A 54,958-nucleotide genomic window follows, 5' to 3' on the forward strand; every position below is an offset into this window, starting at 1 on the left:
TTGATTTGATCAATTTTTACAAATCTGTTGTCCATATACCTGAAAATTCTATTCTGTGTACTTTTGATGTTACCAGTCTATATACTAACATCCCCCATCAGGGCAGTCTAGAGGCCCTCATGTTCTACCTCAATAAACGTCCTCCTAATGCTCTACCCAGCACCAATTGTATTGTGGACTTGGCTGAACTGGCACTACCCTCCAACTATTTTCTCTTCAGAGGAGACTTCTTCCTCCAGACCAAAGGGACAGCGATGGGGAGCACTATGGCTCCTAATTATACTAACCTATATCTAGGAATGTTTGAAAAACAGGTGGTGCTGAATTCAGACCTTAACCCTTTTCTCTCCAATATTCTCCTAATTTGGAGATATTTGGATGACATTTTCTTGATCTATACAGGCACCCAGGAAGAACTTTTGGAAATCCATGCTTATCTTAACTTTATGAATGAACACCTTCACTTCACCATTAACCTCTGGACGGGCTGACATCCAGTTTTAAAATCCTATCGCCATTTGCATAACAATTTTTTATTTTTTTTAAATTCTTCCAAATATAGGACTATTTTATATCGTTTTATAGATACACCTCTCCTGAATCGAACCACGTTGTCCGATTTCAAAAAGGCTTTACAGCAAAAGCAAAACATTAGATTATGTTAGAGGAGTATATCGTAAAAGTAGCCACATAGCCATTTTCCGACCAACCACATGCATCACAAATAACCCAAAAACAGCTAAATGCAGCACTAACCTTTGACAATCTTCATCAGATGACACTCCTAGGACATCATGTTATACAATACATGCATTCTTTTGTTCGATAAAGTTCATATTTATATATAAAAACAGCATTTTACATCGGCGCGTGACGTTGACTATTTTCCCTCAAATGCGTCCGGTGAAACAGCGCTACAATTTACTAAATTACTATTCGAAAACATTTTTAAAATGTAATATTGTCATTCTAAGATTTATAGATTAGCATCTCTTGAAAGCACCTGCAATGCCAGATTTAAAAAGAACTTTACTGGGTAATCACACTTTGCGATAAAAGGGGATGCGATACTCAGAAAAATAGGCAAGCAATACAGGTCAGCGCCATCTTGGAACAATCGCATATCAAATATAGTCTTGTATACAATTGTCAATAATCCCTTACCTTTGATTATATTCATCAGAAGGCACTTCCAGGAATCCCAGGTCCACAACAAATGTATTTTCGTTCGAAAAAGTTAATCCTTTATGTCTTCTTGTTAGCACGTTCTGAAGGCTGCACCAAAAGTACCGTCGTGCGCGGGACTCCTCTCTTACCAAAATGGATTATTTTTTTTATTTAAGTTCGTTCAAACATGTCAAACGTTGTACAACATAAATCTTTAGGGCCTTTTTCAACCAGAGCTCCAATAACATTCAAGGGGGACGATTGCATTGTCTTTCAAAACGTTTCGAAAGGGGAGGGTAGCCAGGGGCGCCGGCGTCATAATTGGTGATGGCCCTCCCCATGTGACCACGTTCCACAGACTCTCATTCTGTCAGTTTTCACAGTAGAAGGATCAAACCACTTTGTAAGACTGGGGACATCTAGTGGAAGCAATAGGAAGTGCTCAATGAACCATATCTCACGGTGTGATTTATAGGCAAAGTGATGAAGTTGAGTCCGCAATTCAGAATTCCACATCCTGTTACGATCTGTCTCGGGGTTTTGACTGCCATATGAGTTCTGTTATACTCAGACACCATTCAAACAGTTTTAGAAACTTTAGGGTGTTTTCTATCCACAAGTATTAATTATATGCATATCCTAGCTTCTGAGTTTGAGTAGGAGGCCGTTTAAAATGAGCACGAATTTATTTCAAAAATCGCTGTAGCGCCCCCTATCCTAGGCGACCGTCAAGAGGTTTTAACTATGACCTATCACAAATCAGTTTTCTTGATGGGATGGTTATTAAGGACAAACATCCCTACAGATCTCTATAGGAAACCTACGGACAGGAATACCCTCCTTAGAGGTGACAGCTTTCATCCACGTCCACTTATTAAAAGTCTACCTATCAGCCAATTCAGTCGTATCAGAAGAATATGCAGCTCTGATGCTGCTTATCAGAGACAGACCACGGACCTCACACAAAGATTAAGGAAAGGGGGGTACAAAGACAATTGGGTAAAACATGCCAATGATCGTTTTGAAGGACTAACACAGTTGGAAAGCTTAAAACCAAGAGAAAAAGAAAAAGCAGAACATGTCCCATCATGCTTTACCCAATTCTCACCATTGGGGAAGGCATTTAAGGACATATAAGGAAGCACTGGTACATTATTGATACTGACCCACAATTGAAACCCATTTTTAAATATCCTCCACGTATGGTTTTTAAAAGACCCCCAAACATGAGAGATACTGTGGTTAAATCTGATTACCCACCAGAGAAAAGGGAAAAAAATTTGGACAAGGTTCCGGAGAGTAATTACAAATGTGGCCGATGTGCTCAATGCAGCTTCACGTACAAATGCAACTCATTTACACACCCCTGCACAGGACAAAGATTTAAGATCAAGGGCCTGATTACCTTCATGTCCACCAATGTTATTTACATGTTGACATGTCCTTGTGGTCTGTCTTACATAGGGAAAACCCATAGAAGCCTTAAGACACGGATCAGTGAGCACCGCAGCAATATACGGACAGGTGAGACAAAAAATCCGGTTGCTGCTCATTTTGTACAAGCTGGACATCCTTTTAGTTCTCTGAGATACATTGGAATAGAAATGGTGAAGATGTCCTGCAGGGGAGGGGACATTGAGAGGAAACTTCTTCAAAGGGAATCTTTCTGGATCCACAGGCTCAACACATGGTCTCCTCTTGGCCTTAAAGAGGAGCTTGACTTGAAAACGTTTTTATAGTTTCAATAATTCTAAATTGTGTTTTTTTTAATCCTAATTGAATTTTGAATGTGTATGTATATTACTATAAATATTTATGACATTCTCTGTGTATGATCATATATTTTGATACATTGAATGTTAATATTGTGAAACTGTTATACATTTTTTAACTCCTGTTTCAGGAAGTGATGTTACAGAGTACTGCCCCTATATATAGGACCTTCCACGCCCACCTGGGATATGGATGCCTGTTGAAGACCTAAGGGTCGAAATGTAAATAAATATCACCTGGGAGCATGAGCAGCAGTGTGCGGCGTTTTCCTTTCTTTTTTCCAAATGTTTTATTTCTACAATTTCCAAAAGAACCAAACAAAAACATATTTACTTTTTTACGACACGTGTTTGTGCCGTCATGTGTATTAGTAGCACAATTTCTAACCTATTTGCATTATTTTTCACTTGTATACTAACTTCTCTATTGATGTTGTTTTTAAGTTTTCACAGACTTTTCTTAGTGGATGTACAATCGGCGCAAATTGAATTATGGGGAGTTTCAGGCCCCGGAGTGAACATAATTGCACACTCGTAATGCTGACTAAAAATAAGGGCTGAGGGGCTTACATTGCAAACTTCCCTTGCTTGGCAAATCATTTGGATCACCCCCCAAGATGGCGACGGGGGTTCCCCCAAGGGCATAAGGTGAGGGTAAGTGGGGAAGGGTGTGTCTTTTAAGTGTTTGGGCCGCAGCCTTGGTATTCTCTGAACCAGCTTCATGAGGTAGTCACCTGGAATGTATTTCAATGAACAGGTGTGCCTTGTTAAGAGTTAATTTGTGGAATTTCTTCCCTTCTTAATGCGTTTGCGCCAATCAGTTGTGTTGTGACAAGGTAGGGTGGTATGCAGAAGATAGCTCTACTCGGTAAAAGACCAAGTCCATATTATGGCGAGAACTGCTCAACTAAGGAAAGACAAACGACAGTCCATCATTAATTTAAGACATGAAGGTCAGTCAATACGGAAAATGTCAAGATCTTTGAAAGTTTTTTCAAGTGCAGTCGCAAAAACCATCAAGCGTTATGATGAAACTGGCTCTCATGACCGCCACAGGAAAGGAAGACCAAGAGTTACCTCTGCTGCAGAGGATAAGTTCATTAGAGTAACCAGCCTCACAAATTGCAGCCCAAATAAATGTTTCACAGACTTCAAGCAACATCTCAACATCAACTGTTCAGAGGAGATTGCGTGAATCAGGCCTTCATGGTCGAATTGCTGCAAAGACACCATTACTAAAGGACACCAATAAGAAGAAGAGACTTGCTTGGGCCAAGAAACACAAGCAATGGACATTAGACCGGTTGAAATCTGAGATTTTGGTGAACGGATTATCTCCGCATGTGTGGTTCCCACCGTGAAGCATGGAGGATGTGTGATGGTGTGGGGGTGCTTTGCTGGTGACACTGTCTGTGATTTATTTAGAATTCAAGGCACACTTAACCAGCATGGCTACCATAGCATTCTGCAGCGATACGCCATCCCATCTGGTTTGCGCTTAGTGGGACTATCATTTGTTTTTCAACAGGACAATGACCCAATACACCTCCAGGCTCTGTAAGGGCTATTTGACCAAGAAGCAGAGTGATGGAGTGCTGCATCAGATGACCTGGCCTACACAATCGCCTGACCTCAACCCAATTGAGATGGTTTGGGATGAGGTGGACTGCAGAGTGAAGGGAAAGTAGCCAACAAGTGCTCAGCATATGTGGGAACGCCTACAAGACTGTTGGAAAACTATTCTAGGTGAAGCTGGTTGAGAGAATACCAAGAGTGTGCAAAGCTGTTATCAAGGCAAACGGTGGCTACTTTGAAGAATCTATAAAGAAAAACCCTTGAATAAGTAGGTGTGTCCAAACTTTTAACTGGTACTGTTCATAAAATGTACTTAACAAACTATAGTTTTGGCAAGTTGGTTAAGACATCTACTTTGTGCATGACGCAATTAATTTTTTCAACAATTGTTTACAGACAGATTATTTCACTTATAATTAAATTCCAGTGAGTCAGAAGTTTACATACACTGAGTTGACTGTGCCTTTACACAGCTTGGAAAATTCCAGAAAATGATGTCATGGCTTTAGAAGCTTCTGATAGGCTAATTGACATAATTTGTGTCAATTGGAGGTGTACCTGTGGATGTATTTCAAGGCCTACCTTCAAACTCAGTGCCTCTTTGCTTGACATCATGGGAAAATCTAAAGAAATCAGCCAAGAACTCAGAAAAACATTGTAGACCTCCACAAGTCTGGTTCATCCTTGGGAGCAATTTCCAAACATCTGAAGGTACCACGTTCACCTGTACAAACACTAGTACGCAAGTATAAACACCATGGGACCATGCAACCGTCATACCGCTCAGGAAGGAGACGCGTTCTGTCTCCTAGAGATGAACGTATTTGGTGCGAGAAGTGCAAATCAATCCCAGAACAACAGAAAAGGACCTTCTGAAGATGGAGGAAACAGCTGTTATGCAACTGTTATGCATCTGTTGGTCACAGATCCCTTAAAAAAACGGTAGTCAGTATCTGGTGTGACCACCATTTGCCTCATGCAGTGCAACATAAGATAAAGGATTTAATGTATTTTTCAATACATGTCTCGTGGAAATTACTACCAAGGACTGTCAAACTTAAATGCATCATTCTTTATTATCAGCAAGCTGGAGAGGTTGCAACAAACTTAATGCACCATAGTACACTTCGGTCGGGAGCTCTTTCGGGGCAGTCCCGTTAGTTCTCTTATATACTGCTTACACAGACAAGTTATATTTGCATGATTTACATTATTCATCATTAACGTTTGGTTCCTGCATGTAACTTATAGAACATATTCTGGACGTTCTGCCAAAATGTCTGAGGGGGTCATGACCATCTCCCCCTCACATCTCTACCCAGCACCTACAGGAACCAATGATTGTATGAGACAAGCAGTACAATTCAAGGCTCTCCCTTCAGACAACATTTCCCCCACACATGAATATACACCTACTAGTGGTGAAACATTTTATTATACATTATTTAATGGATAATATGAGTTAAGAAAATAAAAGATACAGCGCTGAACACCCCCACCCCATCCCACACACAGCACTCCTACTCCAAGACACTTGATACATATGGATGCAGAGCTGCATATTATGCTACACAGGTTACCATGGCAATCAGACTTAGTAAACTGTTAGAGAATGGGAGACATGACTCTTAACATGTTTTCTATTTAAACTTACTTAGGGATCTGGAACCAGTGCCAGAGAGGAGGGAAATGAAAGAAAACGTTTGTGCTTTCTGGTGTTTTTTCAGTGACCCTGAACCAGCAAAGCTCTTTCCACATAGACAGGAGTAAGATTTCTCTCCTGTGTGTATTCGCTGGTGTTTAGTCAGGTTTCCTGATTGACTGAAGCTCTTCCCACACTGACCACAGCTATAAGGTTTCTCTCCTGTGTGTAAGCGCTGGTGTGTAGTCAGGTCTCCTGATCGACTGAAGCTCTTCCCACACTGATCACAGCTATAAGGCTTCTCTCCTGTGTGTATGCGTTGGTGTGTAGCCAGGATTCCAAATTGAGCAAAGCTCTTCCCACACTGATCACAGCTATAAGGCTTCTCTCCTGTGTGTATGCGCTGGTGTGTAGTCAGGTGTCCTAACTTATTGAAGCTCTTCCCACACTGATCACAGCTATAAGGCTTCTCTCCTGTGTGTATGCGTTGGTGTGTAGTCAGGGATCCTGATTGATTGAAGCTCTTCCCACACTGATCACAGCTATAAGGCTTCTCTCCTGTGTGTATGCGTTGGTGTCTAGTCAGGGATCCTGAGTGATTGAAAATCTTCCCACACTGATCACAGCTATAAGGCTTCTCTCCTGTGTGTATGCGTTGGTGTGTATTCAGGGATCCTGACTTATTGAAGCTCTTCCCACACTGATCACAGCTATAAGGCTTCTCTCCTGTGTGTATGCGTTGGTGTCTAGTCAGGGCCCCTGAGTGATTGAAAATCTTCCCACACTGATCACAGCTATAAGGCTTCTCTCCTGTGTGTATGCGTTGGTGTGTAGTCAGGTCTCCTGAATTATTGAAGCTCTTCCCACACTGATCACAGCTATGAGGCTTCTCTCCTGTGTGTATGCGCTGGTGTATAGCCAGGTGTCCTGATTGACTGAAGCTCTTCCCACACTGATCACAGCCATAAGACTTCTCTCCTGTGTGTATGCGTTGGTGTATAGTCAGGTGTCCTGATTGACTGAAGCTCTTCCCACACTGATCACAGCTATAAGGCTTCTCTCCTGTGTGTATGCGTTGGTGTGTAGTCAGGTCTCCTGATCGACTGAAGCTCTTCCCACACTGACCACAGCTATAAGGTTTCTCTCCTGTGTGTAAGCGCTGGTGTGTAGTCAGGTCTCCTGATCGACTGAAGCTCTTCCCACACTGATCACAGCTATAAGGCTTCTCTCCTGTGTGTATGCGTTGGTGTGTAGCCAGGATTCCAAATTGAGCAAAGCTCTTCCCACACTGATCACAGCTATAAGGCTTCTCTCCTGTGTGTATGCGCTGGTGTGTAGTCAGGTGTCCTAACTTATTGAAGCTCTTCCCACACTGATCACAGCTATAAGGCTTCTCTCCTGTGTGTATGCGTTGGTGTGTAGTCAGGGATCCTGATTGATTGAAGCTCTTCCCACACTGATCACAGCTATAAGGCTTCTCTCCTGTGTGTATGCGTTGGTGTCTAGTCAGGGATCCTGAGTGATTGAAAATCTTCCCACACTGATCACAGCTATAAGGCTTCTCTCCTGTGTGTATGCGTTGGTGTGTATTCAGGGATCCTGACTTATTGAAGCTCTTCCCACACTGATCACAGCTATAAGGCTTCTCTCCTGTGTGTATGCGTTGGTGTCTAGTCAGGGCCCCTGAGTGATTGAAAATCTTCCCACACTGATCACAGCTATAAGGCTTCTCTCCTGTGTGTATGCGTTGGTGTGTAGTCAGGTCTCCTGAATTATTGAAGCTCTTCCCACACTGATCACAGCTATGAGGCTTCTCTCCTGTGTGTATGCGCTGGTGTATAGCCAGGTGTCCTGATTGACTGAAGCTCTTCCCACACTGATCACAGCCATAAGACTTCTCTCCTGTGTGTATGCGTTGGTGTATAGTCAGGTGTCCTGATTGACTGAAGCTCTTCCCACACTGATCACAGCTATAAGGCTTCTCTCCTGTGTGTTTAGTCTGGGCTCCTGACTGATTTAAGTATTTTCCACAATCAAAGCAGGTATAAGGTCCCTCCCCTGAATGAGTTCTCAGATGAGATTTCAAGGTTTTAGATGCATGCTCTAGAGTGTGAATTTGCTCATGAATTGTCAAGTCTTGTTCAGCCAAACTCTTCCCACAGTCAGAGCAGCAGTGGTGAGGTTTCTTCCCTATACCTCTATGCTGGTGTTTCTTGAAGTGTTCTGATCTGGAGAGACTCTTCTCTTTCTTGTCAGCATCATGATGTTGTTGAGGCTGTCCAGATGATAAGCCCCTCCCACTAAGAGAGCAACGATTATTGATGTCCCCTGTGAAACAAAGACATTGAATACTTAGGTTTTGCGAATATGGGTCCATAAACAGATGGCCTTCATTTCATGGAAGGACCCTTTTGCGTCCCTTTCATATTTTTCCAGGAGAAATTGTGCACCAGTATTACATTTTAAATCTGTTATTAAATAATATGAATAAAGACTTGCTAAAGTGACAAATTTCTGAATTTTGACAAGTCCCTCCGTCAACCCTGTAGAACTTCTAGAAAGATTTTAACCCAACTAATAAAATCATTTCTCCAAGTTTTACCATCTTTGAGTAAAGTTACAAGCGCAGAATAATATGATTATTGTGAAGTCAATTAATATAAGAGATTGATTTAAATGTTGACATGCTATGAAATAACAATTTCCCTAATAAACCTGTTTACATGGACACATCTGAAATCAGGCTACCTGACGGGACTTTGGCAATTTTCAGCATTTATCAATCAAAATAAACGTTCTACCACAGCGACTATGTTATTATTTTGACGCAGTATAAAGTTTGTATGTGAAAACTATTTCTAAGCTGCATACTTTCAGTTTTTCCTGAACTCACAGGACTCGGGCAAAAGAATTTAGCTGGCGCTGCTTGTGTTAGCACATGCACAGATTAAATACACCTCTATAACTCTGATTAAAGTGTTCACATGTCCTAATCATTCTAAAGATTGCTCAGAAAACCAGGTGTTTTAAAGCTGTATCCTTACTTCGGTTATGAACTTACACCAATTAAGATAAGCAGAGTAAGGTGTTTACATGACTAATGCCATACTCAGCCTACTGCCATAACTAGTTTAATGTCAAATTATGAGTGTGCATGTAAAGCCCTAGTTATTTGGTTACTTTGACAGTCATTTCTGAACATTATTTATTTCATGTAATTAGTGATTCATTTACATCTGTCCTTCATTTTAAGATCAACCCATGTTTTAATATGGTGAAACGGTTCTCTACATTTTTTGGGGCAAAAGAAACATTGAACGTCAAATCAGATTTTCTGGTTCTAGTCTTATCGATTCTATGGTGTTTTTTATAGAAAACTGAGCAAGTGAACCATTTTATCCAGAAATTGGTATGGTAGAATAATGTTTTTGTGAAGCTAGCATTACATTTTTTCACTCCCCGTGGAACAAAACTAGCTTCCATCCCTGTCATAAGCAAATTTGTGGCTGATTTAAAGGACTATTTTACCAATGTAAACTAGTGGTTTTGTTGTTTTCAGTAGTCCCCTGTTACTTTATTTAGCACATTGGCACTTACCACAGTATGTATTTTCATATAACCTCTTGAGATGGAAAACATGTTTTTATGAAATCGAACATGTGCTCTTCATGAAAGAAAGTTACAATTAGGTGAAATCCAACGTTTTTTGGGGGGGACCAAGTTACACTTCTCAAAATTGGGTGGAACTACCAAATATTTTCATCAATATATAATTTACCAATTAATTGTTACAGAAGCAGACTAATCCACACACCATGGTTCTTACTTAATGAAATCATATCTCCATGTTCCTCTTCTCGTCTCTCAGTTCCACTCTGCCCTGGTGTTTTCCTACAGTCGACCAGAACCAGCAGTAAAGTACGGAGAGGCGGTGGACCTGGGGACTCCTGGAGTGTGGAGGGGGACGGACTAGCTTTGTCCTGTTGGCCACAAGAAGTTTACAGTTGATCATTAAACCAAATATTGTATTAATTCAGTCTGAACCTCTGATTTGGGTGCATCCCTCGAATATCTCCTTTTACCTGAAATGTTCAACCGTTCACTACAACCCACAAATCTAAGAGCATTGGATTGGTGGGCATGGGCTAGTTTCCACCATATTTCTTATACCAGTCATTTCCTATCAAACAACGCGGAAGAGGAGAAGCAAGAGAGATAACTGGGCCCAAAATCTTGCTTCTGGCTTATTTGATCTTATATACATTTTCGTAACGAGTTGGTTGTTAGGAGTGTATTGGTAAAAGTAGGACACGTGACATCCCGGCAACTTTGAGGAATAAAACACTTTGTATGGGAGTAGTACCTGGTCGTCACTAGTTACCACAAACAAAGCCATAAACCACATCCATTTCTACAACTGATCTTTTTAAATGTGATTTTAACCCTAACCTTGAAAACACTAACTTTATGCCTAACCCTAAATGAATAAAAATATGATATAGATGTTCGACATTGTGGCAACTAGTGAAAACACGCATATCTGCCCTCTCATTGGCTATAATGGTCCCACCTGATCTTGCCTCTTCCCGATTGCCTTCCAGCTGCGTTACAAACTCAACAACCCTCGGCCCTAAACCCTCAGCCCTTGAATTGCGTTTTACATCCGAGTGTACCTTAAAATGTCCCTTGCCCAAGCGAGGGAGAGTGAAGATCGGAGGCAACGTCCTTGGTGGAAATCTTGAAGTTTAACTTAAAAACAACCAACCTAAAGCTATCAACGTACCTAGTAAGCTAACGTATCTAGCTAGCGTCGTGGAAATATTGGTCCAATAATATTTCTCAGATACCGGAACATTAAATTAAAATAGACTATTACAAAGCCAAGCTGGTCCAAGGATCATCTGACTTCGCCAGTCTCAGCACACTCCTTTTATACAGTGTCACCCTTACTTAGTCACTCCTCTTTATGCAAAATACCCTTTGACATTTCGCCACCATTATCTTTTTGTCTCACTTCTGACTTACTTAAACCCATCTTAGATTATATTGGTGGCATCACCATAGTACATTACAACAACAACAAAAATATATATATATACATATATACACACACAGTTGAAGTCAGAAGTTTACATAAATTTAGGTTGGAGTCATTAAAACTAGTTTTTAAACCACTCTACAAATTTCTTGTTAACAAACTCTTGTTTTGGCAAGTCAGTTAGGACATCTACTTTGTGCATGACACAAGTAATTTTTCCAACAATTGTTTACAGACAGATTATTTCACTGTATCACAATTTCAGTGGGTCAGAAGTTTACATACACCAAGTTGACTGTGCCTTTAAACAGCTTGGAAAACTCCAGAAAATGATGTCATGGCTTTAGAAGCTTCTGATAGGCTAATTGACATCATTTGAGGTGTACCTGTGGATGTATTTCAAGGCCTACCTTCAAACCCAGTGCCTCTTTGCTTGACATCATGGGAAAATCAAAATAAATCAGTCAAGACCTCAGAAAAAAAATGTAAACCTCCACAAGTCTGGTTCATCTTTGGGAGCAATTTCCAAACGCCTGAAGGTACCACGTTCACCTGAACAAACAATTGTATGCAAGTATAAACACCATGGGACCACGCAGCCATCATATAGCTCAGGAAGGAGACGCGTTCTGTCTCCAAGAGATTTACGTCCTTTGTTGCAAAAAGTGCAAATCAATCCCAGAACAACAGCAAAGGACCTTGTGAAGATGCTGGAGGAAACAGGTACAAAAGTATCTATATCCACAGTAAACCGAGTCCTATATCGACATAACCTGAAAGGCCGCTCAGCAAGGAAGAAGCCACTGCTCCAAAACCGCCATAAAAAAGCCAGACTACGGTTTGCAACTGCACATGGGGACAAAGATCGTACTTTTTGGAGAAATGTCCTCTGGTCTGATGAAACAAAAATAGAACTGTTTGGCCAAAATGACCATCGTTATGTTTGGAGGAAAAAGGGAAACGCTTGCAAGCTGAAGAACCCCATTCCAACCGTCAAGCACGGGGGTGGCAGCATCATGTTGTGGGGGTGCTTTGCTGCAGGAGGGACTGGTGCATGTCACAAAATAGATGGCATCATGAGGATGGAAAATTATGTGGATATAATGAAGCAGAGGCCTACAAACCTGACTCAGTTACACCAGCTCTGTCAGGAGGAATGGGCCAAAATTCACCCAACTTATTGTGGGAAGCTTGTGGAAGGCTACCCGAAACATTTGACCCAAGTTAAACAATTTAAAGGCAATGATTCCAAATACTAATTGAGTGTATGTAAACTTCTGACCCACTGGGAATGTGATGAAGGAAATAAAAGCTGAAATAAATCACTCTACTATTATTCTGACATTTCACATTCTTAAAATAAAGTGGTGATCCTAACTGACCTAAGACAGGGAATTTTTACTAGGATTAAATGTCAGGAATTGTGAAAAACTGAGTTTAAATGTATTTGGCTAAGGTGTATGTAAACTTCCGACATCAACTGTACCTTCCTAATACAGGTACATGTCTAGTGGTTCCTGTAAATGATTAACTAATGTGCATGTCCAATGGCCTTCACAAGACCAGGCTAATGGTGCCTATAAATGATTAACTAATGTGCATGTCCAAAAGCCGTCAGAAGACCAGGCATGACCCAGAATGGTTAAGCCTGTATTGACTCAGCTTGCACATACACATTGGTTCTGCTTACACATATACTAATGGTAAACTCCATATCGATTCTGCTGACTACTTCTAAGAAAACAGTATAGGTACTGGAAAATCCCCAACACTAGCGCTCCTACCAGGTAGCTAGCTACAGTTACCCATAGCTGGCTAGCTAGTTTTATAGTTTGGTCATTTATTCCAATACATTTCAGAATTGCACTCCTCACTACAAAACTAAGCCAATTTACCAACACTAATATATATTTTTATAATTGCAAGCTAGCTTCATATTTTTACTGAGATACCGAAAATGCAGGGTGTTGATTAAATGTGACACTTAGCGGCCACCAGATTTTGACAATGTGACTACATTTTGCAATGAATTGTGGGTCATATCAACCCCGCAAGTGACCAAAGTTGTTCACTCGCTCTTTCAAGCTAAATCGAGGGCCAACGTTAGGGAATTGGCAATCAAACTGCATCCGGTTTCGACGGGGATACATCCAAAGAGGTTCTACCTGAAACTCAAAAGGGTTCTCCTATGGGGACAGCCGAAGAACCCTTTAAGGTTCTAGATAGCACCCTTTTTTTCTAAGAGTGTAGTGCTGCTACGCCCACTCCTCTACAACACTTCAACCGTCCAAATAAAGGGAAAAACAACGTGTTTGGACTGCAGCCATTTATTTTCTTTGTTAGAACGGCCACTTAAATATCTGGTCAAGTAATGGCTAATACGTAAGAAATCAGTGAATGAATGTGAACATGTGCACACTTCATGAGGAAGGAGAGAATTAGGTCATAGTCACAGATTCCTAAACATGATTGAATGGACTGCCTTAAATGTTGCTGGAACAAGTAGGGAGCAGGTCTCGAACCCTCGACCTTCTAGCCCTTAGTCCAGAGCGCTATAGAAAGCCGCAAAAGCATGCTCGAGCGGTAGAGTCGATATCCGCGCTTATAAACACAGGGTCATTACAATACAAATGATATAGTTGTAGGCTACTTAAAAAAAAAAAATGTAACCGCAAATCCGATATACAAAAAAAATTATATTATTTAGAATGACGGCCTATGAACAATGGATTAACAACCTTGTTCAGGGACAGATTTTTACCTTGTCAGCTCGGGGATCGGTTACTGGGCCAACGCTGTAACCACTAGGCTACCTGCCGCCCCAAACAGAACTAAACAGGAATGTGAAGGTTCAAAGATGATGAAATCTAGGCCTAGACATTTTATAAAACACAGCGGGCATATAATGTTAAAACCAGACTTACCCGACCCATTGTGGAAGCTGTTTCTTTGTATGATATGAACTGTTCGTCGCTAGCTGTCCTCGTCAACAACTTTCTGTTGTCTTGTTCTCCTTTAAGATTTTATGGCAGACTACACCTATTGGCGTATTGCCGCCACCTACTGTACGGCGGGTGAACAACAAATAAAAATATCCATCCAAAATATTTATATCGTAGGTAAAGAATTCATGCAGTACATCTCTCCATAATTGTGTCAAATCTTCATGATTTTGTTCCATTATAAATCTACTGATGTCTTGCCACAGATTCTTTACATGAATACCATAAAAAAAAGATGCAACACTGTTTCTAGGTGGTCATTACAAAAGATACAACTTGAATGTATCTATTTTTTTGTACTTCTACTTCTCCAATAAGGCATGACATAAGGTATATAGATAGATACAAAATCTTGTTGATACAAGGCAAGTACCGCTCTGTTGTTGAACGGACCAAAACAAAAACAAATCTTTACTACTGTTGAGTGAACAGCGGTAATCGAAGGTAGGTTCTGAGGGTCTTAACATGTTCCTGAATAATAAAGCAACACCTGAGGGAATGGAGACTAAAACAATTGTAAACTCTTCAGGCGTTATAGGGATCTTGTAAAGTGATAAGAATGAGTCATAATGAAGTTAAAGACCTTCTGCATTTATAAGTTGTCTCATATAAATGAAGTGAGAAGCAGATGTGGTTGAGCAGATAATGGATTTAATATACTGATCGACTGAATTCATGAATACACACCTAGTATTGTTGAAACCTTATTCTACATTATACAGTTATTTCATGGATAATAGGAGTTACTGAAATAAGATACAGCTCTGAACACCCCCACCCACCTCAACATCCCCCTCTACACACAAACAGGTTCACTATGACATTTTCCATGATGACATTAAGCCATTTAGATCAAAATGAGAATACATGGATAGGGGACCTGATCCTAGATCAGCACTACTACTCCAACACACTTGATACATATGGATCCAGAGCTGCATATTATGATACATAGGTTACCATGGTAATTAGACTTAATAAACTGTTTGAGAATGGTTGATAGAAAACATCCTGTAAAGAGTAGTCTATTGAAACTTTATTTAGGGATCTGGAACCGGTGCCGGAGAGGAGGGAGATAAAAGATGACACATTTGTGCTTTCTGCTGTTTTATCAGTGACCCTGAATGAGCAAATCTCTTTCCATTGTGGTGGACATTTTAATATTATATTATTCTACTATACTGTTAAATTAGACATACTATACTGTTTTTACTTAGATAATTGTCTATGGTATATGTTACTATTTTACTGAGAGAATTGTCTATTGTTATATGCTAATATTCTTTGCTGATACAGGCTTGTTTTGTACGCTCAGCTCATAAATCTGAGCGTACAGATTTATGAGCTGCTTGGGTGCTACCGCAATATGTGAGCTCCTGTGTTTACAATCGGCAGAAATGTAGCTATGTGGGAAGTGCAGGGAGGAACAGAGTGGTGCCGATATCAGCCATCTTGATCTACACAGACAAGCTAAATTACCTCTTACAACTCTGTTTCCAGTGGCTGTTTCTGCACATCGGCTAACTGTCAAATATAAAAGGATGTACTTTCAATAAAAGGCGAAAGACAGCTCTGTTCATTGAGCTTTCAACACTGACTATTCTTAGTGATGGTTGATTGCTTCATTTTTGCAAATCTTATAATAAATATGTTGTTTGAAGTCTCTCTTTCTATAGAATTTCTCTGACACCACAAAGACAGGAGTAAGGATTCTCTCCTGCGTGTGTGAGCAAATATTTCTACTTTTTAAGAGAAACGAGGCTGGCAGATAGGATTTAGGTCCTCGATCCCTGTTGCTGGCCCACACTCTAGTACATTAGGTGGTGTAATGTACCATAAAGTTGGACGCCAACCACCGATAAACCCCAAAGAAGAATATGTATTTTCACTGTCAGAGTGAGTATCTGGTCAAATCAGTGGAGGTGAACAAGTGCACAGTTTGGGAGGAAGTAGAGATAAATTAGGTAATATGACAGATTTCCAAACATGATATAGTTGTAGACTACTCTGCTGACGGAAAAAATATCCTAACAAGTTTTACAATCATGTTTATTTTTGTCCAGCAGTTTAAACCGAACACAGGAATGTGGAGGATCAAAGATGATGAAACTACACCTAGACATTTATACAAAACAGCAGGCCGTTACTGTTAAAAGGAAACCAGACTTACCGGATCCATCATGGAAGCTATTGTTTTCTTCAGTGTTTCTTACTAAGACAAGAAATGTGTAGGCTACAGTACAGCTACTTTGTTGTCACAGAGTTCAGATAAGGATTAGGGAGTTCGCAGGGGAGAATTCCAGTCTCAAGGCTGCAACTGATGCACCCCTAGACCAGAGCAATCAAACATGTATTTAGATATTCAAGCGCAATTACGTTATGACAGCATAACGTCTCACATCATTATTTAACCAGGCAAGTCAGATAAGAAGACATTTTTATTTACAATGACGGCCTAGGAACAGTGGGTTAACTGCATTGTTAGAGGGCACTACTACAGATGTTTACCTTGTCAGCTCGGGGATTCGATTTAGCAACCTTTCAGTTGCTGTCCCAACGCTCTATCCACTAGACTACCTGCTGCCCCAGGCTAATCTTACTTCAGAAAGTTCCTGGAAAAGATTCTACCTAATCTATACAGATTGAGTAAAACCAAGAAAACGTTCAACAACACACCTTTCACTAAGAATCCTGCTGTCTGCTATCGTCTACTTTTACCTGACAGCAACTTGGAACCGAGTTATATTTGAGTCTAGCTATTCTCAAGGCTATTGTTGCATCTCCCTCCCTGCAACATTAAACATAAAGAGAGACAACAAACACACTTTATAACTGGTGAAAAACTACATCTGATACTTCAATTAAGCAGGAAACACCACTTATTATAACAGATGTGTAGCACTGTAAGACACGTGAATCTCTGTTGATTGTTTAAAACATGTTTCATTCTCAGGACCATGACTACAACATTGAGTATTGGGACACAGGGCAACAACATATCCTGGTCTCTTCTACATAATTCAACTAAACGTTTAAAAAATACATATTTAAAAAAAAAATGTATATGCAATCAGCAATGTAAAACAAAACAAGAAAACATGAAACCACATTTGCATGTATGTTTTACAATGACATTTACATGCAAGCATTCGTTCCACATAACACATCACCAATAAAAAGTAGAATGGTAAGGTATAAGATATTGTCAAGTGTATTTCCAGAGTGAAGAGAGAGGAGTTTGGTAGGAGACCTTACTGGCCGTGAGAGAACAGAAGAGTGTGAGGTCTGTGGTTGACATGACCTATAAGTACTGATGGGCAGAGCTGGCGTCCTGCCCTCATGATGCCTCTTCCAAACAACCAACACATCATTCAATTCACAATAAAATGTGTGAACATCTTTCTGGAGCACACTTAATACACAATAAGGAAAGTTCAAAGATATCACAAATAAAATCCTTTAAAATAAATTCAACAACATAATTTGATGACACTAATAGTCCTATGTCTTCTGTACTTCCGTATGTCCCATCAGCTACACTAAAACCTGGTGAAGGGTTTAAAAATAAATATGTGAACATCTTTTAGGACCAAACGAATTATACAAGAGGACTAAGGTCCTTTTAAAAATGTATTATCAGATTTAAAAAACATAATGAATGTGATAAGCAGACGTTGTTGAGCAGATAATGGATTTAATTTATTGATCTATTGAATACATGAATACACACCTTGTATTGTTGAAACATTATTCTACATTATACAATTAATTAATGGATAATAGGAGTTACTGAAATAAGATACAGCTCTGAACACCCCCACCGCCAACCCACAGCACTCCTACTCCAAGAAGCTTGATACATATGGTTCCAGAGCTGACTCTTTACAACATGTTTTCTGTTCAAACTTTATTTAGATATCTTGAACCGGTGACTGAGAGGAGGGAGAAGAAAGAAAACATGTTTGTGCTTTCTGGTGTTTTTTCAGTGACCCTGATTGAGCAAAGCTCTTTCCACATACACCTTACTCCTGTCTCTCTCCAGTGTGTATGCATTGGTGTCTGCTCAGGGCTGCTGATTGATTAAAGCTCTTCCCACACTGATCACAACTATAAGGCTTCTCTCCTGTGTGTATAAGTCGGTGTTTGGTCACGGTGAAATCTCACGCAAAACTCTTCCCACACTTATCACAGCTATAAGGCTTCCTCCAGCATGAATCCGCTGGTGAATGACCAATTTCTCTGTTTAGTAAAACTCTTCCCACAGTCAGAGCAGCGGTGGTGAGGTTTCTTCCCTACAAGTCTCTGCTGGTGTTTATTGAGACGTTCTGATCTGGAGAGACTCTTCTGGAGAGACGTCTTGTCAGCATCATGTTGTTGTTGAGACTCCCCTTATGATAAGCCCCTCCCACTGAGAGAGCAACGGTTAGGGCTGTCCCCTGTGAAACAAAGATAATGAATAGCAGGTTAACTGATGGGACCTTGATAAATACAGAAAACTGCCTATCAAAATAAACGTACTACCACAGCATCCATGTTATTTGTGATGAGCATATTTGATTCCGATTTTGGACATATTAAGTTTGTATGTGAAAACTATTTCTAAGATGCATACTTTCAGTTTCCCTGAACTCCCTGCACTCGAGCAAAAGAAGGAAGCTTGCGATGCTTGTGCTAGAACATATGCAGATTAAATATGCCTCTATGAATCTGATGAAGGCCTTTATGTGTCCTAATATATTGAAAAATTGCTCAGAACACCAGGTGTTTTTAACAGCGTCACTTTGATTGTCAACTTAAGCCAATTAAGATAAGCAGAGTAAGGTGTTTACGTGACGAATGCCATACTCGGCCTACTGCCATAGCTAGTTTAATGTCAAATGATGAGTGTGCATGTAATCACACTCATTGTAGGAGAACTAGATATTTTGTTGCTTTGACAAAGTCCTTTCTGAAGATTATTATCAATGTGATTAGTGACCCTCATTTTAAGATCAACCTTGTTACATGCACTGAACTCTCATTTTAATATGGTGAAAATATTCCTTAAAAAATATGTTTTCAAAAGAAACATTGAACGTCTAATAGTCAAATCAGAGTAAAAGCAGGTGAGCTGGTTCTACTCTTTTTATCAAGTTACTGCTTTTTGTGGTGCAAAACTGAGCAAGTCAACCCTCTCCCCATACATAGACATGCTAGAAATGTTTTACAATGACATTTTTTTGTGAAGATTGCATTCAATTGCCACTACTTGTTTCACAAAGCGACCTTCCATTCCCCTGTCATAAGCAGTTTTATGGTTCATTTTAATTGATACACGGCCATGGGGTCTTTCATTTTCTCGGCGGACGTCCGTATGGTTTGAGGTAAAAACTTTCTGAAGTTCGCTTGGTAAGTCACTGGTAAGCGTAATATCTTGCGTGGAAGTAAACTCACTGGCTGTTTGCAGCCTGGAGCACCTCTCCTCTTGATTGCTCCACTCGCTGTGCGTGGTTGATCTGTATCTTCTGCCCCTGGTTTGTCGTACTTGTTTCGTTAGTGTTACACTACGACTCAGTGTGCATCCATTAGTATGGTGGCTCTTGCTGACACAAACTGTATTTACCTTACACAACTTGCCCACTGGCTTGTACTATGTGTGTGTTGTGAATTGCTTTAACATGCTGCTCCCCGTGCCAGGTTCTCTGCTAATTACCCTGCTGGGTTTCTTTCTTGTTCTTTCCCCTGCAGAGTGTAAGAGTATCATGGTGAGCTTTCCACTACGCTGAGACATTAACTTTGGAGTTCCTTAACGAAGTTACTCCATATGGTGCTGTTTTTCCTGCTTGGATATTAAACCGGCTAGGTAATATTGCAGTTGGCCTAAAACAAAAAAACAAATAAATCAAATCCATTACTTGGTTGCTGTTTTTTTGTCTGCCTGTTTTTCCCACATGGGTCTTCCCTGTTTCTTTGCAGAGGTACTGGGTAATTTATCCCTCATCAGATTCCTCCATGCGGATCACGACATAGCTCTCCAGGGCATCGGACCTCTGCTCCATGGCCTTGCTGGCTTGGCTGAGCATACGGCTTCCCTTTGTGACAGGTGTGATGGTGGCATCCCCCCTGGGCATCCGCATACCTCGTGTATGCACTACCTGGGTTTGAGCCACGCGGAGAGGGCGGTGGAGCGCCCTACTGGATGCCTGTTTTGTGTGGTGTTCTCAGAATGCCTGCGCCTGGTGCGATTGGAGGCCATGCACGAGTGGGTCGGCCAGGCTCGGGCTCAGGCTGGGGACGAGCTCCTTCCCTCAGGAGTGGTGCGGGGGCGAGCTGTTCGTCTTTCTACTGGGTCCAGTACCCCTCCCAGGAAGCGTGGCCGGAGCCACCACAGGCAGAGCCCATCTGTTGCCAGGCCTGGACGGGGGCAGGAGTCGGACCGCTGGGGCCACCTTGATCAGAGGGCGTCAGGAGGTTGATAGCGTCGATGGCGACGGCAGCTTTTCCCTTTTGGCCAGTGATAGGCTGTTCCTGGAGGACGATGCTGGCACTGCTCACCCCTGTGGGCAGGGCTACCAGGCTGACAGGCCATCAGAAGCCTTCAGCAGGGCTTCATCACAGAGCCTACTCACTCAGGTAGCCACTGCACTGGACATCAAACTGGTGGACAGTGATGACTTTCCATCTGTCCCCATCTCTGCTGAGTTCCGCGAGGCGTTGCAGGAGAGCTGGGCCTCTGCCAGGAGGCTCTCTGACTCACAACAGAGACTGGACCATGGAGTTATGTTGCGGGCGTAGTGTCACTCGGCCTCCGGGAGTACCACACCATGATAGCTGCCATGGTCCTCCCGGACCAGGAGATTATAGAGCGGAACCCGCGACTGAAGCCGGGACCCCCCAGGGTCTTTGATGCAGACTTGAAAGCCACATATGGCTCCCTCTGCTCTCTTGGCCGCTTTACCAACGTGGCTATGCTACTGAGGTCATGCGGGGTGCAGTATGTCCTCCAATACCTTCTGATAACCAGGCGGCGAATCGCATCTCTGCATGTCTGTCAGACATATCAGTGTGGATGACGGATCACCACCTCAAGCTGAACCTCGGCAAGACGGAGCTGCTCTTCCTCCCGGGGAAGGACTGCCCGTTCCATGATCTCGCCATCACGGTTGACAACTCCCTTGTGTCCTCCTCCCAGAGTGCTAAGAACCTTGGCGTGATCCTGGACAACACCCTGTCGTTCTCCACTAACATCAAGGCGGTGACCCGATCCTGTAGGTTCATGCTCTACAACATTCGCAGAGTACGACCCTGCCTCACACAGGAAGCGGCGCAGGTCCTAATCCAGGCACTTGTCATCTCCCGTCTGGATTACTGCAACTCGCTGTTGGCTGGGCTCCCTGCCTGTGCCATTAAACCCCTACAACTCATCCAGAACGCCGCAGCCTGTCTGGTGTTCAACCTTCCCAAGTTCTCTCACGTCACCCCGCTCCTCGGCTCTCTCCACTGGCTTCCAGTTGAAGCTCGCATCCGCTACAAGACCATGGTGATTGCCTACGGAGCTGTGAAGGGAACGGCACCTCCATACCTTCAGGCTCTGATCAGGCCCTACACCCAAACAAGGGCACTGCGTTCATCCACCTCTGGCCTGCTGGCCCCCCTACCTCTGAGGAAGCACAGTTCCCGCTCATCCCAGTCAAAACTGTTCGCTGCTCTGGCACCCCAATGGTGGAACAAGCTCCCTCACGACGCCAGGACAGCGGAGTCAATCACCACCTTCCGGATACACCTGAAACCCCACACCTTTAAGGAATACCTAGGATAGGATAAAGTAATCCTTCTAACCCCCCCCCCCCCTTAAAAGATTTAAATGCACTATTGTAAAGTGGTTGTTCCACTGGATATCATAAGGTGAATGCACCAATTTGTAAGTCGCTCTGGATAAGAGCGTCTGCTAAATGACTTAAATGTAAATATAAATGTAAATACCTGCAGTCTCACTTGGATGAGGGCTTTGCAGCCTCTACACTGAGAGGGTATTTGGCCGCTATATCTGCCTGCCATGTGGGGTGGATGGACAGGCCAGTGGGGTGCCATCCCTTGGTCTCCAGGTTTATGAAGGGGGTTCGTCGCCTGCGCCCAGCTAGGCGCTCTCAATGGCGAGCTGGGATTTGGATGTGGTCTTGGCAGCTTTGGCAAAGCCGCCTTTCGAACCATTGGAGTCTGCCTCCCTGAAACACCTCTCTACGAAGGTGGATTTTGTGGTACAAATTACTTCTATGAAGGGGGTGGGTGAGCTCCATGATGAGGGTGGGTGAGCTCCATGCTCTTTCAGTAAGTTCTGAGTGCTACCGGATGGACCCCGGTGGGAGGAGAATATCTCTTCGCCCCAACTCTTCATTCCTTCCGAAAGTTCTGTCAGACAGGCATGTGAACATCCCTTTTATCCTGTCTGCTTACAACCCCCCGGGAGTGGCGGAAGAGTCTGGCCCTCCCTCCTGCATGCTGTGCCCTGCGCGGGCACTGGCTGCCTATGTGGAGTGGACACGGGCAGTGAGAACAACAGACCAGCTCTCTTCTATGGTGAGACAGTCCTGGGGGCTGGGTTATCAAAGCAGAGGCTCTCTCACTGGATCATGGACACAATTACGACAGCATACTTCCTGGCTGGCAGGCCAGTGCTGGGATCTGTGGTGGCACAGTCAACAAGAGGTGTGGCTGTATCCTGGACTCTACTGAGAGGAGTGCCCCTCGCTGATATCGTTGCTGCTGCCAGCTGGGCTTCCTCTTGCACCTTTGCTAGGTACTATTGGGTAAATGTGGCACCTTCCTCTGCAGTTGCTTCAGTGATCCTGGGCATCACCTCCCCTTCCGGGGACTGTGCCGGGACCCACCTTCCACATTGACGGCCCCTGAGTCTCGGTCCCGCGCTGGGACTTCGCCGCTTGCTGGCCGGGTCCCTCAAGCACCGACTAAATCTGGTACGGGTATACCAATATATTGGAGTGATCCAATATAGTGAAACATAACGAAGGTTACGTATGTAACCACGGTTATGTGAGCTTTATGGATCACTCCAATCCTCTACGGTGCTAGAGGCACCTCAAAAATGATGTAGAGAACGTGTGTCGCGGCCATGGGTTTTATATTTGGGGGCGGACCCCAGCCATGACACAGGTGTACACGGGAGTTAATCTGTAAGTCCTCACCTTGGATGTATCCCTCCGCCGCAGAGTGATACCAATATATTGGACATATCCATATAGCTCACATAACCATGGTAACATACGTAACCTTTGTTTTGTTGTTTTCAGTAGTCCCCTGTTACTGTCAACCCTGTTACTTTATTTGGCACATAGTATAGTAATATTTTAATTCAATGTCTTGAGATAATAAACATGTTTTCCTAAGTTGAACATGTGCTCTTTATGACAGAATGTTAAAATTAGGTGAAAAATATTTTTGGACCAAGTAAGACTTTTAAAAACCGGTGGAATGAAACATTCCAAATATCTCTAACGGTCGCCCCAGCGTGAGTTGTTTAAGCACGTGATGTCAGAATGCACTCACTGTTCCAAAATGTGATTATTACGCAACAGGAGAGTTAACACGCGCTGCCTGCTAATTATCTATAGGGTGTAATAATTAGTCCAACATTTGCGAACAACTTCAGGTATGTTCATCCCCAATTTGTTCCGTTTGCTTCTGTTCAAGAAACATTTTAACAGAATTGGCAGAACGAACACATCCCTGATCACGCGTAGATACAATTCACTTTCATAGTAGCCACGATGTATTCCTTGTCGCATCTATGCACCGTTACTTTATCTTTTTCGTTTTTTTAAATTGCCAGCGTCTTGAAGCTAAAATTGGGATCATGTTTACTGTGCTAATGACCATTCCAACAGTAAAGGAGAGCAATGTAGAATACAGTGAACTCAGCAAAAGGAGTAATTTGCCATCTTTATGCACCTCTGCTATTGTTAAAGAAGCAGATTGTAGTCTAATCTACACACCATGGTTCTTACTTAATGAAAACAAATCTCCATCTTCCTTATCTTCTCCTCCTCCTCTCTCAGTTCCACTCTGCCCCAGTGTTTTCCTGCAGTCAACCAGACCCAGCAGTAAAGCAGTACCGGGAGACATTTGACCTGGGGACTCCGGGAGGGCAGAGGGGAACGGGCTAGCTTTGTCCTCTTGGCGGCAAGAAATATAAAACATATTTGGTTTAATGATAAACTATTGTATTAATTTAGTCTATTTGGGAATCCCTAGAATATCTCCTTTTTCCTCAAATGTTCAATTGTTCACTACTTCCCAAAAATCTAATAGCATTGGGTTGGCGGAGGCATGGGCTAGTTAGTTTCCACCGTTTTCATTATACCAGTAATTTCCTTTCAAAACAGAGGAAGAGGCGACTTGTGACTTAATTGATTGAATATATTTTTCGTAATTATTAGGTTGCCACCAACTTTGAGAAAAAATCATGAACTACAAATATTTCACGGCCGGATGAAAAAAAACGTACCCGATTTAAACTGGTTACTACTCTTGCCCAGAAACGAGAATATGCATAGTATTAGTAGATTTGAGTAGAAAACACTCTAAAGTTTCTAAAAGTGTTTGAATGGTGTCTGTGAGTATAACAGAACTCATATGGCAGGCAAAAACCTGAGAAGATTCCAAGCACGAAGTGGCCTGTCTGCGAATTTGTAGTCCTTCTTTTGCTTCTCTATCGAAACTACAGTATCTGAGCTGTTACGTAGCACTTTCTAAGGCTTCCATTGGCTATCTAAAGCCTTCAGAATGCGGATTGAGGCGTCTCCTGTCTCTGGGCAGAGTATGGTAGCTCAGTTTGTCAGTGGTCTGCCTGGTGACTAAGAGATTGGAGATGCGCGTTCACGAGACCATGCTGTTTTTTCTTTCGTCTTTGAATGAATACACTATTGTCCGGTTGGAATATTATCGCTATTTTACGAGAAAAAATACCATAAAAATTTATTTTAAACAGCGTTTGACATGCTTCTAAGTACGGTAAAGGAACATTTTGAATTTTTTTGTCTCGATATGCACTCGCGCGTTACCCTTTGGATAGTGACCTGAACGCACAAACAAAACGGAGGTATTTGGACATAAATATGGATTATTTGGAACAAAAACAACATTTCTTGTGGAAGTAGCAGTCCTGGGAGTGCATTCTGATGAAGATCAGCAAAGGTAATACCATTTTTCTAATAGTAATTCTGAGTTTAGTGTGCCCCGAAGTTGGCGGGTGTCAAATAGCTAGCCGTGATGGCTAAGCTATGTACTCAGAATATTGCAAAATGTGCATTGGCCGAAAAGCTATTTCAAAATCTGACATAGCGATTGCATAAAGGAGTTCTGTATCTATAATTCTTAAAATAATTGTTATGTATTTTGTCAACATTTATGATGAGTAATTTAGTAAATTCACTGGAAGTTTTGGGTGGGAATGCATGTTCTGAACATCACATGCCAATGTAAAAAGCTGTTTTTGGATATAAATATGAACTTGATTGAACAAAACATGCATGTATTGTATAACATAATGTCCTAGGAGTGTCATCTGATGAAGATCATCAAAGGTTAGTGCTTCATTTAGCTGTGTTTTGGGTTTATGTGACATATGCTTGCTTGGAAAATGGCTGTGTGATTGTTTTTGGCTCTGTACTCTCCTAACATAATCTAATGTTTTGCTTTCGCTGTAAAGCCTTTTTAAACTCAGACATTGTGGTTAGATTAATGAGAGTCTTGTCTTTAAAATGGTGTAAAACAGTCATATGTTTAAAAAATTGAAATTATTGCATTTTTTAGGATTTTGTATTTCGCGCCACGTTCTTCCATTGGATATTGATGCAAGAGGTTTTAAAACCAAATACTTTTAAGACTTTTACTCTAGTAGAATTGTGCTGGGTGACTTTTACCTGAGTAATTTTCTATTATGGTATCTTTACTTTAACTCAAGTATGACAAATTGAGTACTTTTTCCACCACTGGATTTTTGTTTATTTTTTACTAGAGAATTACTTGTGAATTAGGTTTGATGCACCCATTGCAAAGACTTGCATAAACAGCTCTTTGTCCAATCTGTGCTGGTAGTGAACAGCAGCTGCCATTATATCAGCAGCGAAAGACCGGAACATTTAATTCCCAGACACTCCCTCAATAGAGATCGGCCTGTTGAGATACTCCCTCTTTGCGCATGTGTTCCAAGTGGCTGCCAGGTAAAAGTAGACGATAGCAGACAACAGGATTCTTAGTGAAAGGGGGTGTTGTTGAACGTTTTCTTGACTTTTATAGATCACGTAAAATGTTATCCAGGAACTTTCTGAAGTAATATTAGGCTACATGAGACGTTTATTTGTTCTAACTTATTTACATTTGGATATTTAAGTAGATGTTTGATTTCTCTGGTCTAGGGGCGCATCATTTGCAGCCTTGAGAATCGAATTTTCTCTCCGCATCTCCCTAGTCATTATCTCTACACTACAACAAAGTAGTCTGACTGTACTGTAACCTACAACATTTCATTCCATACAAAGAAACAACAGCTTCCACAATGGATCGGGTAAGTCTGGCCTTAACAGTATAGGCCTGTGTTTAGTTTATACACGCTGGACAAAAAAAACATGATGGAAAAACTTGTTGGGATTTTTTTTCTTCTTCAACAAAGTACCCTATCATGTTTAGGACTCTAAGACCTAATTATCTCTCCTTCCTCACAAAGTGTTCACATAACTTCACTGATTTCGAACACATTATCCATTATTTGACCAGATACTCAAGTGGCCGCTCAAAGAAAGAAAAGAAATGTCTTCAAAAATGGAAGGCAATCGGAAAAGGCAAGGTCAGGTGGGGCCATTATAGCTAACGAGAGGGCAGATATGCGTTTTTCCACAGAGTCAAACTTCTATTTAGCATTTGAATTTATTTAGGATTAGGCATGACGTTAGATGTGTTGTTAAGGTTAAAATCACATGTTAATAACAATTGTAGAAATGGGCGTGGTTTATGGCTTTGTTTGCGGTAACTAGTGACGACCAGGCACTACTCCCATAGAAAGTGTCCTACTTTTACCAATACACTCCTAACAACCTAATCGTTACGAATGTTATATTCGATCAAATAAAACAGAAGAATCTTGGGCCCAGTTATCCCTCTCGCTTCGCCTCTTCCTCGCTGTTTGAAAGGAAATGACTGGTATAAGAAATATGGTGGAAGCTAGCTCATGCCTCCACCAGCCAATGCTCTTAGATTTGTGGGAAGTAATGAACGATTCAACATTTGAGGGAAAATGAGATATCCTAGGGATGCACCCAAAATCAGAGGTTTAGACTAAATTAATAAAATATTTGGTTTAATGTTAATCAATGTAGAATACTTCTTGCGGCCAACAGGACAAATCTAGCACGTCCCTCCACCCTCCTGGATTCCCCAGGTCAATCGCCTCCCTGTAGTTTACTGCTGGTTCTGGTCGACTGCACGAAAACACCGGGGCAGAGTGGAACTGAGAGACGAGAAGGAGAAGAGGAACATGGAGATATGATTTCATTAAGTAAGATCCATGTGGATTAGATTACAGTCTGCTTCTGTAACAATTAATTGATTTAAGTATATATTGATTAAAATATCTGGTCGATTTTAAGAAGTGTAACTTGGTTTAAAAAAACGTTTGATTTCACAATTTTAACATTCTGTCATAAAGAGCAAGTGCTCAACTAAATAAAAAACAAGTTTCCCATCTCAAGAGGTTACATGGAAATAAATACTATAGTAAGTACCAATGTGCCAAATAAAGTAACAGGGTTGACCTAACAGGGGACTACTGAAAACAACAAAACCGCTGGATTACATCAAATCAAATGTATTTGTCACATACACATGGTTAGCAGGTGTTAATGCAAGTATAGCGAAATGCTTCTGCTTCTAGTTCCGACCATGCAGTAATATCTAACAAGTAATTTAACCTAACAATATCACAACAACTACCTTATACACACAAGTGTAAAGGAATGAATACGAATATGTACATACAAATATATAAATGAGTGATGGCCGAACGGCATAGGCAAGATGCCGTAGATGGTATAGAGTACAGTATATACATATGAGATGAGTAATGTAGGGTATGAAAATAAAGCAGCATTGTTTAAAGTGGCTAGTGATACATTTAATTGCATCAAGATGGCAAGATGCAGTAGATGGTATAGCGTACAGTATATACATATGAGATGAGTAATGTAGGGTAAGTAAACATTATATAACATGGGTAAAATAGTCCTTTAAATCGGCCATGAATCTGCTTGTGACATGAGGAATGGACCTAGTATAGTGCAACAGGGAGTAGCAATTGAATGCAATCTTTAGAAATAAAGTTATTGTTAAAACATTTCTAGCATGTCTATGTCTGGGTAAAAGGGTTGACTTGCTCAGTTTTGCACCATAAGTAAATTGATAAAAAGAGTAGAACCAGCTCACCTGATTTTACTCTGATTTGACTATTAGACGTTCAATGTTTCTTATGCAAAAAAAATGTTTTCAATTTTTTTTTTTAAAGAATAGTTTCACCATATTAAAACAAGATTTCAGTTCATGTAACAGGGTTGACCTTAAATTGAGGGACAAATTTAAATGAATCGCTAATCACATGAAATAAATCATGTTCAGAAATAACTGTCAATGTAACCAAATATCTAGGGCTTTACATGCACGCAAATCATTTCCTATTAAACTGATTATGGCAGTATGCTGTCAAAATGATGAATTGTGTCACTTTAGCAAGTCTTTATTCATCTAAAAAATCGAATTAATCAAATACTCCATGTGTTCTGTATTAAATGATACTTTATTTAATATAACAGAGATTTAAAATGGAATATTGGTGCACAATTATTACCGGAAAAATATCAAAAGGACGCAAAAGGCATTCATTTAATGGAAATACTGATCTGTTTATGTACCCAGATTTGCAAAACTTAATGATTAAATGTCTTTGTTTCACAGGGGACAGCCCTAATCGTTGCTCTCTCAGTGGGAGGGGCTTATCATCTGTGGAGCCTCAACAAAATCATGATGCTATCAAGAAAGAACAGAGTCTCTCCATATCAGAACACCTCAAGAAACACCAGCAGAGACGTATAGGGAAGACATCTCACCACTGCTGCTTTGACTGTGGGAAGAGTTTCGCTAAACAGAAGGAATTGATCATTCATGAGCGGATTCACACCGGTGAGAAACTGTACCACTGCTCTCAGTGTGGGAAGAATTTAGCTGCATCTAAAACCTTAAATTCTCATCAGAAAATTCATACAGGGGAGATACCTTACCCCTGCTTTGATTGTGGGAAATACCTCAATCAATCAGGAGAGAAACCTTATAGCTGTGATCAGTGTGGGAAGGGCTTCAGTCGATCAGGAGACATGACTAGACACCAACGCATACACACAGGAGAGAAGCCTTATAGCTGTGATCAGTGTGGGAAGGGCTTCAGTCGATCAGGAGACATGACTAGACACCAACCCATACACACAGGAGAGAAGCCTTATACCTGTGATCAGTGTGGGAAGAGCTTTAATAAATCAGGACATCTGACTACACACGAACGCATACACACAGGAGAGAAGCCTTATTTATCGCTGTGATCAGTGTGGGAAGAGCTTCAATAATTCAGGACAACTGACTGCACACCAATGCATACACACAGGAGAGAAGCCTTATTTATCGCTGTGATCAGTGTGGGAAGAGCTTCAATAATTCAGGACAACTGACTGCACACCAATGCATACACACAGGAGAGAAGCCTTATAGCTGTGATCAGTGTGGGAAGAGCTTCATTCAATCAGTAGAGCATACTAGACACCAGCGAATACATACTGGAGAGAAATCTTACCCCCGTCTATGTGGAAAGTGCTTTGCTCATTCAGGGTCACTGATAAAACACCAGGAAGCACAAATGTGTTGTTTTGTATCTCCCTCTCCTGCACCGGTTCCAGATCCCTAAATAAAGTTTCAATATAAAACATATTGTAAAGAGTCATCCATCTCCCATTCTGTAACAGTTTACTAAGTCTGATTACCATGGTAACCCGTGTAGGATAATATGCAGCTCTGGATCCATATGTATCAAGCATCTTGGAGTAGGAGTGCTGTGTGTGTGGTGGGGGTGTTCAGAGCTGTATCTTATTTCATTAACTCCTATTATCCATTAAATAATGTTGAATCATGTTTCTCCAGTAGTAGGTGTATATTCATGTGTGAGGGAAATGTTGTCTGAAGAGGGAGCCTAGAATTGTACATCTTCCTTCATACAGTCATTGGTTCCTGTAGGTGCTGGGTAGAGATGTGAGGGGGAGACGGTCATGACCCCCTCAGACATTTTGACAGAACGTCCAGAATATGTTCTATAAGTTACATGCAGGAACCAAACATTAATGATTAAAAATGTATATCATGCAAGTATAACTTGTCTGTGTAAGCAGTATATAAGAGAACTAACGGGACTTCCCCGAAAGAGCTCCCGACCGAAGTGTACTATGGTGCATTAAGTTTGTTGCAACCTCTCCAGCTACCTGATAATAAATAATGATTCATTTAAGTTTGACTTTGGTGGTGGGAATTTCCATGACACGTATTCAATACAAAAACTAATTATGTGAAGGAGATGTGTCGCACTGCATGAGGCAAATGGTGGTCACACCAGATACTGACTACCTTTTTTAAAGGTATCAGTGACCAACAGATGCATATCTGTATTCCCAGTCATGTGAAATCCATAGATTATGGCCTAATTCATTTGAACAGTTTACTGATTTGTTTATATGAACTGTAACTCAGTAAAATCATATAAATTGTTGCATGTTGTGTTTCTATTGTTGTTCAGTGTAGTAATAATAGAAGAAACTAATTGAATAAATGAATGGGGCTACTACTGTTTTAGGTGTTCTGGGTCAGAACTGTTTCAACATGACTTACACCCATCAGAGTATCTGTGCCCCGGAACAACTCTGACTGTCACAGGTAATATCTAATATCTACTGGTAATATATACAGGTAATATACAATATCTACTGGTAATATATACAGGTAATATACAATATCTACAGGGAATATATAATATATACAGGTAATATATAATATCTACAGGTAATATATCATATCTACAGGGAATATATAATATATACAGGTTATATAATATCTACAGGTAATATATAATATCTACAGGGAATATATATCAAATTATAATAATTCACTGGAATCATTCAGAGCTGCAGGTGAATGTGTCTTCCTCCACAGAGGAAAAGAAGAGAACACTGACCTGTAGCACCACCTGTCTTCTGACTGACAACCCCAACCCCACCTACATCTGGTACAAGAACAGACAACATCTCCATGACCCTACTTCCCAACAATACTCTTGTAATACTCTAGTGGTCTGGCGTTACTCTGCAGACAGTTACTCCTGTGCTGTAAAAGACCATGAGGATTTTCTCACTCCTACATTGTGTGAGTCTGGACTCACCTATAATAATCATCTTAAGTATCAATCATTAAGAGCTGTGGACCAATAGTAGAACATGTGGATAATAACACTAGTAAAAAGTATATGGTATAATATACAAGGTAGAAAATGGCTGATGGTACGTTAACTTGTTATACTGTTTTAGAATTATTATTTTTTTTAATCCATTTTAGAATAGGGCTGTAACGTAACAAAATGTGGAAAAGGTCAAGGGGTCTGAATACTTTCCAAATGCACTGTATGTGTCTATATTTTTTATTCATTTTAAATGAACCAGTTCAATACATCTAAAACACTTGAAAATCATCTCATTATCGTCTGAGGAATACATTCAGATACATTTTGTTTCAGGTGTTTATGGTCAGAGCTGTTTGAATGTGACTTACACCAAGAGGAGTATATGTGCCTTGAAGGGGTCAACAGTGGACATTACCTGCACGTATAGACATCCCAGCTGGAATAACGTCACAGAAGTATCCTGGTTCAACAAATGGGAGTCTGGAGTTACTACAGATCTAAGCCAGGACCCAGAGTATGCAGGTAGTGTGAAGTACCATCAGTGTTATAGTCATGAGAATAAAACAGAGGGATTAAAAAAAAAAAATGTAACCTTTATTTAACTAGGCAAGTCAATAACGGCCTACCAAAAGGCCTCCTGCGGGGACGGGGGCTGGGATTTTTATATATATATATATATATATATATAAATAAATATACAACAAAGCACACTTCACGACAAGAGAGACCTAAGACAACAACATAGCAAGGCAGCAACACACGACAACACAGCATGGTAGCAACACAACATGACAACAACATGGTAGCAACACAACATGGTAGCAGCACAAAAGACGGTACAAACATTATTGGGCACAGACAAAAGCACAAAGGGCAAGAAAGTAGAGACAACAATACACCTCGTGATGCTTCTCCATGGTTGTTATTCACACTGAACTCAGAAACTACGACAACAAAGTGTTGACAAACTGTCTGTGTGAGCTAATAGGTTTGTGCCTAATTTAATAATATTCTTTTGATGTGTGATTGTGTTGCAGTGATACTGGGGCAGGATGGCTGGAGTGTGACTTACACCCCTCAGAGTATCTGTACCGTGAAGGGGTCAACAGTGGATATGTCCTGCTCTTACACATATCCCAGAGGTCATACAGTCACAGAGACATCATGATTCTATAGATGGTATGGTGTGAAACCTCAGAATGATGATCGTGTGGAGTACTATGGGGACAGAGTGAATAACTGCACCCTGAGAATCACAGACCTGAGAAAGAGAGACTCAGCTGAGCACTGGTTCACATTCAAGACTCAGATCATACAAGGTCATGTCTTTCAAAGTGTGACAAGTGAGAGATATTCTGGAAGTCCTGGAGTCAGGCTGTCTGTCACAGGTACACTATTTTGTAATGCTTCATCAGTTACATTAAAGCCTTTGGAAATCTGTTTTAATTTGACATTATACAGTACATTAGGAATGACAGTATGTATGTAATATGAATGTCTTGTGTCATTTCATTACAATTGTTGTCGTTTGTTGTTTGTTTTTAATCACAGGCCCGAAGGCAAATGTTCCAACAACAGTGACAGAGGGACAGAGAATGGCATTGACCTGAAGCACCACCAGTACTCTGACTGACAACCCCAACCCCACCTACATCTGGTACAAGAACGGACAATGTCTCACCAACCCAAATACCAAAATAACTACCTGTACCTAGACCCCGTCAGCAGTGAGGATACAGACAGATACTCCTGTGCTGTAAACGGCCATGAGGATCTCCTCTCTCCTGTAGAGACTCTCACTATGTGGCCTTTTGGGTGTATATTGTGGCTCCCCCTTCTCTCTCTCTCTCTCTCTCTCTCCCACGTCAGGTTTTACAACTGTCATAAATACCTGGGAGAAACTGCCATGCAGTATTGAGGGAGAGAGTCTACCAGAGCAAAGAGCTTCTCTTTGTTCAAAACTCCTAATCCCCAAAATGGGAGAACTAAACAATTTCTATTTTTGAGAATGTGGGAATGGTCCGTGGACATTTAAAGAACAATCCTGTCAAAGTTGTTTGACACACAACTATATCTCTTAATGTGTACATTTCCCAGCTGTCAGGCTTACATATAAATATTGTGAAACGTATGTGATTAAACATGAAACTATTTGTGAAAAGATGTAATGTGATGTTAACCTTCTAAATGAGAGTGGTTTTCATATAAAGATTACAGTTGAAGTCGGAAGTTTACATACACCTTAGCCAAATACATTTAAACTCAGTTTTTCACAATTCATGACATTTAATCTTAGTAAGAATTCCCTGTCTTAGGTCAGTTAGGATCACCACGTTTCTTTTAAGAATGTGAAATGTCAGAATAATAGTAGAGAGAATGATTTATTTCAGCTTTTATTTATTTCATCACATTCCCAGTGGGACAGAAGTTTACATACACTCAATTAGTATTTGGTAGCATTGCCTTTAAATTGTTTAACTTGGGTCAAACTCATTGGGTAGCCTTCCACTAGCTTCCCACAATAAGTTGGGTGAATTTTGGCCCATTCCTGCTGACAGAGCTGGTGTAACTGAGTCAGGTTTGTAGGCCTCCTTGCTCGCACACGCTTTTTCTTTTCTGCCTACAAATTTTCTATCTGATTGAGGTCAGGGCTTTCTGATGGCCACTCCAAAACTGGCATAAAAAAGCCACACTACGGTTTGCAACTGCACATGGGGACAAAGATCGTACTTTTTGTTGTCCTTAACCTGTTGGGGGTAGGGGGCAGTATTGACACGGCCAGATAAAAAACGTACCGATTTAATCTGGTTACTACTCCTGCCCAGTAACTAGAATATGCATATAATTATTGGCTTTGGATAGAAAACACCCTAAAGTTTCTAAAACTGTTTGAATGGTGTCTGTGAGTATAACAGAACTTATATGGCAGGCAAAAACCTGAGAAGATTCCTTACAGGAAGTGGCCTGTCTGACAAGTTGTTGTTCATCTTGGCTCTTTTTATTGAAGACTGAGGATCTTTGCTGTAACGTGACACTTCCTACGGCTCCCATAGGCTCTCAGAGCCCGGGAAAAAGCTGAATGATATCGAGGCAGCCCCAGGCTGAAACACATTTACGCTTTTGGCAAGTGGCCGATCAGAGGACAATGGGCTTAGGCGCGTGCCCGAGTCGACCCCATGCTTTATTTTCTTTCGTCTGTTTACCTAAATGCAGATTCCCGGTCGGAATATTATAGCTTTTTTACGAGAAAAATGGCATAAAAATGGATTTTAAACAGCGGTTGACATGCTTCGAGGTACGGTAATGGAATATTTAGAATTTTTTTGTCACGAAATGCGCCATGCTCGTCACCCTTCTTTACCCTTTCGGATAGTGTCTTGAACGCACAAACAAAACGCCGCTATTTGGATATAACAATGGATTATTTGGGACCAAACCAACATTTGTTATTGAAGTAGAAGTCCTGGGAGTGCATTAAGAACACCAAAGGTAATAACATTTTTCTTATAGTAAATCTGACTTTGGTGAGTGCTAAACTTGCTGGGTGTCTAAATAGCTAGCCCTGTGATGCCGGGCTATCTACTTAGAATATTACAAAATGTGCTTTCACCGAAAAGCTATTTTAAAATCGGACATATCGAGTGCATAGAGGAGTTCTGTATCTATAATTCTTAAAATAATTGTTATGCTTTTTGTGAACGTTTATCGTGAGTAATTTAGTAAATTCACCGGAATTTTGCGGGGGGTATGCTAGTTCTGACCGTCACATGCTAATGTAAAAAGCTGTTTTTTGATATAAATATGAACTTGATTGAACAAAACATGCATGTATTGTATAACATAATGTCCTAGGTCTGTCATCTGATGAAGATCATCAAAGGTTAGTGCTGCATTTAGCTGTCTTCTGGGTTTATGTGACATTATATGCTAGCTTGAAAAATGGGTGTCTGATTATTTCTGGCTGGGTACTCTGCTGACATAATCTAATGTTTTGCTTTCGTTGTAAAGCCTTTTTGAAATGGGACATTGTGGTTAGATTAACGAGAGTCTTGTCTTTAAAATGGTGTAAAATAGTCATATGTTTGAGAAATTGAAGTAATAGCATTTCTAAGGTATTTGAATAACGCGCCACAGGATTCCACTGGCTGTTACGTAGGTGGGACGATTTCGTCCCGCCGGCCCTAGAGAAGGTAAGCCATTTTGCCACAACTTTGGAAGTATGCTTGGTGTCATTGTCATTTTAGAAGACCCATTTGCGACCAAGCTTTAACTTCCTGACTGATGTCTTGAGATGTTGCTTCAATATATCCACATAATTTTCTTTCCTCATGATGCCATCCATTTTGTGAAGTGCACCAGTCCCTCCTGCAGCAAAGCACCCCCACCAAATGATGCTGCCACCCCCGTGCTTCACGGTTGGGATGGTGTTCTTCGGCTTGCAAGCCTCCCAAGGATGAACCAGACTTGTGGAGGTCTACAATTGTTTTTCTGAGGTCTTGGCTGATTTCATCTGATTTTCCCATGATGTTAAGCAAAGAGGCACTGAGTTTGAAGGTAGGCCTTGAAATACATCCACAGGTACACCTCCAATTGACTCAAATTATGTCAGTTAGCCTATCAGAAGCTTCTAAAGCCATGACCTCATTTTCTGGAATTTTCCAAGCTGTTAAAGGCACAGTTGTCTTAGTGTATCTAAACTTCTGACCCACTGGAATTGTAATACAGTGAAGTATAAGTGAAATAATAAAGTGAAACAATTTTTGGAAAAATTACTTGTGTCATGCACAAAGTAGATGTCCTAACCCACTTGCAAAACTATAGTTTGTTAACATGAAATTTGTGGAGTGGTTAAAAACGAGTTTTAATGACTCCAACCTAAGTGTATGTAAACTTCCAACTTAAACTGTAACTAGTCAGTGGCCACACCCCCGTGAGCCTAGACATCACATTAGGCGTCATAAAACCGCCCCTTCTTCCACAGACTATAAAACCCACTTCCTACAAAATATACATTAAGTCAGAGAACGCCAGGACGTCGTCCACACGTTGAAATGGCTACGACTCTATAGGCCAAGGTAACCAGAAAAGCATGGAACGGTGGCTACATTGCTAGAAATTGTTAAACTCTGAGACTATCGATTCACTACAGAAGGAGCAATTTCTAGATGACACGAATTACTAGTCTGCAGCTAGTAATTACATAAACCTAGAACGAAGAATACCGACAACCGCCAAAGCATCTATCTATGAGAACATTTCCGAATGGTACTATGAAGTATCCATTGTAACCACCAACAACCAAGAAAGACATCGTGACTTCTGGGTAAGTTAACCTGTTGGGGATAGGGGGCAGTATTTGCACGGCCGGATAAAAAACGTACCCAATTTAATCTGGTTACTACTCCTGCCCAGTAACTAGAATATGCATATAATTGTTTGATTTGGATAGAAAACACGCTAACGTTTCTAAATCTGTTTGAATGGTGTCTGTGAGTATAACAGAACTCATTTGGCAGGCCAAAACCTGAGAAGATTCCAAACAGTAAGCGCTCTCTCTGACTATTTCTTGGCCTTCTTGATCATCTCTAACCAAAACAGGGGATCTCTGGCATAACGTGACATTTTCTAACGCTCCAATAGGCTCTCAGAAGGCGCCAGAACGATGAATGGTGACTTTGCAGGCCATGGCTGAAAAACAGTAGCGCATTTGGATAGTGGTCGATCTGAGGACAATGAGACTAGAGGCGCGTGCATGAGCCGACACCATGTTTACTTTCTCTCTCTTTGAACGAAAACAACGACTCCCGGTCGGAATATTATCGCTTTTTTACGAGAAAAATCGCATAAAAATTGATTTTAAACAGCGTTTGACATGCTTCGAAGTACGGTAATGGAATATTTTGAATTTTTTTGTCACGAAACGCGTCGGGCGCGTCACCCTTCTTTACCCTTCGGATAGTGTCTTGAACGCACGAACAAAACGCCGCTATTTGGATATAACTATGGATTATTTGGAACCAAACCAACATTTGTTATTAAAGTAGAAGTCCTGGGAGTGCATTCTGACGAAGAACAGCAAAGGTAATCAAACTTTTCTAATAGTAAATCGGAGTTTGGTGAGTACCACACTTGGTGGGTGTCAAAATAGCTAGCCTGTGATGGCCGGGCTATGTACTCAGAATATTGCAAAATGTGCTTTCACCGAAAAGCTATTTTAAAATCGGACATAGCGAGTGCATAAAGGAGTTCTGTATCTATAAATCTTAAAATAATTGTTATGTTTTTTGTGAACGTTTATCGTGAGTAATTTAGTAAATTCACCGGAAGTGTTCGGTGGGAATGCTAGTCACATGCTAGTCATATGCTAATGTAAAAAGCTGTTTTTTTATATAAATATGAACTTGATTTAACTAAACATGCATGTATTGTATAACATAATGTCCTAGGATTGTCATCTGATGAAGATCATCAAAGGTTAGTGCTGCATTTAGCTGTGGTTTGGGTTTATGTGACATTATATGCTAGCTTGAAAAATGGATGTCTGATTATTTCTGGCTGGGTACTCTGCTGACATAATCTAATGTTTTGCTTTCGTTGTAAAGCCTTTTTGAAATCGGACAGTGTGGTTAGATTAACGAGAGTCTTGTCTTTAAAATGGTGTAAAATAGTCATATGTTTGAGAAATTGAAGTAATAGCATTTCTAAGGTATTTGAATATCGCGCCACGGGATTACACTGGCTGTTGAGTAGGTGGGACGCCCATAGAGGTTAACCAGAGACTCTGATGAACTCTTCAGGACGATCTAGTGTTTTGAACGGAGAGACAACAACAACAGCGTAAATATGTACATTGAAATTTCTTTCAGAATGACGTGACATTCATGTGCAAAGTATTAGCATGTCCATAAGCACAATTATCAACTAACTGTGTGTGTAATCCATTTTGTCTTTCCCGCTCTTTCTCAGTCCCCACCCCTTTCCTTTGTTACCAAGCCATCGTAGCGGCTTCGTCTGCTAAGGACTTTTTCTTTGTATCACGTAGTAACCAAAATACCTACTGTTTGTGTGTTATGTAATTCTGTGTCATTATTTAGTTAGTTAGTAAATAAATAATTAAGCCAATTTGTATATCGCTGATTCATGATATAGGCTAGGGTTTGTGCAGATATTCAAGTGTTTGCGACGTTCAGTAATGAGAACTGATGAGGTAATAATAATACATTCATGAGAATGACTAATCGATAAGACATGAAAATATCTAAAGAGTTATATTCGGGAAATTGACACTCCATAAACAAAAATTTTCCATGGTGCTCCGACTTCCTAGTTAATTAAAATGTACATGATTAGTTTAATCATGTAATAATAATTACACATAGAGAATTGATTTGATAAAATAACAGTCTTCACATTTAATGATAGTCCAGAAACGACACCACTCTCCTAAAGAGACTCTCACTGTCAGATGTAAGTACAATACATATATATAATCTCACTGTAATTTAATTCTAGTATTATACTTTGGTTACACTGTGTGTTTATTTGTATGTCATTCCCAACACTAGATGGCTCAAAGAGAGTGTCAGTATCAGTCAGTCCTTCTGGTAAAATAGTGGAGGGCAGTTCAGTGTCTCTGACCTGCAGCAGTGATGCCAAGCCACCTGTAGACAAATACACCTGGTCGAAGAGGAACATAACCTCACCAAAAGCATCAGGATAGAGTTACAGCATCACTAACATCAGCTCTGAGGACAGTGGAGAATACTACTGTGAGGCTGAGAATACAATTGGAACCCAGAAATCTAGACCTCAATTGATCATTGTAGCCGGTAAGATTATTTTTTATTTAAATCTATATGATAACATTCAAATCATTCTTTATACTTTAGGGGAACAAGCTTCTGTTAGAATGCATCTGTAGGAATCATAGTGGTGCTTCTGGTTCTCATCCTCTGTCTCTCTGGCTTCATGTGGTTCAGGTGAGCATCTTTCTAAGACTTATCTTCCACTTTATTATTTTCATTTGATATTAACTTGATTGCTATTCAATGATTTATTGATTGATTTGTTCAATCATTTCATTATTTAAAACAGAAAGAAGGCCTCCACATCCACCTATGTCACAAGGGACACAGCAGACGATGGACAGGTGAGTTAAGATCACATAGTATTTTATTAATTAAAGCTCCAGCAGCACTACACCCTGGTTACACCTCCACACCTGGTGACATTAATTTACTACATCACTTCACCCTGGTTACACCTCCCCACCTGGTGACATTAATTTACTACATCAGTACACCCTGGTTACACCTCCACACCTGGTGACATTAATTTACTACATCACTACACCCTGGTTACACCACCACACCTGGTGACATTAATTTACTACATCACTACACCCTGGTTACACCACCACACCTGGTGACATTAATTTACTACATCAGTACACCCTGGTTACACCACCACACCTGGTGACATTCATTTACTACATCACTACACCCTGGTTACACCACCACACCTGGTGACATTAATTTACTACATCACTACACCCTGGTTACACCACCACACCTGGTGACATTAATTTACTACATCACTACACCCTGCTTACACCTCCCCACCTGGTGGCATTAATTTACTACATCACTACACCCTGGTTACACCTCCACACCTGGTGACATTAATTTACTACATCACTACACCCTGGTTACACCTCTACACCTGGTGACATTAATTTACTACATCACTACACCCTGGTTACACCACCACACCTGGTGACATTAATTTACTACATCACTACACCCTGGTTACACCACCACACCTGGTGACATTAATTTACTACATCACTACACCCTGGTTACACCACCACACCTGGTGACATTAATTTACTACATCACTACACCCTGGTTACACCTCCCCACCTGGTGGCATTAATTTACTACATCACTACACCCTGGTTACACCTCCACACCTGGTGACATTAATTTACTACATCACTACACCCTGGTTACACCTCTACACCTGGTGACATTAATTTACTACATCACTACACCCTGGTTACACCACCACACCTGGTGACATTAATTTATTACATCACTACACCCTGGTTACACCTCCACACCTTGTGACATTAATTTACTACATCACTACACCCTGGTTACACCTCCACACCTGGTGACATTAATTTACTACATCACTACACCCTGGTTACACCTCCACACCTGGTGACATTAATTTACTACATCACTACACCCTGGTTACACCTCCACACCTGGTGACATTAATTTACTACATCACTACACCCTGGTTACACCTCTACACCTGGTGACATTATTTACTACATCACTACACCCTGGTTACACCTCCACACCTGGTGACATTAATTTACTACATCACTACACCCTGCTTACACCTCTACACCTGGTGACATTAATTTACTACATCACTACACCCTGGTTACACCTCCCCACCTGGTGGCATTAATTTACTACATCACTACACCCTGCTTACACCTCTACACCTGGTGACATTAATTTACTACATCACTACACCCTGGTTACACCTCCACACCTGGTGACATTAATTTACTACATCACTACACCCTGGTTACACCTCCACACCTGGTGACATTAATTTATTACATCACTACACCCTGGTTACACCTCCACACCTGGTGACATTAATTTACTACATCACTACACCCTGGTTACACCTCCACACCTGGTGACAATAATTTACTACATCACTACACCCTGGTTACACCTCCACACCTGGTGACGTTAATTTACTACATGGATATCGTGAAGCAGTTCTCCAAAATCTCAGGTTTGGCATTAAATCTTTCCAAATGTGAGATGTTTGTTTTGAAAGGAGCTGTCAATCCAGCAGATTGCAACATCTCTGAAAAAGATACTGTAACCTACCTCGGTGTTAAGATCACCAAAAATCTTAAGGCTGTGAATGATCTTAATTTGAACCCTGTGACTGAATCTGTCAACAAAAAAATTATCCTTATGGTTAGGGAGGGATTTAAGTCTTCAAGGAAGGGTGCTTTTATCCAAAGCTGAGGGGCTATCTCGTGCATCCTATCTTTTCTCATCTATTGACATTCCCAAATCCACTTGCTGTACCTTAGATAGACTTTAGTACAACTTCATATGGAAAAACAAGCCACATAAGATAAAAAGAGATGTTACCACCAACAGGGCTTGTGATGGCGGTCTAAATGTCTTAGATTTCACTCTCTTCAATCAGATATCAAAGGTCAACTGGATTAAAAGGTACATAAAAAATCCTCATAGTTTCTGGAATATTATACCTCATTTTGTTTTTCAGAAGTTCGGAGGGCTTAATTTTTTACTACAATGTCCATATATTGTGGGTAAACTTCCTGTGAAACTGGCAGATTTTCACAAGCAGGCTTTAATGTGCTGGGCTTTGTTGTATAAACACAACTTTTCACCTCATAAATGTTTTATATGGAACAATGGGTCGATATTACATAGAAACAAGATGTTATTTAACCATAAATGGTTCTCGAAAAACATTGTCCTTGTCAGCCAATTAGTTAATATTAGTGTGAATCTATATACATGGAGAGAATTTATTGAAAGATACAACTTTGAGGTTTCAAGCAAGGAATATGACACTGTTATTAAAGCTATACCTAGTGGGATAAAAACTTTACTTCAGAATAATGCATATTTTGGAATATCTCCGATTGTAAGCGATATTCAGGTGAATGGCATTGGTCTACTAGATACGAAATTCAACAATCGTTTATTAAGGGATATTTTCTACAGGAAGTCTATTCCCTCTGCGATATTTTATTGGGCTTCATCGTTTGATGTAAACTGGCGCCGTGCTTGGCTCATTCCACACAAATTTATGGTGACCAATAAAGTAAAGGAGATCTTCTTTAAGATAATCCATAGATTCCATCCGTGTAATAGCTTGATTTCTAAATACACTGCTCAAAAAAATAAAGGGAACACTTAAACAACACAATGTAACTCCAAGTCAATCACACTTCTGTGAAATCAAACTGTCCACTTAGGAAGCAACACTGATTGACAATAAATTTCACATGCTGTTCTGCAAATGGAATAGACAACAGGTGGAAATTATAGGCAATTAGCAAGACACCCCCAATAAAGGAGTGGTTCGGCAGGTGGTGACCACAGACCACTTCTCAGTTGTTATGCTTCCTGGCTGATGTTTTGGTCACTTTTGAATGCTGGCGGTGCTTTCACTCTAGTGGTAGCATGAGACAGAGTCTACAACCCACACAAGTGGCTCATGTAGTGCAGCTCATTCAGGATGGCACATCAATGCGAGCTGTGGCAAGAAGGTTTGCTGTGTCTGTCAGCGTAGTGTTCAGAGCATGGAGGCGCTACCAGGAGACAGGCCAGTACATCAGGAGACGTGGAAGAGGCCGTAGGAGGGCAACAACCCAGCAGCAGGACCGCTACCTCCGCCTTTGTGCAAGGAGGAGCAGGAGGAGCACTGCCAGAGCCCTGCAAAATGACCTCCAGCAGGCCACAAATGTGCATGTGTCTGCTCAAACGGTCAGAAACAGACTCCATGAGGGTGGTATGAGGGCCCGACGTCCACAGGTGGGGGTTGTGCTTACAGCCCAACACCGTGCAGGACGTTTGGCATTTGCCAGAGAACACCAAGATTGGCAAATTCGCCACTGGTGCCCTGTGCTCTTCACAGATGAAGCCGGTTCACACTGAGCACATGTGACAGACATGACAGAGTCTGGAGACGCCGTGGAGAACATTCTGCTGCCTGCAACATCCTCCAGCATGACCGGTTTGGTGGTGGGTCAATCATGGTGTGGGGTGGCATTTCTTTGGGGGGCCGCACAGCCCTCCATGTGCTCGCCAGAGGTAGCCTGACTGCCATTAGGTACCGAGATGAGATCCTCAGACCCCTTGTGAGACCATATGCTGGTGCGGTTGGCCCTGGGTTCCTCCTAATGCAAGACAATGCTAGACCTCATGTGGCTGGAGTGTGTCAGCAGTTCCTGCAAGAGGAAGGCATTGATGCTATGGACTGGCCCGCCCGTTCCCCAGACCTGAATCCAATTGAGCACATCTGGGACGTCATGTCTCGTTCAATCCACCAATGCCACGTTGCACCACAGACTGTCCAGGAGTTGGCGGATGCTTTAGTCCCGGTCTGGGAGGAGATCCCGCAGGAGACCATCCGCCACCTCATCAGGAGCATGCCCAGGCGTTGTAGGGAGGTCATACAGGCACGTGGAGGCCACACACACTACTGAGCCTCATTTTGACTTGTTTTAAGGACATTACATCAAAGTTGGATCAGCCTGAAGTGTGGTTTTCCACTTTAATTTTGAGTATGACTCCAAATCCAGACCTCCATGGGTTGATAAATTGGATTTCCATTGATTATTTTTGTGTGATTTTGTTGTCAGCACATTCAACTATGTAAAGAAAAAAGTATTTAATAAGATTATTTCATTCATTCAGATCTAGGATGTGTTATTTTAGTGTTCCCTTTATTTTTTTGAGCAGTGTATATACTTGATGTTACCAATGAATGCAGTTTCTGTGAACTAGAAACTGAATCTATTGAACACTTATTCTGTGATTGTTTATATAGTGAAGTGTTCTGGACTGATGTAAAACTATATCTTGGCCTCAAATTGCATACAACCATTGAAATTTCTAAGTTTGACATATTATTTTACTACACTGATTCCACAATTGAACGTGAGTATGTCATAAATCTCTTTATTTTATTAGGAAAATGTTTCATACACAAATCAAATTTATGAAGAAAAATACCCTTTTCTTATTTTTTTTATCTGATTTGGAAAACTATTTAGAGTTTAAAACATATACAAAACAACATTTTTAAAAAATGTATTCGCCATAGGTCTGTATTTGATATAATGTGGAATAGTTATTTTTATTTTTTTTCTCATTTCTTAAGAATCCCTCTGGCTGTTATGTTTATGTTCTGCATGTTACTAAAATAAAAATTTAATAAAAAAAAAAAACCCTCTCCTAGTATTTCTGTCCACCATCTTTGCTGAAGAAAGTCTAACAGTCACTAGTGCAGCAGCCTCCCCTGGTCCTAGTGCCGGCCCGGTAAGAAGTTTAAGATGCGATGGAACGGTTGATGAAAAAAATAAATCACAGAAAAAATATATTGACTGATATTGATTTATTTAGGGGGGGTTAATTAATATTTTAGGCCTAGCGGCGTCAATGATTACTACCCTTTAACTTTTTGTCTGAAAATTAAATAAACATTTTACTCAACTGCGTTACCCACTCCAGTCAGCAGATGGCGGTATGGGACTTTAAGGCAATGCTGTTGGTGTGACGTATAATCTCGTGGACGGAACGCTTCTTTCAACAGCAGCAACAGTTAGTCAGCCACCTCGGTAGCTTTCTAGCCAAAATAGTCGAACCAATAAAGCTCTTTAGACGCTTTAGTGTATATTAGCCACTGTGTTTTCAACCCATTTCTGTCGTCTAGTTAGTCATCCGATTTTATTTCATATTTACTTTGTTGTTGTTATTAGTCAGCTAGCGGGCTGGTTAAGTTAGCATTAGCCTAGCTAGCTAACATCTCCGACCATGAGTTCACTAAGCTACTCTCGTCCTGTTAAAGAAGAGGAGGTCTGCTGGACGGAGAAAGAAACTCCTGTGAAAGAGGAGGAGGAAGAGGAGGCTGTTTCAGTAAAAAAAGAAGTAGAGGGTGAGGCTGTTACCGTGAAAGAAGAAGAGAAAGACGTTTCAGTGAAAGAAGAGGAAGATGCGTTCAGAGTGAAAGAGGAGGAGGGGGAGATGACTGTTACATCGAAAAAGGAGGAGGAAACTGGATATCTGGTCCCGGATTCCCAGACGCAATTTAAGACATCCAATGGTTCGGACGATGGACTTAGCCATAAGATGTTTTTGAGAAACAGGGCTGTGATTAACACTAGTAAATACTGTCTTAAATACAGAGGCACAAACTCTGCAGTTGTTGATCTGATGTGTGGCATTAAAGGAGAAATATTAAATTGCTACATCCATATTTGGACTTTTAAATTATTTATTTATAGCCATTGATTCTTGAAGAATATAACACATGCCTCATGAGCTTAGTTCAACTGTTGTTCAGAACCCCAAATAAGCTTTTTTTCCTCCAATATTTAGAAACAGTGTACATCAACACTGTATCGCCTCAACATGGTTAAAACTATAATGTTGATATCATGGATGGTCGGTCCTTGCATCCATAGGTCTGTCAATGAATTTGCGACCAGTTACATTTCTCCAGCCCCATCCATCATCTTATTACCAAAACAGTGGTGGGATTACAGCTTTGTTATTGTTTGAACTGCAGGTTGGTTGATTGATTGTTGTGTGGCTTTTTTAAAGGGACAACCTAGTATATAAACAGCAACTAAATGGCTGAGACTTGGTTTGGTAAACAGCTGAGGGATTGGGGCTGGAGAAATGTAACCACTCTCAAATTCATAGGGACCTCGTCAAGAAGTTCAGACATCTTGGCGTAACAGTTATAAGGTGTTGGCTTGACAGTCACTGGACCCAGGTTTGAGTTCAGCTCAGGGCAACCCCCTGAATTCACTACACTATGAATACAAGGACTGGCCATCCATGATGTCATAATGATAGTTTAGCCAGCTTTCTAGGCTATATAGTATATTCTAGAATTCATCCATGATGTCATAATGATAGTTTAACCAGGTTTCTAGGCTATATAGTATATTCTAGAATTCATCCATGATGTCATAATGATAGTTTAACCAGGTTTCTAGGCTATATAGTATATTCTAGAATGCATCCATGATGTCATAATGATAGTTTAACCAGGTTTCTAGACATTATAGTATATTCTAGAATTCATCCATGATGTCAAAATGATAGTTTAACCAGGTTTCTAGGCTATATAGTCTATTCTAGAATTGCCAGTGTAGATTTCCTGTGGAGGCAAATTATTAGAGCTGTTGATAAGTCATTTGTATAATATTCAGCCAATTTATTTTCATGCCATTACATCAATATAGCCCAACCAGAAGAGAAGAAACTCTTCCCTAACAACCTCGTCCTGCTGGCCTTCGTAAATTCTTACGTTGCTGGTAATAGGCTACACAAGCAGTCGGCAACCTACATTTGGAGGGCAAATTTATCTTACCCTTTATACTGATCTGCGTGCCAGTTATGATTTTAATATGCACATTTTACTGGAATAGTTTCATTTAATTGATAATAGTATCTGAAAATCATTGTCTGTGATTAATCTACATTCTATCTAAATCTAATAAAAAATGATACAAATCTAAAAGTAACTTTTATTGCCATTGCCAACTATGTAAAAATGCCCTACATAAAGCCAACAAATAAAAACATTGCAAATAAATATCCTATAAGTCACATGGCCTGTCTACAACGAATTTGAAACATTGTATGAAATATTCTCGGCCCTCAGTTTCCCGCGCCAGTGAGTTTGGGACAGAAACAGCTGTAGGCTATTTGTGAAAGGGATAAGAATTAATCAGGTATTTTGACATTTCCACTGGATCAGCGCATTACATTTTTCCCTTTCGTGCCGAGTGGTTATCGAAAGGGCGAGAGCTGGAAATATTTTTCAAATACTTTAAGGAACTATTCTTATTTGCAATTGATTTTGATTCGATTTTGTTTACTTGCTGTTTGAGGTGAAGGGATTTTTTTTTTGAGAAGCTCTACAGCTCATTTAGTGGTGGTGCGTTAAGACAATCAGAAATACTATCAGACATCCCCAAATGGGCACATTTATAGGCCTACATTTGTGCGCAGGTCAGGTAGACTAATCCTACTTCTATATGTGTAATCAGGTGCCCGTCCTTAGTCAACATTGACAGGAGTGTTTCAAACAAAAGACAATTAATAAATTGACAAAACTGACGTATATTGCGGGGTCAGGCCTGGGTGGTCTGCCATGGGCCGTTTCATTTAGTATCCGTTTGGGTCGGCATGGGGAATGATTGTATTTCCCCATAGTATGTTGTACCGAAGTTGACTGACTGAAAGGGAGTGTAACTTTATGACTGTAATTACTCTTCCCTGAAGGAGGGATACGAGGTTCAACACCTGTTTGGCCCCGCCCGTTCCTGGGCTTGGTGAAGAGCGATATTAAATTGAATATGACCTAAGGCTCATATTTCTGTGTTTATTATATTATAATTAGAGGTCGACCGATTAATCGGAATGGCCGATTAATTAGGGCCGATTTCAAGTCTTCATAACAATCGGAAATCGGTATTTTTGGACGTCGATTTGGCCGATAATAAAAAAATAAATAATAATAAATAATATTATTAGACCTTTATTTCACCTTTATTTAAGAACACATTCTTATTTTCAATGACGGCCTAGGAACGGTGGGTTAACTGCCTTGTTCAGGGGCAGAACGACAGATTTTTACCTTGTCAGCTCGGGGATTCAATCTTGCAACCTTACGGTTAACTAGTCCAACGCTCTAACCACCTGCTTTACATTGCACTCCACGAGGAGCCTGCCTGTTACGCGAATGCAGTTAGAAGCCAAGGTAAGTTGCTAGCTAGCATTAAACTTACCTTATAAAAAACAATCAATCAATCATAATCACTAGTTAACTACACATGGTTGATGATATTACTAGTTTATCTAGCCTGTCCTGCGTTGCATATAATTGCTTAGGTACACGTTGCTCCAACCATAAACATCAATGCCTTCCTTAAAATCAATACACAAGTATATATTTTTAAACCTGCATATTTAGTTCATATTGCCTGCTAACATGAATTTCTTTTAACTAGGGAAAATGTGTCACTTCTCTTGCAAACAGAGTCAGGGTATATGCAGCAGTTTGGGCTGCCTAGCTTGTTGTGAACTGTGAAGACTATTTCTTCCTAACAAAGACAGCCGACTTCGCCAAACGGGGGACGATTTAACAAAACCGCATTTGCGAAAAAAGCACAATCGTTGCACGACTGTACCTAACCATAAACATCAATGCCTTTCTTAAAATCAATACACAGAAGTATATATTTTTAAACCTGCATATTTAGCTAAAAGAAATCCAGGTTAGCAGGCGATATTAACCAGGTGAAATTGTGTAATTTTGCGTTCATTGCACGCAGTCAGGGTATATGCAACAGTTTGGGCCGCCTGGCTCGTTGCGAACTAATTTGCCAGAATTTTACGTAATTATGACATAACATTGAAGGTTGTGCAATGTAAGAGGAATAGTTAGACTTAGGGCTGCCACCTGTTAGATAAAATACGGAACGGTTCCATATTTCACTGACAGGAAAAACATTTATTTCGAGATGATAGTTTCCGGATTCGACCATATTAATGACCTAAGGCTCGTATTTCTGTGTGTTATTATGTTATAATTAAGTCTATGATTTGATAGAGCAGTCTGACTGAGCGATGGTAGGCAGCAGCAGGCTCATAAGCATTCATTCAAACAGCCCTTCGCAATGCATTGCGCTGTTTATGACTTCAAGCCTGTCAACTCCCAAGATTAGGCTGGTGTAACCGATGTGAAATGGCTAGCTAGTTAGCCGGGTGCGCGCTAATAGCATTTCAAACGTCACTCGCTCTGAGATTTGGAGTAGTTGTTTCCTTTGCTCTACATGGGTAACGCTGCTTCGAGGGTGGCTGTTGTCGATGTGTTCCTGGTTTGAGCCCAGGTAGGAGCGAGGAGAGGGACGGAAGCATACTGTTACACTGGCAATACTAAAGTGCCTATAAGAACATCCAATAGTCAAAGGTATATGAAATACAAATCGTATAGAGAGAAATAGTCCTATAATTCCTATAATAACTACAACCTAAAACATCTTACATGGGAATATTGAAGACTCATGTTAAAAGAACCTGTTGGGGCTAGGGGGCAGTATTTTCATGGCCGGATGAAAAACGTACCCAATTTAAACAGGTTACTACTCTGGCCCAGAAAATAGAATATGCATATTATTAGTAGATTTGGATAGAAAACACTCTGAAGTTTCTAAAACTGTTTGAATGGTGTCTGTGAGTATGACAGAACTCATATGGCAGGCAAAAAACCTGAGAAAAATTGAATCAGGAAGTGGGAGAAATTAGAAATGTAGTTTTTATTTTGAATCCCTTGAAAACCTACAGCGACATAGGATTTACGTTGCACCTCCTAACTCTTCCATTGGCTGTCAACAATCTTTAGGAACTGGTTTCATCCGTCACCTGTTACCGGGCAGAAAATTGTGGCTCAGTCAATCACTGGCCAGTCTGAGGACAGGTGTCTTATGACGCGCATGCACGTGACTTCGTTGTTTTTTCTTTTTCTTCTGGGATGAATACCTATTGCCCGGTTGTAAAATTATCGCAATTTTACGCAAAAAAATACCCTAAAGGATTGATTGTAAACATCGTTTGACGTGTTTCTACAAACGGTAATGGAACTTTTGACCATTTCGTCTATGGATTTGCGTCCATGCCACGTGGCATTGTAAAGTGTTCTGGATGGGTCAACAAAACGGACGTATTTGGACATAAATGATGGACTTTGCAGAACAAATGAACATTTCTTGTGGAAGTGGGTGCCCTTCCGAGTGCATTCCGCCGAAGATCAGCAAAGGTAAGAAAATATTTCGAACATATTTGTAGAGATTTGTTGACGCCGTGGTTGTAGGCTAACTGTATAGCTTAGCATTGAAGGCTAAGTTCTGTACTCAGAATATTGAACAATGTGCTTTTTCCGTAAAGTTATTTTGAAATCTGACAAAGTGGTTGCATAAAGGAGTAGATTATCTCTAATTCTTTAAATAACTGTTATAAATTTTGTCAACGTTTGAGTTCTGTAAATGTATGTGCCTATTCACCGGAGGTTATGGGGAGAAAACATTTTCTGAACGTCACGCGCCAATGTAAAAATTGGGTTTTTGGATATAAATATGAACTTGATCGAACAAGAAATGCATGTATTGTCTAACATGATGTCCTAGAAGTGTCATCTGATGAAGATTGTCAAAGGTTAGTGCTTAATTTTAGCTGTATATCTGGTTTTGTGATGGCTATCCGTGCTTGGAAAATGGCATTTTTTTATTTTTGCTAATGTGCTATGCTAAAATAATCAAATGTTTTGCTTTCACCGTAAACTTTTTGAAATCGGACAATGTGATTGGATTAATGAGTAGAGTATCTTTAAAATGCCGTATAATACTTGAATTTTAATTTTGAGATATATATTTTTTGGAATTTCGCGGCGTGCTATCTCACTGGTTGTTGTCCAACCAATCCCGTTAACGGGATTTTATCCTCTAGAGGTTAAAAGGAACCACCAGCTTTCATATGTTCTCATGTTCTGAGCAAGGAACTTAAACGTTAGCTTTTTTACATGGCACATGTTGCACTTTTACTTTCTTGTCCAACACCTTGTTTTTGCATTATTTAAACCAAATTGAACATGTTTCATTATTTATTTGAGGCTAAATTGATTTTATTGATGTATTATATTAAGTTAAAATAAGTGTTCATTCAGTATTGTTGTAATTGTAATTATTACAAATAAATAAATAAAACATTCGGCAGATTAATCGGTATCGGGGTTTTTGGCCATCCAATAATCGGTATCGGTATCAGGGTTGAAAAATCATAATCAGTCGACCTCTAATTATAATTAAGTCTATGATTTGATATTTGATAGAGCAGTCTGACTGAGCGGTGGTAGGCAGCAGAAGGCTCGTAAGCATTCATTCAAACAGCACTTTCCTGCGTTTGCCAGCAGCTCTTCGCAATGCTTGAAGCACAGCGCTGTTTATGATTTCAAGCCTATCAACTCCCAAGATTAGGCTGGCAATACTATAGTGCCTATAAGAACATCCAATAGTCAAAGGTATATGAAATACAAATGCTATAGAGAGAAATAGTTCTATAATAACTACAACCTAAAACTTCTTAACTGGGAATATTGAAGACTCATGTTTAAAGGAACCACCAGCTTTCATATGTTCTCATGTTCTGAGCAAGGAACTTAAACCTTAGCTTTTGGCACATATAGCACTTTTACTTTCTACTCCAACACTTTGTTTTTGCATTATTTAAACCAAATGGAACATGTTTCATTATTTATTTGAGACTAAATAGATTTAATGATGTATTATATTAAGTTAAAATAAGTGTTCATTCAGTATTGTTGTAATTGTCATTATTACAAATATATATATAAAATTGGCCTATTAACTTCTATAGGGTATGTGGGACGGTAGAGTCCCACCTCCCCAACAGCCAGTGAAATAGCAGAGCGCCAAATTCAAAACAACAAAAATCTCATAATTCAAATTTCTCACACATACAACTATTATACACCATTTTAAAGATAATCTTCTCATTAATCCAACCACACTGTCCAATTTCAAAAAGGCTTTACGGCGAAAGCATAGCATTAGATTATGTTAGAACAACACCTAGACAAGAAAAACCACAGAGCCATTTTCCAAGCAAGGAGAGGCGTCACAAAAACCAGAAATATAGCTAAAATGAATCACTAACCTTTGATGATCTTCATCAGATGGCACTCATAGGACTTCATGTTACACAATACATGTATGTTTTGCTCGATAAAGTTCATATTTATATCCAAAAACCCCATTTTACATTGGCGTGTAATGTTCAGAAATGTTTTGCCTCCAAAAACATCCGGTGAATGAGCACATCAATTTACAGAAATACTCATCATAAACGTTGATAAAATATTCAACTGTTACTCAAAGAATTATAGATACACTTCTCCTTAATGCAACCGCTGTGTCAGATTTCAAAAAAGCTTTACAGCGAAAGCACACTTTGCAATAATCTGAGTACGGCGCTCAGCCACAAAACCAAACCCGCCATTTTGTGGAGTCAACAAAACTCAGAAATAGCATTATAAATATTCACTTACCTTTGATGGTCTTCATCGGAATGCACTCCCAGGAATCCCAGTTCCACAATAAATGTTCATTTGTTTCGATAAAGTCCATCCTTAATGTCCAAATACATCCTTTTTGTTTGCGCGTTCAGTCAAGTAATCCAAATCCACTGTGCTCGCGCAGTTAGTTTAGACGAATAGTCAAAAAAGTTATATTACAGTTTGTAGAAACATGTCAAACGATGTATAGAATCAATCTTTAGGATGTTTTTATCATAAATCTTCCATAATATTCCAACCGGACGATTCCTTTGTCTTCAAAAAAGAAAAGGAACACAGCTAACTCTCACGGGAGCGTGCGCCACTGAGCTCATGTCATTTTCTCAGTCATCTGATTCCAATGGCTCTTATTCTCTCCCCATTAACAGTAGAAGCATGAAACAACGTTCTAACGACTGTTGACATCTAGTGGAAGCATTAGGAAGTGCAAAATGACCCCACAGACACTGTATATTGGATAGGGAATCACTTAAAACTACAAACCTCAGATTTCCACACTTCCTGGTTGGATATTTTCTCAGGTTTTTGCCTGCCATATGAGTTCTGTTATACTCACAGACATCATTCCAACAGTTTTAGAAACTTCAGAGTGTTTTCTATCCAAATCTACTAATAATATGCATATCTTAGCTTCTGGGACTGAGTAGCAGGCAGTTTACTCTGGGCACCTTCTTTATCCAGATGTCAAAATACTGCCCCCTACCCAAGAGAGGTTAACTTCTTGGTAATCCCTTAACGGGATTGATTTGACAACACCCAGTGAAATAGCAGCGCGCCAAATTCAAAAACAGAAATACTCATAGTAATAATTCACAAATCATACAAGTGTTATACACCGGTTTAAAGATTAACTTCTTGTTAATCCAGCCACAGTGTCAGATTTCAAAAATACTTCACGGCGAAAGCAAACCATGCTATTTTCTGTGGACAGCACCCCATCAAACATACACATGAAAATCATTTTTCAACCCGCCAGGCACAACACAAAAGTCAGAAATAACGATATAATTCATGCCTTACCTTTGAAGATCTTCTTCTGTTGGCACTCCAATATGTCCATTAAACATCACAAATGGTCCTTTTGTTCAATTAATTCTGTCGTTATATCCCCAAAATGTCCATTTATTTGGCGCGTTTGATTCTTAAAATACACCGGTTCCAACTCGCGCAACATGACTACAAAGTATCTAATAACTTACCTGTAAACTTGATCTAGACATTTCAAACAACTTTCCTAATACAACTTTAGGTATTTTTTAACGTAAATAATCAATAAAATTTAAGACGGGATGAACAGTTCAATACCTGACGAAAACAAAGTGGAGCGAGCTTTCAGGTCACGCGCCTCTAACAAACACTACACTTCACTCGACCCTCGTTCTGAACAGGGCTACTTCTTCATTACACAAAGGAAAAACATCAACCAATCTCTAAAGACTGTTGACATCCAGTGGAAGCGATAGGAACTGCAAGCAAGTGCCTCATAAATCTAGTTACCAATAGAAAACCCATTGAAAAGACTGACCTCAAAAATTATTTTTCCTGGATGGTTTGTCCTCTGCCTGCCAAATAAGTTCTGTTTTACTCACAGACATCATTCAAACAGTTTTAGAAACTTCAGAGTGTTTTCTATCCAAATCTACCAATAATATGCACATTCTAGCTTCTGGGCCTGAGTAGCAGACAGTTTAATTTGGGCACACTTTTCATCCGGAAGTGAAAATACCGCCCCCTAGCCCGAAGAAGTTCATCGGTATCGGCTTTTTTTGGTCCTCCAATAATCGGTATTGACGTTGAAAAATCATAATCAGTCGACATCTACTATGTTATTGTTTGGTGAAGTTATGGGTCCTACAGTAGGTCTATGTTATTGTTAGGGGAAGTTATGGGTCCTACAGTAGGTCTATGTTGTTGTTAGGTGACGTTATAGGTCAATTTGTTTTAACACTTAGTGTACAAACCCTCAATGTCAGGCTGATGGCAAAGCTAGCTAAAGAGCATTTTACTGGTTGAAGTGTTTTTTAAGTATCAAGCAGTTGATTTGCGACAGTAACACAAACATATTAAGCAGGAGATTCAAGCGAGCCTTACAATTATAACCTGTAAATGGAGGCTATTTTTGCTGTCAGCCTATGAGAACTCCCCTGAGTTTTCCCCCACGGTGGTGAATTAGTGAATAGACACAGAGCTTAATGTGAGTTTCCTTGAGTAGCACTCCTAATCTTGTGCTGTAATATTCAGAATACATTGTGAAAAACTAAA

General features: G+C 40.4%; 1 protein-coding gene and 1 long non-coding RNA gene across 2 annotated transcripts; one reads left to right on the plus strand and one right to left on the minus strand.

Annotated features, from left to right (window-relative positions):
• Positions 1-5,571: 5,571 nt before the first annotated feature.
• LOC106598845 (uncharacterized) lies at positions 5,572-14,252 on the minus strand. The gene is given in 4 exon segments (XM_045708636.2): positions 5,572-6,375; positions 6,377-8,484; positions 9,971-10,136; positions 14,119-14,252. Coding segments are annotated over 4 exon segments (2,340 nt in total). The 5' UTR covers positions 14,128-14,252; the 3' UTR covers positions 5,572-6,318.
• A 12,206-nt stretch (positions 14,253-26,458) lies between these two features.
• On the plus strand, positions 26,459-30,213 carry LOC145862410 (uncharacterized). The gene is made up of 3 exons (XR_014381847.1): positions 26,459-26,758; positions 27,588-27,745; positions 29,194-30,213. It is a non-coding gene; the product is annotated as an uncharacterized LOC145862410 (long non-coding RNA).
• The last annotated feature ends 24,745 nt before the right edge of the window (positions 30,214-54,958 follow it).

The sequence above is a fragment of the Salmo salar genome, chromosome 02 (assembly GCF_965601325.2).
Source record: "Salmo salar chromosome 02, fSalSal1, whole genome shotgun sequence".
Classification (NCBI taxonomy): Eukaryota; Metazoa; Chordata; class Actinopteri; order Salmoniformes; family Salmonidae; genus Salmo; species Salmo salar.